At 31.4% G+C, this 72,089-nt stretch overlaps 5 protein-coding genes across 8 annotated transcripts; 3 read left to right on the top strand and 2 right to left on the bottom strand.

The window, feature by feature from the left end:
• The first annotated feature begins 3,245 nt into the window (after positions 1-3,245).
• On the top strand, positions 3,246-6,176 carry LOC131644192 (uncharacterized). Of its 2 annotated transcripts, none has more exons than XM_058914624.1 (5): positions 3,246-3,590; positions 3,736-4,019; positions 4,128-4,217; positions 5,143-5,486; positions 5,576-6,176. In XM_058914624.1, the coding sequence occupies exons 1-5, from the start codon at positions 3,398-3,400 to the stop codon at positions 5,838-5,840; spliced, it is 1,176 nt and encodes a 391-aa protein (XP_058770607.1). In that variant the 5' UTR covers positions 3,246-3,397; the 3' UTR covers positions 5,841-6,176. The 2 variants fall into 2 exon arrangements, with proteins under 2 accessions (XP_058770607.1, XP_058770606.1); XM_058914623.1 differs by having other exon boundaries at positions 3,248-3,590; positions 3,730-4,019.
• Positions 6,177-7,247: 1,071 nt separating this feature from the next.
• Positions 7,248-8,895, bottom strand: LOC131644191 (rubisco accumulation factor 1.1, chloroplastic-like). Its single transcript, XM_058914622.1, has one exon. The coding sequence runs from the start codon at positions 8,766-8,768 to the stop codon at positions 7,425-7,427; it is 1,344 nt and encodes a 447-aa protein (XP_058770605.1). The 5' UTR covers positions 8,769-8,895; the 3' UTR covers positions 7,248-7,424.
• A 6,802-nt stretch (positions 8,896-15,697) lies between these two features.
• LOC131644190 (uncharacterized) lies at positions 15,698-19,774 on the top strand. Its single transcript, XM_058914621.1, has 9 exons — positions 15,698-15,914; positions 16,056-16,218; positions 16,304-16,397; positions 16,600-16,719; positions 16,848-16,896; positions 18,834-18,933; positions 19,014-19,075; positions 19,238-19,299; positions 19,481-19,774. Exons 2-9 carry the CDS (start codon positions 16,067-16,069, stop codon positions 19,583-19,585), a joined length of 744 nt encoding a protein of 247 aa, XP_058770604.1. The 5' UTR covers positions 15,698-15,914; positions 16,056-16,066; the 3' UTR covers positions 19,586-19,774.
• Positions 19,775-24,699: 4,925 nt separating this feature from the next.
• LOC131644189 (uncharacterized) lies at positions 24,700-28,057 on the bottom strand. Of its 2 annotated transcripts, none has more exons than XM_058914619.1 (8): positions 27,708-28,057; positions 27,465-27,608; positions 27,288-27,355; positions 26,858-26,908; positions 26,680-26,739; positions 26,110-26,601; positions 25,821-25,937; positions 24,700-25,136 (listed from the first exon to the last, which is right to left on the bottom strand). In XM_058914619.1, the coding sequence occupies exons 1-8, from the start codon at positions 27,835-27,837 to the stop codon at positions 25,056-25,058; spliced, it is 1,143 nt and encodes a 380-aa protein (XP_058770602.1). In that variant the 5' UTR covers positions 27,838-28,057; the 3' UTR covers positions 24,700-25,055. The 2 variants fall into 2 exon arrangements, with proteins under 2 accessions (XP_058770602.1, XP_058770603.1); XM_058914620.1 differs by having other exon boundaries at positions 24,700-25,123; positions 27,708-28,056.
• A 19,622-nt stretch (positions 28,058-47,679) lies between these two features.
• Positions 47,680-56,470, top strand: LOC131644188 (serine/threonine-protein phosphatase PP1 isozyme 2-like). 2 transcript variants are annotated; one of them, XM_058914618.1, is made up of 5 exons: positions 47,680-47,873; positions 48,017-48,193; positions 54,284-54,843; positions 55,176-55,397; positions 56,199-56,470. In XM_058914618.1, the coding sequence occupies exons 2-5, from the start codon at positions 48,019-48,021 to the stop codon at positions 56,220-56,222; spliced, it is 981 nt and encodes a 326-aa protein (XP_058770601.1). In that variant the 5' UTR covers positions 47,680-47,873; positions 48,017-48,018; the 3' UTR covers positions 56,223-56,470. The 2 variants fall into 2 exon arrangements, with proteins under 2 accessions (XP_058770601.1, XP_058770600.1); XM_058914617.1 differs by having other exon boundaries at positions 47,680-47,877.
• The last annotated feature ends 15,619 nt before the right edge of the window (positions 56,471-72,089 follow it).

Here is a 72,089-nt window from a genome sequence, read left to right as displayed (position 1 = left end):
TCTTTTCTTGCTATTCTATTGCAATTACTTCATATATATGTTACACTTAATTAATAATTTTTCAATGTAGTTATTATATTATAAAGAGTCCATAAAAAATTAGACTAAATTTCATATCAGTTATATTATTATTCTACTGTCATTGTTTTATACGTTATTCTTAATTTTATTATTTTTTTAATTATTCACACCAACTCCAATTTAATACTGCAATTAATAATAACATTTAAATAATAATAATAATTAATAATAATAAGTCATTATTAATAATAATATAATATGTAACTAACAATAATAAATAATAATAATAATAACAATAATAAATCATTATTATTAATAATAATGTAAGATCTAACTAATAAACAATAATAATAATAATAATAATAATATAATTAACTATCACAATTATAAATAATATTAATAATCATAATATATTCAATTAATACTATTATATCTTAATATCCTAATTCTCATTTTTTTTATGACAACAAATTTTTAATTTATAAATAATAATAATAATAATAATATAATATTAAACATTCACTATTCATAATAATAATAATATAATATCTACCTAATAATAATAATAACAATAATAATAACTAACGAACTACCACAATTATAAATAATAATATATACAATTAACACTATTATATCTTATTATCCTAATTCTAATTCTTTTTATAAAAAATATTTAATTTACAAATAATAATAATAATAATAATAATAATAATAATAATAATTATTATTATTATTATTATTATTATAAGAGAAAAGGGGTGATGCACTGACAGTGTAAAATATTTTTACACTGTCAACCAATCACCACCCATGTATCCAATTAAACCATTTTTTTATTTAAAAAAAACTTAATGACATGGCACCTTTATGATTTTCTATTGGATGATAGTGTAAAATTATTTTACACTGTCAGTGCACTACCTTTTAACTCTTATTATAATTATAATTATAATTTTCGTTTTATATTTATACAAACAACTTTACCAATCTTTCAACAACTCACCTAATAGCTTTATTAATATGAAATTTTAATAACCAATTCATATTTTAATCTCTGCTATTAGAAATCTCTAACCTCTAATTTCTTTAATTTATAATTACTATGAGACTCTTCTTTAACTCATCGTTATTCATACTTTTATAACTACAAATTATCTTTTAATAATCAAAGATAAGTTTAATTGATTTTTGGAGCTACCACAATAATGTTGTCATTATTTCATTATTCAATGTGGAAGTGTAGTACTGGTATATAAAAAACGAAAACAATGTAATCGCAAGACAAATAAGGTCACTAATATGTTTAATACTTTCCACTAAAAGTGAGAGCTACATCAAGAAAAAAGTCATCATTTATGCATGAATAATTTTGTTTTGATAATTTAATAGTCTAGGTTCTATAATCCTTTCTCCGCTCCTTAAAATATGTCATCTAATGATATTGTTGTCAACCTTTCAGCTTCTAAATGATTTCTTTCTATCTTTTAATCTAACTATTATTTCTTCTAATTTTAAGAAGTTGGCTTTAAATTAGGATTTTATAGGCAGTTGAATGTCCAAACATCTGTAGGCTAAAACAATTTCACAGTTCTAAGAAATTTAGAGACCATGAGATATATGGCGGTGGTTAGCTTGAAAATGGATATGAGCTTGGAAAAATTTGTTTGTAAATTGTCGTGTAATTACAAATCAACACAGGTAATTTATATATATATTTCTGCAATTTTTATTCTATTATTATTAAATTAAATCGATATTAATACCTAATAATAATTATTAATTATTATAACTACGACTAATCCTAAATATATTATTTGCTCACCACTTTTATACTTTGGTCGTCTATTTCACAAATTCATTTTTTTTTAAATTGGCACAATATCATACGAGTAAGATTTTTTTCCCTTATCTCTTCTTAATCGATCAAATTAATTTATATTATTTCATTTTTAACACCAAAATAACTCAAATGATTAGAGTCCTATCTTTTCTCAATGATATCACAAATAATTGAGATTAAATTAGCAAATCATAAAAATATAATGATCTCACGAATCATTAAGAACATAACTAAGCGAAAGAAATTTATTTACATTATAATTTAAGTTTTTCTTAAAACTATTTCTTACTTTAAATAGTTTAACATTGTATTACTTATCTTTCTATTTCTATTACATGATGTATTGTTATTTTTGTGATATGATGTTTTTTTTCCTCTTAATTCACATATATTTATACCATCTTTTTTTTAATTCATTTTCTCTAATAGATGTATATCATTATCCACACCCAAAATATAAATCTTTATTATTTTTATATTTTATATTTTTAATTGACATGTGTCTTCATAATTGTTGATTTTTATTTTTATTTTTTGTGCATGAGAATGAAATATACATGTTTTAGAGTTATAGTTAAACTTATAGAAGGTTTGTCTAAAAAATATGTGGCTAATCATTTTTTTTTCTTTCTTTTTGTGTAGGAGAACAAAATATACATATTTTATATTTATAGGTCAACTTATAAAAAAATTGTTTAAAAATTTGTGTCTATCCCATTTTTCCATGTATTTTCATATATATAAATATATAAATTAATTATTTTTATTGAATTTCTCATATTTGTCATCTAATACTAAATTTTCAATGACAATAATATCTCAATAGTTTAAAATTTGCATAATTATGTATACATACCATTAATAATATATTTTCTTTTATGTAGATTATTTATTTATTTAAATGATGACCACATCATTTTAAGAAATACTAAAAATATATGAGAATATATTAATATTTAAGTGACAATTTTAATTAGATAATAAATATTTTAGTGAAAATAATATGTCATTAAAAAAACTATTAAAATAAAAAACACTAAATTTGATTTAAAGAATAACATAATAATATATTTATATAATTATTTTAAATTAACATTAATATTAAAATAATAATAATAATAATAATAATAATAAATAATAATAATAATAATAATAATAATAATAATAATAGTCAAATATTATAATTTTCAATTCTAAGGTACCGTGCATTGCACGGGCCAACAATCTAATTCATTTAAATGTATGAAAATTTATCTTAAAATCGATACACTCTAGTACGAACACAAATTGGTTTTATTTTAGATGAGATAATAATATTTTATATAATTTGTGTTACGAACACAAATTATATTTGTTACGCGGGCAGGAGTGAATTTTTATTTGGGAACAAGGATTAGATTATGCTCTATTACGTTACGTCGTTTACTTTCGGGGAGTAAAACGCGAAGAACACCCTGTCGTTTGTATTTGAACTCAGTCGAAGAACAATATTTCCATTCTCCCTTTTCCCAATCAGAAAAGCGGTAAGAAACAAAGATGGCAGACGATTTGTTTGAAGGATTGCCTCCTCCTTCTTCCACCCCACACTTCCAGCAATCTCAACCACCACCACCACCACCAATTCTTTCCGTTTCCACCACCGATTCCTCTACAGTTCCACCCATACCAAAGCCAATTCTCAAAAGTTCCCTCAAACGACCTAACCCTACTCAATCCGATACCACCCAAGGTACATAAACCCCTTGTAATCGATTATTTCACGTTTTTTTTTATAAACCCTAAATTAGATGATTTTACGTTCTATTATATTAATTATGCAGTTATTGTTTATGTATCCGTTTCCAATTGAGTTCATTTTGTAAATTTAGCTGCAGCACCGAAAAAGAGTTTGAAGTTTAAAACCTCTACGGATGCTTCTGAAGCGCAAGTTATCGATGCTATGAAGAAGATATCTTCGCATATCAAGAACCCTGCCAAATTCAGCAAGGCTGCAAAGCTTGCCATTCAGTTGATTCAGGCAGGAAGTGTTAAGTCTGGCGTTAGTGATTATTTTTTCGCCATATTAGAAGCTGCAATGTTGTCGCCGGTACCTTGTACAGATCCTTCCGTGCGGGCAGATTATCATTCTTTGTTCTCAGCAGCGCAAGATGCGAAAGAAGTAAGATTAATGGTTGTTAAAATTATTGGTAGTTTTAGCAATTGTTTTTTCATATTTTCAAGAGTGTAGTAAAGATTTTGCTGACCCTCTTTTGTCTGTTATTTGTAGTACTTCGATAAGAAGCAGAAGAATCAGTTGGCGACGTGGATAATTAGTGCTGTGGTAGCAAATGATTTATATACAGATGATAGCTTTGTGGTATGGTTTCTCGCTTAAATTTTATTTTGAACTTCTCATCTAAACTCGTGAGACCATGTAGTTTCCTTTATATTCAAGGCTATGAGAAGCATATTAGAATGATATGAAATGGGTTTTGAGATGTAATGCTGTTCCATGCATCACAAATGAAAGTATGCTGTCATAGATGTAATGTACTTTGCGTAGAATTCATACTGTTCTTGTAGTGTTGTTATTGCTTTAATGTAGCTATCTTTGAAGGTGTTTTTTCATATCAATTTGTTATGTATATGAAGTTTGACCAAAGAATGATCTATATGTGTCAATGTAATCTTTTAAAGATTTTATTTTTCTGGCATAAGTCAAGATATATCGGAATGGTTATTATTCCAAAGGGACTCTGAGGCAAGTTGTTAAGTGGATGACAAAAATGATAAGCTTCATTATTCTCAATACAGTCATCCATTAAGTTCATCCATTCCATGCTTTTTGTTACAGATGTGTAGTGAGAGATTGATTATCGGTGCTTGACATGTGTTACCCTTCAATCTAATTCATGGACTGACTCCAACAACAAGTTTTGGGGTAGCTGAAGTTTGGCTTTGTTGCAAGGTGTAACATTCTTCTTTTGAGTGGTGATTATTAAGTTTTACAACTAGGTTAATAAAGAAAAGCTTAAATATTAGGTTGATGAATTCTCAGCTTGGCACTCTGCTAGTGAATGCTTGACGTCATTTATTTTGGAGAGGCTATATAATAATGCATCAAATTGATTTCTGTGAAAATGTTATCTGGATTTTTTCAGCTGTGACATGTTTATCTTTTGCTTAGTCACTGGATTTAGATTTGGAATATTGTTTTCAATTTTGACGTGAGTTATGTTGGATTTTGGGTCCATAAGGATAGTATTTGTTTCTCATTCTTTTTTTTCCCAATACTTGTACAGTTCTCTAAAGCAGCTACTCAAATCAAGGAAGCTATATCTAACCTTCCAGTTGCTACAGAGGAGGATGACACAGAAGAAGCAACGTCTCTGAAAGATATTACAGTTACGGTAGATGAAGGTGGTCAAACGCTTGCCACAAATGAGGATAATAATGGTGTGGAGGAAGCTGATCCATTTGGACTTGATGCTCTGATTCCTGAATCCACAAAGAAAAGTGCAAAGAATGATGGAGCAATCGATATAAGAAAGGAAGACGAAGAAGAAACTAAGCGAATCCTTAAGTTACAAAGAAAAGCCCTGATAACTTGTCTAGAGATTGCTGCTCGGCGGTATAAAACACCTTGGTAAATGCTGCTACTATGTTCTGATGTATTTATTTTTTACTTATGTTTGTGATTTTGACATTATTTGTCCTTTAATTTTCTCTAAATAGGTGCCAAACCGTAATTGATATTTTAGTGAAGCATGCCTCTGATAATGTGGCAAGATTTACAGCTCATCAGAGGGATGCCGTAGAGAAATTGTGGGCTTCCATACGGGAGCAACAGACTCGCAGGAAGCAAGGAAAGTCGGTTAATGGAAAACTTGACGTAAATGCTTTTGAATGGCTTCAACAAAAATATTCTACTGAGAAGATTAGCATTAGGCATTCTGTTGGAGGTAGTGGAGACCGGCGTGCCTCACAATGGCTTGGTTAGGTTTTCTTGTGACATTTTCTGTAAGAGAAATTGAGAGGATGAGATGATGGTAAATCAATGAAAACTTCAAAATGGTCAAGACAAGAATAGTAAATGTTTTCTTCACTTTGTTGCTAGTGTTGTAACTTATAATGGGTATTAGACATCTCTCCTGAGTCCTGACCAAGTTTCCCCCAAAACATTGGTAGAAACTTTATAAAATTTGATTTTCTTCCCTCTCTATTCATAAATTTAAGTTATAAGTTTGTCATCAAAGCATGAATTCTTGTCATGCAAAATGTGATTATGCATCTGTACGTGCAAATAAAATGGGTCTGACAATCAATTTGGACAGAACGAACTTGGTTATAAAACTAGATTTAAAGTAATAAATGTTGCACAAGGACTTGTACATTATTCTGACAATCAATTTGGAATTCCAATTTCAAAAGTTATCATCAAAAGATCAAATGGTAAGTTTTCAGTTTATCTAAAGTTGTTTGAGCTAAAGATCAAATTGTTCATTCAACTATCAGCATCAGGATCGAATCAAGGTACTACTTTCTATTCCTTCTCATTTTATAATCGATATTATATATCTCTCTCAACTGATCTGCATATCTTTCCAAAACCCCATAATGTGAATGGCACTGTACATATCAAAGGCTTCGAGGCACTTTTTAAAACCAGTGAGCTCAAAGATAGTTCTAGTCCACTCTTATCAGATCCTCTTACTCTGCATATGGTTGAGGGTTTTAGAAATATCTATCAACATATGTTCCCGTTTCCAAAACCCGTTATGATTTGTTTTGAGGTTTTAGTTACCAATGTGAAGAATGTCTGTTGCCTTTGATGACTAGTTATTTTACACTCATCCTCTTCCCGTATGGGTGGATGGTCTTTCATTATTGTGTCAGAACATAACTTAAGCACAAGCTACACTTATTGTCGCCGTGGTATCTTCTCTTAGGTCAAAAGCTTCAAGTTTTTCCTGATGAATCTTCTCTTAGGTCAAAAGCCTCAAGTTTTTCCTGATGAATCTTCTCTTAGGTCAAAAGCTTCAAGTTTTTCCTGATCAATAATGTCAAACCCAGATGTTTTCTTTGCCATTCTAATTAAGCTGTTATAGTGGTAATGGAACTGCTTGCAAATTGCAGACTTTAATTTATATAGTTATAGCCACGTTCATGAGCAGAACCTATTGATCTTGTACCAAAGAAATGCATAATTCACTGTGCACCATTCTCAAAGCATAATAACAACTCTTATTAGTCCTTGTAAGATGCATATAGCGTAAATTTGGCCAATACATTTTTGAACCAAAGGCAAAACAAAGATGACTAAATTTAATATATAGTTGTTTACTGCAACAATCGGCTATATTATTCACCTTTAACCAAGTAAAGATAATCGTACATGCTATAAAGAAAACAAAAATTATCAAATCCTTCTATTAAGTAGGCACAGCAAATGAAAATTCAAAATTGCAACTAAATGCAAATTACTAAATCCATGATCCGCATGATCAAAAAACACAAGAAAAAAACGGGAAAATGGCTGAAACTCAGTTGACTAAAATTCCTACAACCCTTTTACCTCTTGGTTTCAGTCCCAATCTTCCTCACTCAACTGATCATCATTATCCTCATTAGGTGGCCTAACAACCAAAACAACATTCCCTAAACACTCAGTAACACCCGATTCCTTCAAAATCAAACCCCTCTGAACCTTTAAACCAACATCACTACCTTCATCTTTAACCAAATAAAACCCTTCATCATTCTCCACTACCCTTTTATTCCTATCAGCAACCACCAATATAGGCTCCTCCTTATACCACCTATTAGCCTTCCATGGCAAAACTCTAGCATCCAAAAACGACACAACAACTCCGCCTTTCCCCAAATCAACCACCGGCCCCCAACCCGGTAGCACCACCCATTTCTCCCACCCTTTCTCCGCCACCGCAATACCAAACACACCTTCATTTCTAATCTCAGAAGGCGCCGACAAAATCACTTCAACTCCTTCATCAGCTCTACACACCGGCAAAACAACCACCGAATTCGCCTCCGCCACTTCACCAATCTGCAACCTCACCACCGGAACAGGCACCTTCAGCACAATAGCTTCAATCTCTCCTTCTTCACCTTCCCCTTTCCCATTCAGTTCCTCGAAAACAACCTTCCTAGCTTTCTCACTTTCCACAACACTCAGCGATTGTTCAAGCGCTAAAACTCTCTCATCGGAAGGGTTTCTATGTTCCTTACTCTGTCTATAATACATATAAGCAAGACAATCTCCGGGAAGAGTATAATCAAAACTCTCCCAATTCTTCTCCCCGCGTCTACTCGGAAAATCCTTTATAGAACGGGCGAGATCCTGAGCGCCTTTCCCATCATATCTCTTCTCCACAAGAAACCTTGCGGCGGAGGCGCGTTGCGGGCTGCTGAGGAGACGGATTTCGTATAAAACCTCAGCGCCGCCGTTGTCGAAGTAAGAGAGATACTCTTCCTCGACGTTGGACTGGACGAGAGTGTCGCGGACTTGAGTTGCGACTATGATGCGATTCTGTTCGACGCCGCTAATGCCGGTGGTTTCTTCTATGTTGGGAGGCGAAAAGCCTTCGCGCATGAGGGAGGTTATGAGAGGTGCGTACTCGTGCCATACGCCGAGACGGTTGGCGAGGATGTCGATTCGGCCGGGGATGTCGAGGTTGCTGAATCTTGATGGGAGAGGAGTTGGTGGGGGTCGGAAGGGTTGGTATAGTTGCTGTTGTGGTTGTTGTTGTAGCTGTTGTTGTTGTTTGCGGTAGGATGAGGAGTTGTTGGCGACGGCTGAGATTGGTTTAAGATAGCGGTGGTTGGTGGAGGAGGAGGAGGAGGAGGGTGAGGTGAGGATGTTACCGTTGAGGAATTTGAGATTGATGGAGGGTAAGAGGGAGTGCATCTTGGATTGTGTTGAGTGCCTTATCTGATACTAGCTGTTATCGGTTTGTTAGTCTTTCCTTGTTTCATGTTCATTAGAGAGATGGGATAACTGAAACAACTAAAAATATCCTAAAGTAACACCGTGGATGATATTCAACCTCGTCCACACAAACTTATGATGATTGAATATTCACACATCTACTATATCTACGTCAAAAGTTTAATCTGTACATTTTATTATTCGTGTGGAAAAAAATGTTTTTTTAAAAGAAAAAGTAAATAAAGGATATCATTGGTATATAAATATAACATATGTGTTTTTTACGGTGTCTTCAAGGGACGAATTGTACTTTTCATGGGTATTCTGATTTTACTGAATTGTCACTTGCTTGTTGTTTATTGTGAAAATTAGTAAACAACCGTTAGTCCTTCCAAAACCTACAAATTAAACTTGTTCAATCCGACACAATATTTAATTTTAAGAGAAATGGTTTCCTACAAAGAGTTTGAACAAGCGAAGTTTTCCACAAAAGATGCTTAATGTTATCGACTGAGAGTGACTCGTGACCGACAGAACACTATAATATTTACAAGAGATACACAACGAATGTATCTTTGGTGTATTCTATTATCGTAATAGAACCACTATCAACAATGTAGACAATAATATTAAAGGGCAATTCAAATGTAAACGAAATTAAGACAAAGTGTTCAAAAGGAACGATTGAAAAGTAGGGAAATTGCATTGAAGTAAAAATGGTGATTCACGTACATTAGCACTATTGAAAACTCTTTGCTTCCTCGCGCTGGGAATGTAAAGTTTTTTACAAGTGATTTTAGTACAAGTGAACACACCTGTGAAGGATAGAAAAACACTTAGAAAGGGGGGGTTTGAATAAGTGTAGCTTTAAAAATTTGACAGATAAAAATAAATTGCACAGTTATTTTTATCCTGGTTCGTTGTTAACTAAACTACTCCAGTCCACCCCCGCAGAGATGATTTACCTCAACTGAGGATTTAATCCACTAATCGCACGGATTACAATGGTTCTCCACTTAGTCAGCAACTAAGTCTTCTAGAGTCTTCTGATCACACACTGATCACTCCAGGAACAACTGCTTAGATACCCTCTAAGACTTTCTAGAGTATTCTGATCCACACGATCACTCTAGTTACAACCTGCTTAGATAACCTCTAAGACTTCCTAGAGTATTCTGATCCACACGATCACTCTAGTTCCTTACAACTTAATGTAATCAATTCTAAGAGTATTACAATTGCTTCTTAAAAGCTATAATCACAAACTGTGATATTTCTCTTAACGTTTAAGCTTAATCTCACTAATATATTACAACAGCAATGTAGTGAGCTTTGATGAAGATGAAGATTCTGAGCTTTGAGTAAAACAGAGTTTCAGCAAGTTAATATGAGTTGTTTTTGTTCAGAATCGTTAACCTTGCTTCTCATCAGAACTTCATATTTATAGGCGTTGGAGAAGATGACCGTTGAGTGCATTTAATGCTTTGCGTGTTCCGTACAGCATCGCATTTAATGTTATACGCTTTTGTCAACTACCTCGAGCCTTGTTCACGCTGTGTCTACTGACGTTGCCTTTAATAGCTTTTAACGTTCCTTTTGTCAGTCAGCGTAGCTTGCCACTTGTACTTCCTTCTGATCTGATGTTTGTGAATACAACGTTTGAATATCATCAGAATCAAACAGCTTGGTGCAAAGCATCTTCTGATCTTCTGACCTTGAAGTGCTTCTGTGTGTGATACCATCAGAACTTCAGTGCTTCTGATCTCATGTTCTTCTGATGCTTCCATAGACCCATGTTCTGATTCTGCTTCGACCATCTTCTGATGTCTTGCCAGACCATGTTCTGATGTTGCATGCTGAACCCTTGAGACAAAGCTTCTGAGCGCTGAATTATGCATACTCTTTATGTATTTCCTGAAAAGGAAATTGCATTGGATTAGAGTACCATATTATCTTAAGCAAAATTCATATTATTGTTATCATCAAAACTAAGATAATTGATCAGAACAAATCTTGTTCTAACAACCTGGAGCCCTTTGTTGGGTCTCCTATTTATAATAACATAAAATAACTGTCTACAAGCTAGAGTAACGACAAGATATTCGTCTATAGGCTGAATGACTAGCTACACGATTTAAACAACTGCTCCCCATGTTTTTGGTGCTTGTTTTAGGAGCTACTCTTCTGCTAACCGCTGGCATTTGAATTTCAAATTATCCCGCTCAGATCTTCATTTTGACCCTACCTTCTAGTGCATAACAGAATCACAAACTGTTCTAAGTCTCACCTTTTACTATGGTCGACAGAGGAATTCGACCAATTTTGCAGATCATGTCGACTTTTTCCCTTTTTGTCAACTTATAATTTTTTAAGCTCTTCTCCACCCTCAACCCATATTCTCTCACGGATCAATTTTTATAAGGCCTAATCCTTTCATTTGTAGGACTCTTCTATTAATTACACCATCAACATGTCTTAACAACTTTTCTGCAGTAACACTTGGTAACTCTCTTGTTTCTTTGCATAGTAAAAATCAAATAATTGTTGTGTTATTTACCGTCGAAGCAAAATATGTTGATGTTCGGCAGGGCCGGTCCTGATTTATTAGAGGCCCAGGGCGAATAATGAAAATAGATCCTTAATAAAAAATACAATTGGTCTTTAAAAAGAGCATCATCTATTGAAATTATAAATAACATCAACAACATCAAATATAGTTATTTATCAGTGTATCTAACGTAAAATAGAGGTCATATTCTAATTAATATTATCATAATATCTTCTAACTACTTAGAAAAAAGTCTCTATCTTAGCATTTTTTTAAGTAAATTCTTCAATCAAGTCATCATATTGTATATTTTCCAACAAATCATTCTCAATTGCTATCAATGTTAGTCCATTAAGTCTTTCCTATAACATGGTGATCGTAAGTAAGGCTTCAACAAATAAAATTAATATTTACACATCAAATAAAATTACTAATTAATAGTTAAAAATCGATAATTTGACTATTGAATGGATTGATAAATTTTGTATATTCCATAAATAAAATTATCAATTAATAATTAAAAATTAATAATTTAACTATTAAATGGATTGATAAATAATTTGAACAAAACTAAATTAAAGTAACAATATTAATAGAAAATGCATTAAAAGTAGTTATAAGAAACACTATCGGCTACTAAACTCTAAAGTAATAAGTAAAAAATAAAAATAAAAGTAACAATATTAATAAAAAAATACATTAAATTTCACTCATCAAATCAAGTAAGCCTAACAATAGGCCACTAGCTATACCAGCTATACCAATAAAGAAGATACGGCACCTATTTAATATTAGAGCATCCACATCCATACCACCCAATTTGGTGGTATAAATGGACCCTACTTAATATAAAATATTATTTCACACTTTTCAATTATTTAAACCACTAATTAAAATTTATAAATATCCATACTACCCATCTAAAAACTTAAAATGGGTCCCACTAATCACACAATATACACTAAAAAATTGAAAAGCACCGTAGCATTATTTGGATATGGTAGTTATGTAATACTATACCATTTACATTCAATTATCGATACTATTATGACACAAGTGGTACACGTGGCAAATACCACCCCCAATATTTATGCTCTTAGTTGTCACCGCACCATTATATTTATATTTAATTCATATTCAACTTAATATTTTTAGTGTATTTAACTTCATCTGCTACATATCAAACACCTATTCACCTAGTCCCTCTCCATCTTTCCTCTATTTCCTTTCTCACTAAAACAACAATTGTCATTGTTGTTTTCTTTGAGTCAACTACCTCACGGCCTCACCCTCTTCAAACACATACAACAACAATTTCTGCTTTGTACACAACAACAACGTAAGAAGAAGAAAAAGAGAGAAAAAAACGTGAGCAAACCTTGGGTTTTGTTTTCCTTTCTGTTTGAGAGAGATGAAATAGTGTTTTCCCTTTTGTTTTAGAGAGATGAAAAGGTATTGAAGAATATGTAAATATATTTTGATCTGGGTAATAATTTTTTTTTGAGGCCCTTGTATTTTGGAAGCCCTGGGCAGTGGGCTTGCTTGCCCTGCCTCAGAGCCGGCCCTGATGTTCGGTAGTTGTTATGTATAAATAATCTGAATGAAACAACAATCAAGTAATTATGATATTAATCACAGAACTATCCCGATTAAATGCGACAACACTAACTCTATGAATCACACAAAATTTGACACTTTAACTAAACACTTTGAGATTGAGATTAATTACAACTTTACTGGGAATTGTGTTTAAAAGAGGGATTGTTTGATTGAATTTGTAGAATCATCTAAAAAACACTCACATATTTTTACCAAATAGTTACTTAAAAGAAATATTTTGTTTTCATAACAAATGAATAAGGTATTTTGAACCAATCATACATCGACTAATTGTTCTATATACATCTCCTATCTAGAGATGATAAAATGAGTCCGGTCTGATGGACATGCTCATTTTATTTGCATTTTTTGGGGTGCAGATCATGATTTTAGGCTTGCACTCTCTAATATGTCTGTTTCAACCAACTTTTTGAGTTTTTGCGGGTGCATGCAATAACATAAATTTTTGAAATTTTTAGGCGTAAAGATGCAGTGTCTGCTGGCCTGTCCCGACTCGTCCCATCTTATTTTTTGCAGGTTTTTATGAGACGAGCTTAAACAAGACAAATATGCATATTTTCCATTTATACTCCTATATATTCTCTTATTTATTTTTCATTTTTTTTATTATACCAAGAGAGAGAAGTATACTCTCAAGAGTATCTTTGCTTTTTGTCAGATGGAGATAAAATTCATTTATTCTTCTTCTCTAACCATCTTATTAAGCCACCTTTCAAGAGATGTTTTGTCATCACCATAAAGGGTGCGTGCTTCTATGTTTGATTAGGTTATGAAGATTCACTCAACAAGATCACATATTTTAAATATCATCAAAGAATGGATCTAAATAAAAAAGTCTCATAAATTTTTTGATGATTAACTCAACAAGTATAATATATTCTAAACATTGTAAAAAAAGACATGAATGATTTTTTTGAGTAAGCAAGTTGTATTAAAAGGAGAACTAAAGGTTCTCAACACATGTTTACATCAAGAAAAGGGAGACAAACCCCTACAAAAAATACCGAGAGAGATTATAAACCAATTGGCGCTACGAAAGAAATAACAAAGGATCTTTGTTAGATTCGTAAAAACTACAAATGGGATGTGTAATATCTCCTATAAACGCCCACTTCCAAACCAAAAACTTGATGCTCCAAATTGTATTATCCATATTCCACACTTCATTCCTAAAACAAACTCCATTCCTAAAAAGCCAAAGGGTCCATAAAATGGCTAACCAGACTACTCCTACTTTACCTTCTTTAACTTTCTTTTTTTGACAAAAGGAGAACCAATCCATAAAACTATGAAAACAATCTTCCTCCATACCGCCATACGGTTTTCCAATTCACATAGAAACCACAATCCAAACCGCCTTAACCGAAGAACAAGAGAAGAAATAGTGATTCTGAATTTCCGGATCGACACCACAAAAAACACACTTGGAGTTATCTACCAACAAAGAAATACCTCTATGTAAGAGTAAATCCTTAGTAGGAAGTCTATTAACAAGGTATCTCGAAGAACTCTCGAATATGAAATTTTGTTTCCTACAGCTGATGAAGGAAAAGAGTGCAAGCTAGTGGATTACACGAACTCAAGTTAGTGTAGTGATGCTGAGGATAGAAAATCCACAGTTGGCTATGCGTTTATGTTAGGTGGTACACCGATTGCTTGAAGCTCATGAAAAGAACTAGTAGTAGCACTGTTGTCGTGTGAAGTAGAGTATATAATTGCTTATCTTTGTGCATGTCAAGTAACGTGGATGGTGAATTTGGTAGAAGAAATTTTATGGAAGAATCATGGAGTAATTACCATGATGATCGATAACATGTCAGCTATCAATCTGGCAAAGAATCCGACATCACATGAAAGAAGCAAACACATCGAGATGAGGTTCCATTATCTTTGAGAGCAAGTAGAAAAAGGGAAGGTAAACTTGGAATACTGCAAAATTGAGAATTAGATTACAGACATCATGACGAAAAGTGTGCATGTCGAAGTGTTTAGAAGACTAAGAACAATCATGAATGTAGATAGTTTATACACAATGAATGAGCTGGTGTGTTAAGGATGCAATTCTTTGTGTCAAAATACTATTTCGACAAAGTCTGTTGTTGTCGAAATGTGTTATGTGTCGAAATTATATTGTTGTCGAAATGTCGAAGGAGCTAGCCTCGACATAATTTTGACTTAACATTGTTTTAGTTAGTTTGTTAGAGATTGCTTAGTGTGTAAGTAATCTCAGCCTACAAATAAAAAGGCACCATATCATTTATAATACGTGGAGAAAAGTTGAACAAAGTTTTCAGTTTTGATAGCAAAGAGAAACTCTGCAGAATTATCCTCTTCTTCCCATTTTTTCTCCTAAACCCTAATTTATTTTTTCTTCCCCAATTCATCTTTTCTTTTCTTCTCTCATAATAATTGTGCAGCGGAATCATCTTACAACCAATGTGTGGTTGATTCACTAGAGTGAAGAACAAGAAACAAAATCAATTAAATATACTCATTTGTCATTTATAAAAAATTTAAACTAGACGGATATACCCGTTTGTCATTTGTAGAATATATTTCTCTTCTTATATTTAAATATAAGGTAGTTAGATAATTTTTTTAAAAGAGATTATTTATATAAAAAAGTCACTCATAATTTTAAACCATATAAAATTAAATAAAAAATATAAATTTAACTCAAATAGTTTTTTTAATAAATAAAATGCATAGTATAGAAAAAGATTTTAACTTTTCGGTTTAACTAAAAAATCCAACACACGGCGTGAAAGTGTTGTTAACACAAACTAGTATTGAATTTGAGAAGGTGTTGCCGGCTGTGTAACATCATCACTTCCCAGTTCTCGATCTTGTCCAACAACACTGAGATTTAGGGTTTACCCATCATCATCAACACTCTCTTTTCTACTGATTTTTCTCTCTCACGCATCTCTCAATTCATCACCAGATTCTACATCGCGGTAAAATTCCATGTCCCTTGTTTCCAATTTCAAATTCAATTACCAAATCTATATAACACACGATTCTGAGTCATATGCATAATACTCTGTTCATGAATTGATTCATAAGCTGCTTATTGATTCGTAATTTCTTGTAATTAGGTTTTGGAATAATGGCGGAAGATCTGGTGCTGGATACTGCAATCAGAGATTGGGTGTTGATCCCTTTATCTGTTGTTATGGTTCTAATTGGTGTGCTTCGCCATATTGTTTCTAAGCTTATGCGGTCTACTCAAACTCCTGATGCCAAAATTGTCAGAGAAGGGTATTTTTATTTTGAAAGTTGATTTTTTTTTTTTTTACTCTTTTTAATTTGATATTATATGAGTGCTGTGGTGATTTTAATACAGGCAAGTCATGCTTAGAGCTCGGAATTTACGGATGGCCGCAAATTTTATCCCTTCCAAGGCTTTTCGTGCCCGGAAGCTTTATTATTGTAATGAGGTTTGTTTTTTCTTTATTGTATGTTATAGTTCGATACTCATTTGGGAGAGAATTGAACTAAAATGTAATATGGATGTTGTTCTGGGTGACGCGTTATATTTCAAGGCAATTAATTCAGCTATATGATTTGTGAGGTTTCTCGGCTTCTATGCTTGGTTGTACTCAACAGTGAACTAATTGTTTTGTCAATTTTTCGTTAAAGGAAAATGGTCTGTTGTTCGTTCCAAAGGGCCAAGCTCAGAATCCACAAGCACAGATGTTCTCTGATCCGAACATGGCCATGGATATGATGAAGAAAAACCTTTCAATGATCATACCACAGGTGTTGAGAATAGAGTTTGACGCAACTGTTAAATTATATATTTTTAATCATATTCCTTGCTTGTTATTATGCCGATTGCCAATTATGAAATGCCACACTAACTCATATTGTTTCCTCTTGTTGGGCAGACTCTTACTTTTGCTTGGGTGAACTTTTTCTTTTCTGGATTTGTAGCAGGTAATGTTCCATACTTCCTTTTTCCCCCTCCTTGTATCATACTGATAGACTAGATTGGTAGTTTTCTTCTCTACATGAATTCCTATTCTTCATGATCTGTTTATGTCTGTCATTTTACAGTGTCAAGATGCCAGTTCTTTTGTTTGTATATAATTAAATATTAAATATACAGTAGCCGACCGGCATAAGTACATAATGTATTGATTTATTGACTATGGAAGCCATATACTTGCTACGAAGATTGGTGGAAAAAATAAACAAATAAAAAATACCTTGAGACAGTTTTTATTGGTATTGAAAAGAACGAGAGAGTACCTAGAGGGGTTTTGTGGTATATTTCAAAAAAAGAATCTTGGATTACATTTTAATCATTAAAGATATGTTACCAAGGGCTCAAAACTAGCTTGAGAATACAAGGTGGAATATATAATTTTTTCCAATAACTGTTAGTGTGTACCAAGGGTCAACTTTGAACCTCAGTCTTTTTCTCTTGGTTCAAGGCATACTTGCTTAACATATCCAAAAGATGTATCTCAACATATGCCTTTTGAAGATAATATATAGCTTTCATTGGGAAGGTTTTTGCAATAAAGTTGTCATAGAAGGTTTTTGCAATAAAGTTGTTAAAAGACAACACACTCTTACTAAACTAACCTTATTAGTTATTAGCTATTGTGTGTTTCCCACAATCATAGATGTAAAATGAAATATATACATTGGGGGTAGTGCATATAGTAATGAATAAGAGGGCATAATTGAAAAAAAAATTAATAATACAATGAAAAGTGAAAATGACTATTCATTTTGAAACAAATTTTCTTTGCTAAAGTGACACTCATTTTGAAGTAGAGGGAGTGAGTATATAGAAGTAAAATAAAGCAGATGAAATGCAAGTTTAGCAAGAGACACACAATTCTAACTCATAGGAAACATTAGAGAATATACAATACTACTAGTCTCACATTTTAAGTATGAATACTAATTTACTATTGTAGATTACTGCTATAGGTGCTCCACGATAGACCACATTTGGTTGCCGTTGGATGTTGAAGCTCCACTAGATTTAACAATAGACCTCCCACACTAATTTTTTTCCTCTTTCTCCCGTTTTCCTTCTTCCCTTTCTCCGCCTCCACCCTATTCCCTGCGGCTGCCGCTAGACTTCTTCTAGCAATCTGCCGCTGTCGACCCGGAAGACTCATTCAATGAAGACAATGCATAGCCAAAGATGCACCACTTCCCCTATTTCCCCCTCCCTTTTTCTCAATCTCCTTTGCGCCCCCCATTTTTACGATCATGAAATTGCAGATCATACATCTGATGTATAATTTGTACTGGACTTCCAAGTTCCAACAAACTTGACACTGTATTGTTGCCTGATCAACTCTGTTCCTCCATGGCCACAGAAGGATTGGCCATGATAGCGACCAGAGTTAAGCTGGAACAAAGTTTGTGTTGACTATTGTTGAAGGACTTGGTCCAGTGAGCTTGAGATGACGTAGCAGATTGAGTACCATGATTGAAGCTTATTCATGCTATGATACCATGAAGAAATCTGAAAGATGAGATAATTTGAGAGAAAGAGATCAAGGGCATTTCTCAAGTTTGATAATCAGATATCTTTAATGAGAAAGCTTTACATCGGTCTAATGTACAAGTACAAAGTGAGCCTGCAGTGCAAATTACAAATTGAGTTACAGCTACTGTCAGTTATTCAACTAAAACTTAATTAACTGAACACACGAAAGATTTATCTGATTTACACCCAACCTACTACAAGCAAACAGTACAGTTTACCTTCATAGAGATTATAACTCAATATCACTACCTTGTTGGAAAAGGCTTTAGTTGTTTTATGATATAGTCATCTGCTAGGAACAGTCTTGTATTCACTGCTTCTGTTATTTACCTAAAAAATATTTACAACTTTTTTGCAGCCAAAATACCCTTTCCATTAACTCAGAGATTTAGGTCAATGTTACAGAATGGAATAGACCTAAGCACAGTGGATGTTAGCTACGTCAGCAGTCGCTCTTGGTAATCTTCTTTTTCATACATACACACACACACACACATCTTACTCTTACTTGGGTTTAATTGTCATGATCGCACTGCAGGTACTTCCTCAATCTGTTTGGCTTAAGAGGATTGTTTAGTCTCATCTTGGGGGAAGAAAATGGTTTGTATTTAATGACTTAACATAGAGCATTTTCAATTACTCGTCAATTTCATAATATGAATTTTTACTACTCTTCGATTTTTGTCAATACTTCCATTATGACTGGGATTTGTATACAGACAGACTAGTTAGAAATTCTGATATTTACTTTTTTTTATGCAGCTGTAGATGATACACAAAGAATGATGCAAATGGGTGGTGGATTCGGATTTGATCCTTCAAAGGTACAAATATGAGTGGTTTACTGTAAACGTTTTATAAATTTGAAGGTCAATGTTTGAAATTATGACAGATGCCTTATCTATTCCAACACAGTAAAGGTCTAACTGTGACAAAGGAGTCCTAGTGTAGTTTCTAACAAACCTATTCTCAAATCTTACTTTCTTCCTTAAATCTTGTTTTCAGGGTCTGAGTGTTGAAAAAGACAATCTTGACATAACTCAGCATGAATGGACCTTACCAAATTTCGAGCATCGAGCTGAATCTGTGTTGAAGAAAATCATCAGCTGAACAATGCCTATATGACATAGGAAGTTTAATTGCTTACCTTAGCAGAAACACTTGTATTCTATTGTTGTGGCTGGACCTTTGCCATCCACGGAAAAAGATATTAAAGATCTTGTTGAGATAATGATTGTGATGTTGAAACAAAAAATTATATATTTTCTTTCAGAAAAAATTGTTAAGATTTTGTTCAAATTAGAACTTAAGTTAGTCATTTAAGAATGCTCCGCCACCATAAGAAAGAAGGACAGGGTATCCCCTCCATCAAGTTTCCTTACTCGCCCTTATCAATTGAATCTGCTTGCAGAATTAGAATTTAGGTGAGCATGAGGTACATTTGATAATTTGTCTGTTAATAGCTGATTTCTAAGTTAGCATTCATGTTTTCAAAACATATATATTCTGTGTCTTCATTTTAGTGGGAGTTAAACATCTATTTGGATGGTCTGTGAGTTTGGTAAAGTCACGTTGATATTGTGATTTTGCTGAAATTTTGAAGTTTAGTTTTTGTCAAATCACGTTGAACTGCACTGAACCTATGTGTTGTTAATTCTTAAAGCTAACGGAGTCAGGTAAAACTAGGAGTGATTGTAGTGTGAACTGCACTAAAATCAAACCACATTGTTTAATGGTTTGGTTAAGTTTTCAATAACCATTTTTAAAAAAATACAGTAACGATTAAAAAAAATTCAATTACTCATGCCAACAGAAAGATCAAAGATGGTTTTTATCTCTTTCAAATTCAAACTCAAAAATTTACACATATATACATTTCAAATAAGAAAAATACTAACAATTGTCTCAAGGGCACAAGTTAATAAACAATTTGTAAAAATATTCTCTTGGATTGTGTGTAATTAATTTCTTGAAACTTTAAATATGACTTTATTCTACTCAAAATTTTTAATTATGATATCTTTAACATGTGCTCTTAGGACACAAGTTAGCAAGACTCTTCAAATAATAAATACAAATCAAAATGTTAACGAAATTTTTTCATCAATAACCAAAATTTTCAGCAAAATTACCTCAATAATCAAGTTTCTAAATTAATTACGCAACTAGTCAGGTTTCAAAAAAAAAAGTCCCGGCTATACCTGGTGGCACATATACTTAAAGTTGCATGCATGCGCCATGCCAGGTGGCACATATAGTATAGTGGCGTCCCATGGGAGGTGGTGCATGCACTCATTTGCTACCGTGCATGCGTCATGGGAGGTGGCTTATGTGTTGTTTTGGATTTTTTTATTTTATAAATACATTATCCATTTGCACCATTTTACCACACATTTTCTCAATTCATTCTTAAATATGTCTTCAATCATTCTTCCAGTGTTTCCAATTTTCAAAAGGGATACTCGAGTTATTTTTTCAGCGACAAAGCCTTCGATGAAAATTCAGTTTTTGAACACAGAGACGTTTGAGCATTTTCAAAGGAACTTGATCTGTTGGTTAGATGGAGACATTCTTGAAGATGAACAGGTTATAAGAATTGATAAGTTGGTGAATGTGTCCAACCAAAACGGAGAAATCGTTCCTGAAAATCTGTTAAAACTAACAAAGATCTCATTTTGAGGATGCATGGTTCAATTGATATTTTCTTGATGATTGTAATCTCGTATATCTGTTGATGTGTGTAGTCATTTTATTTGATTATCGTGTTGTTGTTTTGTCGTTTAAAGTGTGAATGTCTTTGTTTTAATGCACCCGAATGTTGCATTAAATATGAAATTAAAGTAAAATTTAAAATGGAATTTCATTTACTGATACAAATAAATTACATAGAGTGCAAACAATGATTATGTCGTGGAGCTTGTTCCATGATTGGGACAATGTGTTTTTGTGTGTCCGACTTGACGGCATATACTGCACTTTCTTTCCATTTTGTCAGTCATATTCATTTCAGTTGTAATACGCATGCTTTTGGAGAGACCCTTTTTCTTCCTTGGCACATGGTCGTTGTGCAAAACTGCATCTCCTTCATACGCATACCAATATTCCTCATTTGATACCACTGGAAAGATCGTTGTATACACCGAGCAAGTTTTCGACCCTGTAAACAGGTGAGAGGAGTGATAATGCATCGTGATGAACATGTAAACATTCCGCAATGACATGGGAGCAAGGCATACAAAAGGCTTGAAACTTTCCATAATGGCACCAACCATTTGATAGTAGGATCCGATATTTTTGTTTTGGCACCCCTCATTGTGGTCAATTGTCTCTTTGACATTAAAAGTGTTGTTGTGACGATCGAATATTGTAACCATATGGGTGTTAGCTTTTCTAGTTTCTACCTTCATAAATTTCATGCAGCCTTCACTGAACATTTGTCCTGATCTCAACACTGAACTCCACTTTTCACCTTTTTTCGCGAACAACACACCCATCCTAAAATAAGTTGATCTCGCCAAAGTGGTGATAGGTAGGTTTCTAATTCCTTTGAAGGCACCGTTAATTAATTCCACAAGATTTGTTGTCATGTGACCCCATCTTGATCTATTGTCAAATAACTTCGTCCATTTTTCGACTATAATATTATCAATCCACCTTCCCGCATATGGATTTGACAACTTGATCTCCCTGAGGTAATGTTGGAATGATGGTTGAGTTAGCGCATATCCCGCGTTCACAAGTAGCTTTTGAAGAGTCTTTTCTTTGATCTCCCGCATGAAATTTTATGCAATATGCCTGATACAGTAGACATGCGGTAGAAGGGGAATCATGTCAACCGTTATTAGGGTTATTGTATGCACTCACAATAGACTTATGTCTGTCAAAAAATCAAATAGAGACCAGATTACAGAGCAACGTGTGTTCGGAGATTCTTGAGAAATAAACTTCAACCATCAGCAGTCTCTCCTTCGACCAGAGCGAAGGCAATTGGAAAAATGTTATTGTTGCCATCTTGTGCCACTGCCATAAGTAGCGTTCCTTTATATTTTCCGTATAACCATGTTCCATCAATTTGAGTAATAGGTTTGCACAATGCAAATCCTTTGATGCAAGGTTGAAACGCCCAAAACAATCGATAAAATATCTCATTTCCATAGACACAAGTTTCGTCCGGGGAATACGCCGACAATCGATAAAATATCTCATTTCCACAGAGTTTTCACAATGAAACTTTTTTATAACTCGCACACAGTCTTCTTTTGTGCGAAATCTGTCATCCACTTTTAATAGTCCATCGAACTGCATGTATGGGTTGCAAAAAATATCCGATGATGGCGCATCTTCGTTCAAAGTTCACATTTGTCATGTGCGTTGGTGGACAGTACACATGTGTTGGAGGTAATGGCATTTGATCGTAATCTTTAAAATCATCGTTCACCATGTGATCAACTTCTATCTCTGACTCTTCTTCTTCTTCGTCAATGACACTGACTTCAGCTTGTTCGTCAGCATCAACATGATCAATTATTTCTCACTCATTTATCTGAGACTGATGTGGTTTTTGTTGCAAAATGTACAAATCAATATAGTCATACCCAAAATACTCATGAGAACAAAACATATTTTCAAGATCTTTGTCATCTTGCACCTCTACCTGACAATATTTGTGGAACTTGATTTTTTAACTTCCCCTATATTCTCTTTTTGAAATACAAGAAGTTGGTTTTTCTATTAATTGTAAATAGGATATTATCGGTGTTTCAAATTTGAAAACCATATACGTCACAATGGTACGTCTCATCATTGATGTGAGCGTTGATAATGTATTGTGGTGCATATGCCATTTACATTTAGTGTGTATTTGTTGTGAGTGTTATGTTGGTTTGAGACTTGGTTTGAATCAAACTAGGTTGAGGACATGGGCAACCGACTTTTTTTTAGCGGTTCAGATATGGACTTTTTGGAAAAATTCATGGGCTCTGATCACATCGAAATTCCAAGGCCATCCATCTACCCAAGAACCCTAACAAGGTCGTTATCTTGTACGGAATGGGGAAGGGCGAGCATGTGAAATTTTATTTGCTGTATGTAATGACATTTTATATTAAATAATATTAGTTTTTAAATAATAAAATTTTAAAAAAGTTTAGCATAACACTCATGAGTCACATTGTATGGCGCATGCACTATAGCAGATGAGTGCATGCGCCACCTCTTATGACACGTACATGCAAATTTAAGTGTATGCGCCACCCCCTATGGCGCATCCTCTCCGGGACAAATTTTTATTTTTTTAAGCCTGGCTAGTTACATAATTAATTTGGCAACATGGTTATTGAGGTAATTTTGCTGAAAAACCTGGTTATTGATGAAAATTTTGCAAATGTTAAAACATTGACCCCATATTTAATATTCTAAACTATTTAAACTAAATAATAAAACAAATGGGACTGATTTGGGGTATGTACTAGTGTCTTAATTATCTGACCCGTTTTATATTTTGTAATTGGAAAAAATTGAACATAAACTCAATCAAAGTGGAGTTTCTCCGTCAAATTTGGGACGGGTTTGAGTGGGTTTCACGGATACACCAAAACAGTATATGAAGATGCATCTCCGAATTATTTTTTAAAAAATTGGGGTGAAACTCAGAAAAGAGAAGATTGGCATGATTTTAAGTGTGTTCGGAGATGCATCTTCAAACACATGAAAGACGATTTCAATTTTTCAAGGGTGTGGTGTGCTCATATAAGGGTGGAAAAAGCATTTTCCAATTTTTGTGTCCTGTATTTTATCTGATCTTAGATTCATTTTGTCCCTTAAATTAAAAAGAATCATGAAAAAACTCTAAACTATCATGAAAAAACTCAAAAATTAATCGCTAAATTCGTCGTTAATTAGACGAAAAAGATTAACATGATACATTTTGAAGAGTTAAAACACTAAAATAAACCACGAAATTAACATACAGAACTAAACAAAATATATTAAACCTAAATTATAACTTAAAGACAAAATCAATTCAAACTTGAGAACACAGATATTTGGAAAACAAATTCAATTTTAGAGACAAAATCAATTGAACTTGAGAACACCGTTAATTTGGAAAACACCGATAGTGCAGAATGCAGAGCTAATAACACCATTGTTATAGGTCACACTGCTGGGAGTTGCAACCAGAAAAGGAATGACACATTTGTATACCATATATTCTGGAAAGAATCTTCAGCTAAAGAGGCAATTTAGCTAAAATTATCCTAAATATTCGAACAATCTTACAATGTGAATAAGGATAAGGGAGAAGCCAACATGTTTTACATATAGATGCCATCAAAATTCACTTCTAAGTTCTAACATTTTGGCATCATGCCATACGAGTTTATTGTTTACATGCATGAATGCCATCATTCAAACGCCGCAAATTTCTTCTAATACATACAACAACCTGAGCTCTACCCTCAGACACCAAGAAACAGTATAGATCAGTATAATTTACGGACTCAAGCATCCAAATGAATTCAAATGAGCATTCACTTCCAAGCTTTATTTCAGCATAAAAAGTAACAATTCATTCACTAGGTTACAAATTCACAATCGGACTCTCAGAAGTCAGACTCTTTCCACGATCATTGCTTATGCTTTTCATCGCTGCGGCAAAAATCTAATAAGGATGAGAATAAGCATGATTAATTATCCACTAATGTTATTATCAAAGTAGTATATGGTCAAAATTACTCCTCTATCTCAAAACTAAGCAAAGAAAGTGACTGATAATCTGATATTCAGAACAATGTTGTGATACCAATGTAGAACTTAAGAGAGCTAAACAAGACAGATTATGCAATGAAATTATGCAAATAACGAAAGCCTCGCTCATGTGTAGTATGTCCTAGCTATGAACGAACCACCATTTGTGAATTTGGTATGTTCCCTCGGTTACTACAAAAACATTGCGTTCAAACAAAGAAGGTAACGGATGCTTGCACAAACAAGACAGATCATGTTCAAAAACAAATATCCCCAATGTTGAGTGAATTCTAGATCTAATTGGTTGTAGTGAATCAAATATCTCAATATTGATTAGATTAATATACCACCAATATAGTTCATAATCATAAACCTATAATGTTAACAGTAATCATGATTTATTTATTGTCCCTTGGAGAAACGGGGTGATACATTTGGTGTAAGTTTTACACCAAATAAAACATTATTTCTTGTCTTATTTTTACATTATCCCCAGTCCCACTGCGTTTTTCTAGCCTTATAACTACAAAATGAGACTAAAATTTGAAACATGGAATGACAGAAGATATGCAATGACATCCATTACTGAAAGAGATACCTTGGATGGTGGACGGGGATGCTGCCTCAAATCTGCTTCTGCACCTGAAGATTGATCCTGCAAACTACTTCCCTCATACTTGTCACTACTGAACTTCGGTTTATATACCAGAGCACCCTGATGAAATTCCACATGAAGAAGATGTAATTTAGACAAAAAAAGGATACAAACAATTGTATTGTACAACAACAGCTATTAATAACTGGGAGTGGACTAATAGGAGAGGGTTTGTATTATTTTGCAGGAGGTAAGGAACAAAAGCAATTATGTAGGGTAAGCGACTGCTGACCTTAGTAGAGGGCTGAAATTGTTGTCTCCTGTCACCACGAGGTAACTGATGGTACGAGCTACCTCCCTCATTCACTTTACTACTGACTTTCACTTCCTGATCTAATGAGACGGAACCATCATTAAATTTCTCGTTTAACTCAGTGGCCTGTATATTGTCCTTTTCCGTAGACCTTTGATTTGGTTGTAAATAATCAGATCTAGCAGCTTGAGTCTCATCGTGATTAGCATTCATTTTGACGGGATGATTGTTTCGATCAATGCTTTGGGAATTGTAGTCCTTCTTTGCAAACTGAACAGCTGCGGCACGTGCCCCAGCTATGGCCAGACTTAAACTTGACGACTTGTCCACTTCAGCTGCTTTTAAATTACGAGTAAGCGCAGAGACACGACCCGGTTTCAGAGAAAATGGATCAGCTGGATCTGGAAGCGGAAATTTCACTGGCATAGGGCTATCAATCGGGACCAACCCTCTAACTGCACCTTCATAAATCTTTTCACACAGAAAAAAAATCAGCCTTAATTCCAAGCAAAACCAGAAAGAAAGATGTAGATTTGAAACCATAGTTACCTTTCTTTCCAAGTTATAAACGCCTTGGTAACCTCGCATCTCAAATGGAATCAACAATTTCTGGAATAAGAGAAGGAAAAAAAACTTTAATTCAGCATACACAGATACAGATACAAACAGAGTACTAGTTAGTTAATCCTATAATGACAGAAATGCACAGCAGTAGAAGGACACAAACCTGTGGCCGTTCACACAACCAACAATAATCAGTTTGCGCTTCCAGCCTTACCTGAAAAGAGGAAACTTGGGTTAACATAGTGCAACAAAAAAAACAGATACCTAGAAATCAATATTTATAATTCCTAATTGCGTGGTTGGTCTATCAGATATCACAACAACAACCAAGTCTTATCCTACTAAGTGGGGTCGGCTACATGGGTTAACTGTCGCCATAATGTTCTATCCAAGAACATGTTATCAGACATCACAATTGTCCAATTTTAGTTTTCACTAAGTTTCAATGTCACAAACTGCATCCCAAGTATTTATATCTCATTCTCATTACAATAAGTTCCTTTTAACACTAAAACTACACATAATTATGAGAGATCAAAAGTGCAATTAAGTTATTTAAATACAAAGCTTGGTAAATGATATTGACACCGTACCGATTCAGGAACCATCTCCCAGCCCGATAGCTCATCGCGATTTAAGCAGCCAACAACTTCAACACAACCTAAATCAAGCATTCAAGTTAGTTAATCGAAGTGAAATAAAACTCATACAAAAGTCAAGTGTGCTAGCTAGTGTGGCAGTAGTGGTATGAAGTATGCAATGTATAATACCCAAAAGCCTAGAAACAGGGTAATGTTGCGGAAAATCAATATCAGTAATCCCATGGAGTGCATAAATTTCCTTATAGAAATATTCCATTGCTTTGATTGTAGACTCCTCCGGAACTTTACCAGCCGCATGAATCCAAAGACGACCTTAACAAATCAAACAATTTCAAAACTTAGCATGAAAACTGAAAACTAGAAACAGATCAACATGCATACACAATAACTCAAAGAAGAAGAAAACCAAACCTGTGATTGGTGCAGGCCATGTTCTTCCTTCAATTCGCTTGATTCCATAAACGAGAAGAGAAGCCCAAGGCTGGTGCATAGTTATACAGGGATTTCGATAATTCCCTGAATTCGAACTATATCTTCTCATCGTTAATCTGAATTTCTGATTCTGATTATTTGCCGCAACAAAATCACTTTTTTTTCTTCTTCTTGTTGTTGTGCTTGTGCGAGAGTGAACACGAATTGAGTGTGATTTCTCGCAACCACTCTAAACTGTTTTAATCGATTTATATAGGTTTCAATAAAGTTTACCTAATTAAGGATAAGGAACAACGAACTCGTCCGGGTCAGTAATTTGTTGCATGTTATTTTGACTGAATTTGGCAATTATTTTGATAATCGATTTTATTTAAATCGATTTTAAATTATTTAGTTATAGTTTTTAGTAAATCTACAGAATCTAAGAACTTAAATTCACGTGTTCAATGTCTTGTACTCATACATATTGGGCATGTTTGATTTAGTTTTAAATGTCTTGTACTCATGCATTTTGGGCATGTTTGATTTAGTTTTACAAAATTAGTTTTTATTTGTATTTTTGAAATTGATTTTTATAAAACAAATTAATAAATTTAATTTATTTTTTATAAATTAAAAAATTAATTTTAAAGTCTTATTAAACAACTCAGTTAGTAATTATATAGATATGAGATGCAAAGACGCTACTTCGAATCTATGATGTTTTACTTGTTAAAATTATAATTTTTAAAAAAAATTTAATATAAAAAAGTTATAATAAATGGTGACCATCTAAAATAACATTTGAAAAAAAATATTTGTATTTATTTTTTATTTATAATTTATTTCTTATTTCTTATAAAAAAATTTTAAACAAAAATATATAATACTTTTTACAAGAATAAAAATAAACTAGTCTTTTATTTAAAATCTTGTTTCATATGAACATATACTAAAATAAATAGTATCATACCTCTTCAAATTGACTAAATTTAAATATTAATAAATCTACGAGATTAAATTTTATTTTAATATTTAACATATTTGTAAAAACATTTTATACATCATATCATATTTCAATTGTAACTTATAATAATAAATTTAAATATGTAAAAAATAGTGCAATCATATGTATATGTTATTAAAAAAATACACGAAATATAGTATAATACCAATAGTGAGACAAATTTATTAGATTTAAAAGGTTTTTCTTTTAGTTTTTATTCAAACATATTTAACTTATTAGATTTTAAAATGCTTAAATTTTTCCATTTGAAACGCGAAATCTGATTTGAATAGAGCTTGGTATAGGTGTAGTCATAGGCTCATATCAATCATTGTGACATATTTTTACTCCTATTTAAACATAAAATAATTAAATGTCGTTCAAAATAATAAAATGATTTTAGAGTTATTCCAAAGTAATGTTAGTTGAGTATAAACACAGTCAATCGTTAGTCAAATGTGATAATATTTTTTGTATGCCATAATGTTATATTTATGCATTTCATAACTAGTATTTAAACTTCGTCACGTTCGTATTTAATGTTCTTCAGAGTAGTTAAGAACTCATAGTTTAGGGATATGGTTCCTCATTCAATGTAATTACTTGTCAAACTCATAATCACTATAGAGAGCTATCAACCAAATTTTAGAGCTCGATAACAAATTTGGCACACTCGATAGGACCCAGAGTCAATCCTCTTATAAGTATCCAATCAAAAGGTCGTGACTATGCTTAATGTACCTACATGTGGTCTGGAAATAATATAAGCATCGTGGATCAATAGTCACTAATATTGTACAACATATGGTTCATAACAAGGTTCAATAAATGAGATAACTAGAGATTAGTTGAGTCAATTCATGTGACAATGTTGTCATGTCAACAACTTAATGACCATAACTATGACCATAACTAGTATAGTCAATTATAATATTTTCTTAATCGACTATACAATGAAACTCGCCTCTTAATCAATTATGACACTTGTATAATCGATTATGGGGTGAACTTACTTAATAATCGATTATGGAAGCCTTATAATCGATTATGTTTCAGATCCAGCAAAAAAATCATACTTCTTTAAGTCATAAGTGACTATGGTCATAGTATAATTGATTATGATTCATATCCAGACCTAAAAATGTTTATTTCTTTCACTAAATGTTTCAATATAAAAGGAGTACTTGTGAGTGTTTGAAAATACCCAATAATTATAAATATTACATTCTCTTTTACACTTTCTCTGCTTTAAATTTTCTCATATGCTTAAAATATCATTTTAGTGTTGAAAGAGCAAACACTTAGAATCTTGTGTAACCATTGTTGATGGAGAATATGAGGATTGCATTGATATAAGAAGGTGAAATTGAATAAATTGTTCCCCTAAAACCATTTTGAAAACATTTTATTTTACGAAATCAAAGTTTTATGAATTCGTGTGTAGATAGCAAGCAGAATTAAAATATAGTCGATGATTTTGAAAAAGATATGTTTCAATGTCTATCACAATTAGATGAGACAGTAAAAATTTAACACAACTGGAATAGATGAAGTTGCTTTGACAAAAATTGCAACAATGATCATAACTCAATTTTCACACTTGGATCAAATTGGATTTAGATCAATTAGTTATTCTATTTAAAAATAAAAGCCTTTACAATCATAATTGAAAGATATAATACTCAATGGACTATATTTATCACAAACATAAACTTATACAATAAATCACTATATAAGTAAGATAAAAATCTAAATCACAATATATTTTACAAGTGACAAACAAATTAAAATATGCAAAACTATGTAGAAATATAAAAAAACTATGGAGAAGATAAATGTACACCAAGTTTCTAGTGTTTCGGTTCATTCATCTTTGTTATAGCTTAATCCACTCTTCAATGCTTTCACCATTGAAAATTGTAGAGTCTTCCACTATTTACATAACTGATACGCAAAAGTATTTTTGGTACTACGAATAATCAACAACGCTAAACACTACAAGTCAATTACTTTGTCAACACAAGTCTAAATTGATTTTCTCTTTTGTTGTAGCAGAACACTGAAACTGTAAACTTTCAAGATCCTCACTTGATCTTGATCCAACAATCTTTATAGATACAATAATCATGCTCCAAGATTTCGTTCTACAATGACCTTGAGCCATCCTTTCCGGTTCTTTGTCTGAACATTTGTTCTCATGGTAATAAAAATCGGATCAGATTGCCCGATTGAATTGGTTGAACCATGAACCAAACCTGTGATCATCAAAACCTAGCAGCATTTGAACTTGTAAAAGACTAAAAAATTGGGTAAATGTGTCAAAACCAATTGTTTGAACTAGACTTCCTATATTATTATTTAAATAAAAATAAAATTATATAAAAAGTTATTTTATTTTTAGACAAAATGGTCCTTGCAAAGGCATACCTCTTTTAAGCCCAAAACATGGCTAAATTGAGTTATAAATATGCATAACTAAGATTTTCATTTTATAGAGTGATTTATACTTGACAATTTTTTTATAACCCCATGGGATGAAGACCTCTGCTAAAAAACCCTAAAATGTCCTTTTATTTCAGAGATGCATTTCTGAAATCACCAATTTTCACATTTTCAATTATTTCGGAGATGCATTTTCGAAAACACCAATTTTTGAGTATTTTCGAATATGCATCTCCGAAAGCACTTATTTTACGACGTATAGTTTATAAAATATATATACTTTTAAAAACATTAGTATATCATTAGTTTATTACAAAAAAATATTAACGTTAGTTTATAAAAAAATATTAACGTTAGTTTATTACAAAAAATATTAACGTTAGTTTATTACAAAAAATATCACTATAATAAAACATATAAATATTAATTACAGTAATAATTATTAACATATAAAAACATATAATATTAAAAATATAATATTATAAACTTATAAAACATATAATATTAAAAAACTTACAGTAATAATTATTAACATATAAATATATAAAACATATAAATATATAATATTATAAACTTACAGTAATAATTATTAACATTAAAAACATATAATATTATAAACTTACAGTAATAATTATTAACATATAAATATTAATTATTTACTTACAGTAATAATTATTTACAATATATAATATTAAAAATATTAACGTTAAAAAGTATATATATTTCATTAAAAGACATAATAGACTAATTAGTCTAGTGGAAATGTGCAATAAGCTTAACCAAAGGGGACGAGGGTTCGAATCTTGTCTTAGACAAAATTTTGGAAAAACTACAATTTGTAATTTTTACACACTCCACATGGATGCCACCTTGCATTGCCCAGTCAGCCAAACAAAGAAATCCCCCACGTCCAGTCAGCCAAACAAGGGATAGGGGGTTCTGAAAACAGAATCTGTATCTTATAAGGGGTGGTTTACAAAAAAAAAACTTCAGGGGGGCAAAACCGAATCTCGCCCTAATGGCAAGGGGGTGAATTGCTATTAACCCTAAATTAAACTAAGTTGAGTTTGCGTTATCAAACTTACCAACATGTATAGAAGTTATGTAGAGTTTTTCATTACATGACCACTCACTGATTCGAGGACACTTAATTAGTTTGTTTCTTTATACAATTACTTAATAAAGCACTTATGTTATATAGGACCCATTTGTTTTGGCTTTTTTTTAAAATGATTTTTATAGTGTTACTAAATTTTGTGAAATTTTTTTTTACAAAGAATTTTTTTTAAAAAGCTTCAAATGAAAATTTTGTTTGAATAGTTATTCTTAAAATGTGATTTTAGGTATTTCATCTATTTATGGGGAAAAAATTTGGATATCAAAATTTCAAAAAATCACTTAATTTTAAAGCTATTTCAAATAGATTTTCATAAAAATCATTTTTGAAATACAACTTTTTTAAAAAATTATGATTTTGACTAAGTTTTGGTCTTCAATTATTTATGTTTATGTTATAGGATGTCAAATTAAGTGTTTCATTTTAGAAAAAACGAATATAAAAAAATTTGTAATATTTTGAAAAACGGTTTTAGAAAATCTATTTTCAAAAATACAAAGAAAAAATCCATTTTTTAAAGCTGAAACAAACTGGCCCATAGTAGTAGGTCATAAGCGCTTAAGCTCTAAATTATAATAAATCAGTTGTATTCTTAACATCATCGGTCGAAATCCAAGGACTGTGATAGTGCAAATGAAAATGAAAAGTAAACAAGAAATAAACTGCTTTATGTTTTATGTATTAGATTACATGTTATTATTTCTATTGGACCCTTTAGGTACTTAATGTTATATTGGGCCTTGTACTTTAGCCCATGTGATATAGCTAGGTTATATGTGTTAGGTGTAATGAAATTTTGGACATGCTGTCTAGTTTCTGACTTAGTATGCATAAGAAATGTCCAAGTATACCTAGAAAAATCATCTACAATGGTTAGGAAGTATTTAAATCCGTCTAAAGATGGAACAACAATGGGACCCCAAATATCCATGTGAATTAAGTCAAAACATTTATTGGATTTAGTATTGCTTGTTGGGAAAGGCAGTTTACATTGTTTGGAGAGGTGGCATGTATGAAAGGGTGTATGTTTATGAAATGTAATATCAGGGAAAGATTTAGACATGTGTAATAATACTTCATTAGAGGGATGTCCCAATCTATGAGGCCACAGTGAAACAGGAATATTATTATCAGAAATAGTAGAAATGACATTGTTACAAGAGGTATGAGTTTTAGCAGCAGACATAGGTGTGCTATATAAAATGTACAATTTGTTAAGAGGGATGACTTGACCAATCTTCTGCTTGGTAGACACATCCTGTATGTAACAGGAGTTGTGTAAGAAAGTTACACTATAAGCAGAATTTTGGCAAAGTTTGGAAATGGATATTAGGCTGAACTTAAACTGAGGTATGTAATACACATGCTGTTGACTAAGAGAATGATTAATATGCACAGTTCCAGAAAAGTGAGCAGTCGTGTGAGTATTATTAGGTAAGTTAATATGCACAGGATTAATACAATGGATTTTAGAAAAACAAGTGAAATGGGGACAGACATGATGAGATGCACCTGAATCTAAAGTCCATGTAGAAGGGTTAGAAAGAGCATTACCTGTATGATTCATACCTGTTATGGCAGCTTTATCATCTTTAGGAGTGTCTTTCTTGGATTGTTGTAGAAGCTGCAACAAGTGCTGATATTCCTCCTTGGATATAGTGGGTAGTGTCTTTCCAGTAGCCTGTGTTTTCTGCTCAGAGGTGTTCTTAGGGTTCTTATTGCGGTAGCCTGGGGGAAAACCATGTTTGAGGTAACAGGTTTCAATGGTATGGTTAGTTTTGCTGCAATTGGTGCATACCATTGAATTTTTGCCTGAGCCACGACCTCTGCCTTTGGAATTGTTGTTGTTTGCATAAAGAATTGTGGAATTGGATGTGGAGTTGACCTGTTGTTGTGCGATTAAGGAATAAACACGACTGATAGGAGGAAGTGGATCAAGGAGAAGGATTTGGGTGCGATTAACGTTGATTTAAAATGTGAGGTGTTTTTATGGAGATGCATTTTCGAAAAAACTCTTTCCAAAATTTGGGATATTGGTTAATTCGAATATGCATATCCGAAATATCTCAATCTTCTAAATTTTACGTATCAAATTTTATTAACACACAAATTAAAACACAAACTAAATAAAATAAAGATGATAAACCGTACATTCAACCAAAAATCAAAAATACATCGTAAAATAAAAGAATATTAATATTTCAAATATGTCATTGGTAAATTAATCGATCAATTAAATGTTATTATATATATTAACACACAAATTAAAACACAAACTAAATAAAATAAAGATGTTAAACCGTACATTCAACCAAAAATACATCGTAAAATAAAAGAATATTAATATTCCAAATATGTCATTGGTAAATTAATCGATTAATTAAATATTACTATATATATATATATATATATATATATATATATATATATATATATATATATATATATATATATATATATTGTATTATAAAATAATTAATATTCCTTTTACTTTATTATATTAAATAGATATTTTGATTAAAATAATATATATTTAATTATATATTTTAATTAATACAATTAATTATACTATTAATACAATTGATTCACTTTGATTTTAAATTTTTAATCAATATTGAGTTTTTTTCCGGACATTCATATCTGAAAAATCCCAAGACCAAAAATTGGGTTATTTCGGAAGTGCATCTCCGAATTCAAAATTTTTTTCTTTAGAAATATAGGAACATTTATGAAATTTCGCCACAAATTCTTAAGAAGGAAGAGAGATAGATAAATAAATTGTGTTTTAGACTTAGATATAATAGATATATTACTAGTCTATCAATATGGGTCTAATAAAAATATATAATACTTTTTACAAGAATAAAAATAAACTAGTCTTTTATTTAAAATCTTGTTTCATAGGAATATATACTTAAATAAATAGTATTATACATCTTCAAATCGACTAAATTTAAATATTAATAAATCTACGAGATTAAATTTTATTTTAATATTTAACATATTTGTAAAAATATTTTATACATCATACCATATTTCAATTGTAATGTATAATAATAAATTTAAATGTGTAAAAAATAGTGCAATCATATGTATATGTTATTAAAAATATACACGAAACATAGTATAATACTAATAGTGAGACAAGCTTATTAGATTTAAAAGGTTTTTCTTTTAGTTTTTATTCAAACATATTTAACTAATTAGATTTTAAAAAACTTAAATTTTTCCATTTGAAGCACGAAATCTGATTTGAATAGAGCTTGACATAGGTGTAGTCATAGGCTCATATCAATCATTGTGACATATTTTTACTCCTATTTAAACATTAAATAATTAAAATGTCGTTCAAAATAATAAAATGATTTTAGAGTTATTCCAAAGTAATGTTAGTTGAGTATAAACACAGTCAATCGTTAGTCAAATGTGATAATATTTTTTGTATGCCATAATGTTATATTTATGCATTTCATAACTAGTATTTAAACTTCGTCACGTTCGTATTTAATGTTCTTCAGAGTAGTTAAGAACTCATAGTTTAGGGATATGGTTCCTCATTCAATGTAATTACTTGTCAAACTCATAATCACTATTGAGAGCTATCAACCAAATTTTAGAGCTCGATAACAAATTTGGCACACTCGATAGGACCCAGAGTCAATCCTCTTATAAGTATCCAATCAAAAGGTCGTGACTATGCTTAATGTACCTACATGTGGTCTGGAAATAATATAAGCATCGTGGATCAATAGTCACTAATATTGTACAACATATGGTTCATAACAAGGTTCAATAAGTGAGATCACTAGAGATTAGTTGAGTCAATTCATGTGACAATGTTGTCATGTCAACAACTTAATGAGTTCAACAAGGCAAAATTCAGGCATGATTTATTACTCAAAGTCATCTGACTTATACAACTGTAGGTTTTTCCCATATCAAACATATTCATATACATCACGTACCTTTTACTCATTGTTATTCTCAACCTAGTATTTTTGCCACGACAAACCCAATAGAAGGTGTAATGGAGAATGGTACACATAATTATGATAATCTTCAACTTTAACGTATATGTATGACAATGTCCACACTTGAGGTAGTGTGACAAATTGGTATGTAGCAAGTATCGTCTTATGGCAGTGTTACTCAAGCAAAACTATTTATCACGTTAGAGGAAACGCCTTCGGCCCAACAGTGGAAATTCAAAGACTAGTTAGGGACTATTCGGTTCATATTTCATGAGAATGTTTCTCGCTTGTATCAGTTAATTTGACATACACCTTCCATAAATAGATGAATCTGTATCACCCCTGGTGGGTTTGATGGTAACTCGATCAATAATCGATTATATTGATGAGCTCTCATGGATCACAAATTCATTTTACCAATGTAACACACTGGTGTGTAGAACTATTGCAAGAAACAATGTAGAAATTTGTCAATATCGTCAAATGGAAATCCCATACATCATATCCTTTTCCAATAAGGTTTCCAAACCTCCCATATAATTTGTGGCGCCAACCAACTATAGTTGAGGCTAGATCTCCTATACAATAACTATTTAGATCCCAATCTCATATATGATACAATCAATAATCATTTTGGATTCCAACTTAAGCCCGTGGATAAGCTTATCCATAGGAACTTATATTCAAAGTGGTGGGACATTATTGGTGCATTTGCCTTAAGGCTAAAAGACTCCTAGTATTACTAGATTTTTCAAGGAAGATTGCAAGTCGATAATGTAGTCTATTGAGAGATTGCTTGAGCAGTGCGATGAGGGGAACTAAAATGAGTTTCACAAACTATAATTATTCCCTTTATTATTGATAAGAATAACAATTTTTGTTGTATTTTTTCTCCCATCAAACTCGATACAGACTTGTGTAGACATTAAGGGATGTTTCCATGACAAGTTTTATTTGCCTCATTCTAAGGTAATGACAATCGATGTTATGACCCTAAAACAAAAAGTAGATGAAACAACAATCAACTTCATTAAGAGGTTCAAAAAGAAGGTTGGAGAATCTTCAGTCAAGTTTTCTCGATGTTGAATATGCATCAATGGCTATCAAAAGTACACAAATAAAGTTAAAAGAGAGTTGGTTGGATAGGCCTATCACAATTTGAATGCGCTAAGAAATTCATTTAGCAGATATAGAAGAAGTGTGTTACCCAAGGATGAGACTCGCACCTAGTTCGCGTTATTGATATGGAGAAATGTGACAATGTCTGATGCCATTATGGTTCTACGTGCTTAACATTTATAACAAGGTTTTGATGATGAAAAAGATATTGAAGCAAATATCATAAACATCAACAAACGAAAAAGAAATTATTAATCAAATAAACAAGCAAGAAGTTTTTGGTGATTGGTGCAAAAGAATCAAATGCTAAAGAACATCATCATGAATAAGTTTCATTTTCTAAAAGCTCGCTTATGTTTAGTGTTATACTCTTTTATTTTTTTACAGGACCCTTTATATAATATTAGGTGTGAATGATCTTAGAGTACTAACATCAAACACACACACACACACTCAAACTTTTTTTCAAAATTCATTTGTTTTCAAAACTTCTTTTAAAATTACTTTAGTTTGGGAAAAATTCTTTAAGACAAAGTATAGTCAATTATAATATTTTCTTAATCGACTATACAATGAAACTCGCCTTTTAATCAATTATGACACTTGTATAATCGATTATGGGGTGAACTTACTTAATAATCGATTATGGAAGCCTTATAATGATTATGTTTCAGATCCAGCAAAAAAATCATACTTCTTTAAGTCATAAGTGATTATGGTCATAGTATAATTGATTATGATTCAGACCCAGACCTAAAAATATTTATTTCTTTCACTAAATGTTTCAATATAAAAGGAGTACTTGTGAGTGTTTGAAAATACCCAATAATTATAAATATTACATTCTCTTTTACACTTTCTCTGCTTTAAATTTTCTCATATGCTTAAAATATCATTTTAGTGTTGAAAGAGCAAACACTTAGAATCTTGTGTAACCATTGTTGATGGAGAATATGAGGATTGCATTGATATAAGAAGGTGAAATTGAATAAATTGTTCCCCTAAAACCATTTTGAAAACATTTTATTTTACGAAATCAAAGTTTTATGAATTCGTGTGGAGATAGCAAGCAGAATTAAAATATAGTCGATGATTTTGAAAAGGATATGTTTCAATGTCTATCACAATTAGATGAGACAGTAAAAATTTAACACAACTGGAATAGATGAAGTTGCTTTGACAAAAATTGCAACAATGATCATAACTCAATTTTCACACTTGGATCAAATTGGATTTAGATCAATTAGTTATTCTATTTAAAAATAAAAGCCTTTACAATCATAATTGAAAGATATAATACTCAATGGACTATATTTATCACAAACATAAACTTATACAATAAATCACTATATAAGTAAGATAAAAATCTAAATCACAATATATTTTACAAGTGACAAACAAATTAAAATATGCAAAACTATGTAGAAATATAAAAAAAACTATGGAGAAGATAAACGTACACCAAGTTTCTAGTGTTTTAGTTCAATCATCTTTGTTATAGCTTAATCCACTCTTCAATGCTTTCACCATTGAAAATTGTAGAGTCTTCCACTATTTACATAACTGATACGCAAAAGTATTTTTGGTACTACGAATAATCAACAACGCTAAACACTACAAGTCAATTACTTTGTCAACACAAGTCTAAATTGATTTTCTCTTTTGTTGTAGCCGAACACTGAAACTGTAAACTTTCAAGATCCTCACTTGATCTTGATCCAACAATCTTTATAGATACAATAATCATGCTCCAAGATTTCGTTCTACAATGACCTTGAGCCATCCTTTCCGGTTCTTTGTCTGAACATTTGTTCTCATGGTAATAAAAATCGGATCAGATTGCCCGATTGAATTGGTTGAACCATGAACCAAACCTGTGATCATCAAAACCTAGCAGCATTTGAACTTGTAAAAGACTAAAAAATTGGGTAAATGTGTCAAAACCAATTGTTTGAACTAGACTTCCTATATTATTATTTAAATAAAAATAAAATTATATAAAAAGTTATTTTATTTTTAGACAAAATGGTCCTTGCAAAGGCATACCTCTTTTAAGCCCAAAACATGGCTAAATTGAGTTATAAATATGCATAACTAAGATTTTCATTTTATAGAGTGATTTATACTTGACAATTTTTTTATAACCCCATGGGATGAAGACCTCTGCTAAAAAACCCTAAAATGTCCTTTTATTTCAGAGATGCATTTCTGAAATCATCAATTTTCACATTTTCAATTATTTCGGAGATGCATTTTCGAAAACACCCATTTTTGGGTATTTTCGAATATGCATCTCCGAAATCACTTATTTTAACGTTGATTTAAAATGTGAGGTGTTTTTATGGAGATGCATTTTCGAAAAAACTCTTTCCAAAATTTGGGATATTGGTTAATTCGAATATGCATATCCGAAATATCTCAATCTTCTAAATTTTACGTATCAAATTTTATTCACACAAATTAAAACACAAACTAAATAAAATAAAGATGATAAACCGTACATTCAACCAAAAACCAAAAATACATCGTAAAATAAAAGAATATTAATATTTCAAATATGTCATTGATAAATTAATCGATCAATTAAATGTTACTATATATATTAACACAAAAATTAAAACACAAACTAAATAAAATAAAGACGTTAAACCGTACATTTAACCAAAAATACATCGTAAAATAAAAGAATATTAATATTCCAAATATGTCATTGGTAAATTAATCGATCAATTAAATATTACTATATATATATATATATATATATATATATATATATATTATATTATAAAATAATTAATATTCCTTTTATTTTATTATATTAAATAGATATTTTGACTAAAATAGTATATATTTAATTATATATTTTAATTAATACAATTAATTATACTATTAATACAATTGATTCACTTTGATTTTAAATTTTTAATCAATATTGAGTTTTTTTCGGACATGCATATCTGAAAAATCCCGAGACCAAAAATTGGGTTATTTCGGAAGTGCATCTCCGAATTCAAAATTTTTTTCTTCAGAAAAATGTGTATTCAAAAATGCACTTCTGAAATATAGGGACATTTATGAAATTTCGCCACAGATTCTTAAGAAGGAAGAGAGATAGATAAATAAATTGTGTTTAAACTTAGATATAATAGATATAGTACTAGTCTATCAATATGGGTCTAATAAAAGTGGGTCAAAATGAAAATTGTTCTATCTCGTTGTAATAACAAAGTTTTACTTCTAAAAAAAATTCAAACAATCTCACTGTGTATGGAATATTTCTAATGACTACTTAATGTCAAAAATTCAAACTAATTAATAATAATAGTTAATATAGTAATTTTAATAAAAAAAATAGACAAATCCACTTTTTATGATTTTTTATGGTGTAAAATCAAGATTATTAAATTTATTTTATTTACTATCACTCATTATATTCTATTAAAATTAAAACTAAAACATTTAAAGACTATCAGTCCGATTTCGGTTTAACCTCGATTAGACCTTTAAACCTTGAAACCATATATATTTCGATTTAATGACCGGTTCAATTTTGATTATCTTGTTTGTTCGACACACTAATGATTGAACAATTTCTAATTTTATTATGCATCAACCTTTACTCATTTCTACCGAAATCCTTAATGGATTATAGAGAAAATCTTTTTTTTTAGATGTCAATCGCCATAGGTACAAAATGAAATATTTATACAACAAAACTTTACAAAAAAATATTAGTTTCCCTAATGTACCTTGGATCTACCTTTCAAACTCAATCTTTAGAGTTGAGCACCACAATAATAGTTTCTTGCTTCGACATTGAAGATGATGAAAGTTACCTAAAGAATCTCATACAACACAACGTATATCTCACAATATCAACATTCTAGGAAGTTTTCCACAAGATTGAAACAAGGAGGAAGTGTGTTTCCATTGTCTAGAAAATTGACAAAAAGAGGTTTATATAGGTGTTAGAGGTTAAGCAGAAAAATGTGAGGAAAAGAACAAAGTGATTCAAGTCAAATCTCGAGGTTATGATTTGAACTAACAAAAAGAATAACTTGAATCAAGATAGTAAAAGGAGGGAATTCTCATTTTGATTTGAATCATAATTTATACTTATAATTTGAATCAGACAAAAGTATGATTTGAATCATGGTTGTTTTGAAAAAAATAGTCCATTGTCATGATTCGAGTCAAAAAGCCTTGTGATTTGTCTCAAGGAGTGTTGTCATTTGAATCACACATATCCTTGGTTCGAATTAGCTTTATAGGCGCAAAATTAAAAATTCAAATTGAAGTTTGATTCAAATTATATATATATATATATATATATATATATATATATATATATATATATATATATATATATATATATATATATATATATATATATATTGATTGGAATCATGCTTTCTAACTTGTGATTCGAGACAAAGTAAAAGATGTTGACTTTGACTAACTTGCTCAAGCTTAATAAACATATTGTCAAGGGTTCAAAACTAACTTATTAAATGTGAAGGTAGCTCAAGGTACAATTATAATCAAATAAACAACTAATACAAAATTATACACAAATTGAAATAATAACAAGTCAAATTATAGATAATTCAAATTAAATTAACATCAAAATAAAGATGATACCAACTCAGCAATTTCAACCATTGTTTTATCATTTCGATAAAAAATTGTAAAACAAGATAGGTTATTCTATTGAAGTCTGGATATTATAAAGGTTTAAAATTGAACATGAGATAAAAGTTTAGTATAATAATTTTGAGGGTTTAGCATGCGTTTAAAGCTCTGTGGCAGTGGAAATCTCACTGAGTGATCCTTGGGGAATGGAGTAGGCCTCATTGTTTTGGGTCGAACCAGTATAACTCTATTGCGTTCTTTCTTTCCCTTATATTTCACTTGATGCTGTTTACTTTTTGGATTCAACTTTATTCTTGTTATTTCTTAAAATCAATCCTAAAATCCTTCAAATTTATTTAAAGTTATTTAAATTTGTTTTATCACAATATACCCTTATTGTATTTGAAGTCACTTGGATAACAAGTTGCATAAGATCCTAACTTATGTTTAAAGACTTCAAACAATTCCTTAAACAAACTCCCATTTTTAAAGGAAGAAATGATAGTTTATCTAGATATCACCGACAAAGAAATTCAAGAAGTTACACCTCAAAGAACGATAAAACCCTTAACTGAAGTACTTGAAGGGAAATGAGTAATGAATGAGAAGTACAAAACCAGACACCTTGTGTATTCATCGTCACCAGAATGCAAGAGAAAACTTAAGCTTTGCTTTCATGGGCATCAGGCAATGGTAAAAACCAAATACATTATTGAAAGGTCTTAAAGAACCCATTTTTAGCAAGAGGATGATATTTTATGTGGTTGAACAGCCTGAGTATGATATCCAATATATACATAAATGAAGTATTAAATCACAAATACTTAGAGATTTTGTGGTAGAATTTAGTTCCATATCTTGGGAAAGCTTACTTATTTTGCAGGAGTCGAGCAAGATAGACCTTCTTATTAACAAGGGAAGACTACGACCTACCTAACTCTCAAAATTTTTTCCCGTATATGTGAAAAAAGAAAACTATCATCACTTAAACTAAAGATGTATAAGTAGTATTTTGGTCCTTTAAATTATTTTGAATTATTTTGTTCCCTTCTATTTTTTTGTTATATTTTTAGTCTATAAATTTTAAACATTGAACACTTTAATCATATACATTTTTTTCATGCTATTTTGACCCCTTAAGTTACATTTCACTTTATAAAAAACACATTGATGTAAAAAAAAATCAAAATGTTTAATATTCATAACATTAGGGACACATGTAGTCACTTTTATAAATTAAATAATTAAAATGAAATAATTTTTTTGGACCAAAGTGTATAGAGCTTGTAAGTTATATCGAGAAACAAGTGTGGATTGTATCGATGAACAAGTTAAGTCTCACATTTCTTAGAAAAGTGGAGGTTGAGCACTTTATAAATGAGATGACTCATATACCTATCACCTTAAGATTTTGGGTGAATATATGGTGTCTCTCTCACTTGCTTGGGTGAATCTTTATTCTTTAGGTGAGTGTTCGATCCAATGAGAATGTTCCCCCCACACGATGACCCATCAGTGGTATTAGAGTCGGTGGTTCGAGTAAAGGACCAACTCCTTGTATTGAAAGTCTTCCTAACACGATGGTGGTTAGACGACGTGTCATGTTATACTGCCTATGACGAGTAACTGTGTCTATCAATAGTGGTACAAGCGTGTCGATGAAAGAGCTTCTATTTGAGGAAAAGTATAATGGGTTGACTCACCCTTCAGGAGGAGATTGTTGAGAAACAAGTGTGAGTTTTATTGAGAAACAAGTGTGAGTTCTAAGTCTCACATTGCTCAGAAAAATGGAGGTTGGGCACTTTATAAGTGAGATGACCCGTATACATATCACCTTAAGATTTTAGGTGAATATATAATATCTGTCTCATTTGCTTGGGTGAGTCTTTGAACTTTAGGTGAGTGTTCTACCCAATATGAATGTTTCCTTCTCATTATGATCCATCAAGTTAATAGACTGAAATGAAACTAAACAAATTATGATCATTCTACGCAATTTCGTGAAACTCCACCGTTGACATCAAGTTTCGTAGAAGACACTTGTCATTGTAATTGACAATCAAAGCCAACTAAGATGTTGGAGTGAAATAACACTAAAATGGTGTACATAAGGGTCACATATGTTACCCTCATCTATGGTTTATGATATTGAGAAAATGATGAATTCTTCCTCATGGGGTACATCGTGATCTCACACATAGGGACAACATTAATTATCATTGGACAGACTTTCTATGGCTAATATCATATAGAGTATGAGCTTTTTAAATATCAATACTTTCAATCTTGATCTTCTTTGTAAACAAAGACGACATATACTCACAGAACTGAACACTGTTATCTCCCATATTTAAAGTGAACTACTTTCCGCTCACTAGTTTGTGCACTTTTAAGTTGAGGGCGCAATCCTAATTTTGCGCAGCGTAGTATTTGGAGTGCAAAATTTATCTTAAAAGAAGGAAACTTATGGTGCATAAGAGATGATTTAGATATAAATGTTTTTTAATGAGAAGTGGTCCACTAACAAATCTATTATTCTCCGAACACCTCATCAACTTAGTGCTCAAAATCATTTTTCTTTTGTGGTTCTTTATTAACCCATAACAAAAGGTGGAACTCTCATATGATAAACACAATTTTTGATCTTGTTAGTTTAAAAAAATTATAATACATCACTTTTTGACTCGGTTACCTAAGATATGCATGTTTGGAAACTCTATACTAATGAGAAATATTTGATTAGAAGTATCTGCAAATTATGTACCCATGATCTTATTGGCATTACTTTCATCATGTGATATGAACCTTGGACCCTTATATGGAAAATTCAAGCACCACCAAAGATTAAAATCACAATATGACGGATGTGTTGAGATTGCATCCTTACTCGACACCGACTTTAAAACAAAGGTATTGCTTTTCCAAATATCTGTATTTTATGTGATAATGGCATCAATGATTTTTTTGCATGTCTTTCCAAATTGTTACAACAGTCAAAATATTTGGCAGTAAACCTCATTTATTATATTATCCGTGAAATAGATAGCATTGGAGTCGATGCTCATGCGACTTTTTTCAATATTTTTTGAATTTTATCTATTGGGAATTGTTTTATTTGCCATTCTTATTTGGGGTATTTGGGTGGAAAGCAAGATCAAGCTTTAGAACAATGTTATCGAACAACAAGAAAGTTCTCAATAGAGCGGATACGTTATTCCAGCCATGACAAATTAATAAGAAATTCAAAACAAGACATCCTCTTTCTAATCAAGCTACTTATAGTAACAAATGGAGTAAGTTATCAATTAGCAAATTTAAATGTAATGTGGATGTTTCTTTTTCGTATACAAACAACAAAGTGAAAATTTGTGTTTGTGTCAGAAATGAACATGATGCTTTTATGTTAGCTAAAACTGAGTGGTTCTCTCCTATATGCGATGTTCGAGTGAACAAAGCTTTTGGTTTACTTTCGACTCTCAACCGAGCACACAACCATCATATGAAACATGTGGAATTTGAATCAAATGCAGACATATTTGTTGATATTTTTTCATTCCTCTAAAAGAGATTACATGATATTTGAGGATATTTTGTTCACGCATTTTAATAACCGTAGTGTGTAGTTTATTAAGAGACATACAAATAAGGTTGTCTATAATCTAGCTAAGATGACAATACCATATTGTATTCAACATATCCTGATGAGTAAATTATAATAATTTTTTTTGTGATCTATAATTTTCTCATTAAAAGAACCCAACTTTCATTGGAACAAAATTACAATAAAAATAAAAAACATATCTTACTAGAATTAGTATAACTTTAGATAGGTTAAAATATTAATCAGAATGATATATAAAGTTAGAATTACATTTATTTTTATTGAATAAAATTAGAATCCTTTAAAAACTATATCACTTTTTTATGATCAAATATTTATATTTATTTATTACTCTTCTTTTACTTGTTATTATGATTTTTAAATTTATACTAAAAATCTTTAAAATCTTATAAATTTATAAAAAAAAAAAGTTAGAAATCTTAAAATTTGTGCTACAAATCTATTAAAATCCATATTTAAAATTTTAGTTCGTAGACTCTGCTTGGTAAAACTAGCTGATAGCTTATAGCTGATAGCTGGTGACAGATAGCTGATAAGCTACCATGAGCAGTGTTTTCAAAACCGGACCGAACATTAAACCGGTGAAGGTACTGGGTCATTGGTTTATTGGTCGAACCATTGAGTCACTGGTCTAACCACATGACTATATCAGATAACTCGGTTGAACAGACCGGTTGTTATAACAAAATTATATAGGTATAAAACATGTCGAACATGATGATTCAGTCTCTACAAAATATAACCGGCACTTAAATTTTTTAAAAATATCATATCCTAAATAAATTCACAAGTTCATAATTTAAATTCAAATTTTAAACATAAGTATCACACATAATAAAATAGTACAAAATTACAAAGTATATATTTGCAAACAAAATTTAATCGTAAAATAATCTAATTGAATAAATTATAATAAAGTAACTTCATTGTCTGCAACAAAATTAACGCATCCGAAAATCTTTATTTTTATTTTTTATTAAAATAATTAAAATGATGTTGTTTTAAGTTTTTAAAATTAAAATAAAATAAAAATGCATTTAAATCACCGGTTCTAGAAAACTGTCGTTTTTTCCGATTTTACCGGTTTACAACGGTTCACACCGGTTCAATGACATATCCGATCCAACAATCGAACCAGACCGGTTATCTAGCCGGTTCCCAGTTCAACCGGTCCGACCATCCGGTCTGGTCCGTTTTTTAAAATATTGACCATGAGTGTTTGGTAAATTAGTTGTTTCATTAGCTAATAGATACTAAATGACATAAATGATCATTTTAATTAATAAGGATAATAATATTTTATTAACATAATAAGGATATAAATGAAAAAAAAAGTCACAAGCTAAAAGCTACGAGCTCAAAAGCTACTTCAAATAACTTTTGATAAAAAAGCTACAAACTAAAAGTTAAAATAGCATTATCAAACAAAACTTTTTTATTAATGTTAGCTAAAAAACTAAAAGTTAAAAGATAAAAGCTCTTTTTTGAGTCTTACCAAAAAGACCTGTAAAAAATCTTTCCAAAAAAAATCTCAATGGTCAATACTTCCTTACATAATTTTTAAAATATTCAATATATTTTTTTTTGGTCAAAACTACATCTTATTAAAATTTGAATTCAACTCACTCCTTACTCTCTTTAAGAATTACTCCTATCATAACAAGGGAAATAACCTATCACCTTGAGTTGAAATAGCCTTAACATTATTTTTTTAATGGCAAATTCTTTGGTACTCATGAATTTAAATTGGGTATCCGTATCTTTACTATAAAATGTTATAAAATTTTAATTAATTTTAAATTAAATTAAAATAAATAAATGATGTGGCATAAAATTATATCATTTGATTGGTTGAAGGTATCAATATCCAACTAAATTCAAGGATACGGGGGTGTTCACATTTTTTTAATAATTAGAAATAAGAGATAATTTCAAAAAGAAAAAGAAAAGGCATAAGAAATTTAAAAAATTTACAAAAAGTAAAAGTAAAAAGATTGTTAGGTTATTTTCTAATGATTTGAAAAATAAATAAAATTGAAGTGAAAAATTGAAACGTGTGTTCATTCTGTAACCTAATTAATACGAATCCCCTTTCTTCCCACTGATATATGAAATTGCTTGCCACTTTTCCTCTTTCTTCTCTCTTGAATGAATGAAACCCAAACTTCTCACTCCGTAAACCTCCAACGACACCGTTTCGCTACCAAAACGACGCTGTTCTCCTCGTTTTCATCGTCATAGTCGTCGTTTTCATTCGGCAAGTAATTCCTCAACTTGTTCTACTCTTGTTCATCTCACGATTTCGTTTTCTATTATTTATTTTTTTATATCAATTATCGTCATCTTAATCTTCATCGTGATTTTCACATCCAATAACAAACGTTGACTTTTGGTTTTCAGAAATGGAGCAAGCGGTTTTGGATGACATAATCAATCGGCTCCTTGAAGTTCGTAGCCGTCCCGGGAAGCAGGTTCAGTTGTCGGAGGCGGAGATCCGTCAGCTGTGTGCTGCTGCTAGAGAGATTTTTTTGCAGCAACCTAATTTATTGGAACTTGAAGCTCCTATTAAGATTTGTGGTAAATTTTCTTTGTTTTGAACTGGGTATTGTTGTTTTGTTGCTTTGTTCGTGGGTTTTGATGATCTGTTTTATAATATGCTTACGTTTTGTTTGGGTTTTCTTGTTGTTTCATTATTATTGTGGTGGTGTTTCGGTATTCTGTGCGTGGTTACAAATTTACTGCCTAATTGTACGTGCTTTTTTGGGGTATTTGTATTGTCTATGCTTGCTTATGAGTGAGTGTGTTACAAAGACTGTAAGTGACGAAGTTTGTGGGAGATAATTTGAATTAAGTTTGTCTATTGCTTTCTCCTTCTCTCGGTATTAGGAGAATGAAAGTTGTTAATAGTAGTTACTTAGAGGTAAGTTGTTTAGTTGTTGTTGACTGTAAGTTAGCATCCGATTGTTTTCATATTTTTCAATGACTTTTGATTGTGTGATTAAGATCTTTCTCTCTCTCTCTCACACACACACACACACACACACACACAATTTCTTCAAACCATACTTCTATGGTATTTAAGGTCCATCAACGGAGCTCACAACTTCCACGCTTTTCTTCAAACCATATTTTTATGGTAAGCCCCATCGATGGAGCTTCACTCTGCCTCCATAAATGAGTCTCTTTGCAACAACATATGTGTTTACCAACGACCAGGACACAAGTTCCCGACGAAACCCAATTTCCACCGTTGCAAAGCCCAACTTTTCCTTCATACCTCATTGGCTCTATGGTTGAGGCACCACTCAAGTGGGTGACATCTACATTGAACAAAGTCGGACAAGCCAAATGAATAAATTTTGACATCAGAACCACTGCTGCCACTACTGCTGTGACATCCTTCTCCCTCAACAATTTCACTACAGCAGTACCTTTGCCTCTGCCTCCCTTGTTCAGCGATAGTACCCCTTACTAATTCCCATCACCAGAGCTTCTCCTATCCAAGACTACAAAGATGAGGGAAAAGGTTGAAAAGGGTTTTGTGTGGAAGAACAGTCATCTGCTGTTTGACTTGTTCATCACTCATCCTCTCCTGCATCCTTCTCTCATTTTAAACACTCCTCAGCACTCAACATTGCAAAGCCAAGTCATGGAGATTGTCAACGCCAACATAGATTTTGGCTTTGCAATGATTAAACCCGTGTTGGTGTTGCTGCCTTAGTGTCTTCATCCCAAATCTCAAGCCTATGTTGGTGTTCCTCTCGACTTTTTCCAATGGTAAAGTCTGATCTTTGTGCCTCAAATCGGTGGTAAGAGATGCTCCGTTGTCAATTCGGTTTTGTTGCTTGCTAAGAGTACTCTCTTAGCAATTTTGGATTATCATCAAGTTCAAGTATTGTGCTAACACTGTTTCGTGGGAGGGAGTACAATGGAGCTCCAGATTTCAATGGAGCTGGAGTCAGTAGTATAAAAAGGAACATAAATAAGTAAAATAGTTTAGGAGAAATTTTGTATCATATAATCCAAACTCAGGTTGAAGGATTCCTTTATCTCGAGTTTGTGGGTGCCATAGGGGTAGGTGGGTATTATTAGGACAATAAAAGTTATTATCGGTAGTACTTCAAGTCTGCCTTGACCAGATACAGTTGTGGCAGTAGTTCTCATCTCCATTGAATGTTGAAACCTTGCAAGCCTTTTGCCTCTTTCATGCCTCTTTTACCTATTGTCAAAGTTATCAAATACTTCAACCCTTTTCTTTTTATGCTTTTCACTTGAATTGAATCAAGGCTTATTTTCTTGTTATTAGACCATGTTTTGTGCATGCCTTCCCAGAGTTATTTTCCGCCACAGAGGAATAAGGGTTGGCTGATGATGCTGGAGAGCTTATTCTATAGAAAAAACCAAACCTTAACTTTGTTATTCTTAAGGTTTTTCCGTCTCAATGATGCTGGAGAGGCTGATGATGCTGGCGGCGCAATGGCGGATATACATGGTGGTTTTTGAACTCGCCACAATGCCGGATATCAGCCGATATTGCGGGTTTTTCCACCATACTTCGTTATAGCGGCGCCACAAAGTGGCCTGTATGGCGGGATTTTAGCTCTCCGCCAAGAACTGTCATCCACCATCGACAGCACTACTTAATCAACTTCTTCTATATCTATTTGTTTTGTTTTATATGAGATAATTGGAAAAAAGGCAGTATCGATTGTTTTTAAGATTCAAAGTCCTCACCTATTTGATTGTTTATTTTAAGCTGAAATGTAATGCAGGAGAAGAACAATGTTATCACTTTGAAAGAAATAATACCATTTGGTGTAAACTAGGCAGTTAATCACGGCCAATAGCGGTGCGGCTGCTGGCCGCCACGGTGAAGCCCAGAGCACCACATCATTACATGCGCTATCACGAAAAACAAATTGCACCATCATATTGTGTGTGACGTCCGTATGCCCTTAAAATTAGACATTTGAGGGGGTATTCTTGATATTTTGCGTGCTTATTCCTACTAAAGCCTCTTCTCTTATTTCCTTCTCTATGAAGCCTTACGATTACTTCCTGCATCCTTCTTTTTTGTTGCTACTCCTTTCTAGTTCTTTCTGCCATCCTTGAAAGTCACTCTGAATTCCGCTGACCCAATGAGCTGTTTCTTTTCATCCTCTTTCTTATATTCTGTTTTGCTCATTATTACCTCCTCAGTCCTGCTTAGTTGTCCGCTTTCTCCTCTGTTACTCTATTTTCTTGCACTGTTTTGAACTTCTGGTTTTCCCAAGTTACTGAATATCAATTTGGTTTTATGACTGAGAGGTCAATCATGGAAGCGATCTATGACGTGTGATGGAGCAATATCGGATGAACCAACAAAACTTACACTTAATATTCATTGACTTAGAGAAGATGTATAATAGAGTGCTTAGAGAGATTTTGTGGAAAACTCTAGAGAAGAAATGGGTTATGATTGTCTATATTCAAGCTATCCAAGATATGTATGAGAGACAGACGATTTTCCCATTACAATGCACCAAGGTTCAACCTTAAGCCACTACCTTCTTACTTTAATATTGGGTGTACTCATAGAACACATTTAAGAGCTAACATCAATATGTATGCTTTTAGCAAATGATATCAAATGATATAGTCCTACTGGATAGTCGAAGGAGGGTTTAAATGAGAAGTTCAGGAGGATTTAAATGAGAGGTTGGAGAATTAGAGACGAGTTTTAGTAAAGCATGACTTATACCTAAGCAAAAGTAAGACGGAGTATATGGAATCTAAGTTCAACAAAAGGAGATGCGTTTCTAACCTAGAGATGAAAGTTGAAGACCATATCATCCCATAAGTCACGCGGTTTAAATATCTTGGATCCTTAATACAAAACGATGGAGAAATAGAAGGGGATACTAACTGTCAATTTCAATCTGGGTGGTTGAAATGGAGGAGGGTCTTAGGGGTTTTATGTGACCCAAAAGAACCGCTCAAGCTGAAGGTAAAATTTTATCGGACAACGGTAAGACCTGCAATTATCAAATAGTTGCCATCCCGCTACACACTCTCACTTTTGCGGTTTAGTGTGTAGACTATTATTGTAACTAGGAGTATAATTGTTCAAGCTAACTTAAGCAGAGTTTACTAGAGAAGTTGTGTGTAATTGCTACATAGAGACAATTTTCCTGTTATGGTTGTTCATGACTATTGTTGAAGGTTTTGCAAGAATTGCTTTTTGAAGTGTCCCCGAAATGCCTCATATTTGTTAAACTGTAATGAGTCAATATAATTGTCACAATGCCAACTTTACTGTATCAAGATCAATGATGTTGTATCTGAGATTATAGCACTTCCTGACATCCTTAAGCACATAATTTTGACAAGTGATTTTATTTCTTCTATATAATAGATCCGATCTGAGGTTGTCTGCCAAATTCTTCTTTATTATCATTTCATACTTAAGCCAGGGTTGGTATTGAACAACTGGGAAAAATGATGGTAGTGTTTCTGTTGAATTCTGTTAGGACAATAGGACCCCAAATGAGAATGCTGGCCTAACAGAAATGATGAAGGGAATAATTAAATCTCTACTACCCTAGAGCATAGCCCATCAGAATGTAAACTTCTCTACCTAACAAAAATGATTCTCTCTTGATGCCCCTTTTTCAGTCTTCCCTTCCTCTTATAACAGAATGGTCAAACAACACTTGCTCGCTCCTCAACTCTTGCCACCTTACATTTTTTTCCCTTCCATTTCCTATATTCTTTTAACATCATACTCCACAAATGTTACATTCTTTCCCTTCTATTTCCTATATTCTTCTAACATCATACTCCACAAATGGGCTTGGACAACTGGTTTATTATTGCATATTTGGGTCTATATTCTTATTTGGGGTCCTAACAGATTCCAAGGTTGAAACTTCAAACTTGAAATACAACCCTATGGATCTATGCTTGACCAGGGGTGGAAACTTGGGCATTGCCTGCTCCGCAAAATCCCGAAAAAAATGGGGCGGGACGAACATAGTTGAGGGTGCAGGCTTAAAAACCTTGTCCTGCTCTGCGAAAAAATGAGGGCGGGCGGGCATTGCACCCCATAAAGGCTAAAAATTGCAAAAATTCTTGTTAATGGCCTCCCTCACAAAAAATGGGACGAGGCGGGGCGGGCATATTAGAGTGTACTTAAAACCTTGGCCCGCCTTAAAAAAATGCTGGCAAAACGGGCATGTCCGGCAGGCTTGGTTCATTTTGCCACCCCTATGGTCGACTAGGATTTTAGCTCAAGTACTGTATTTTTTTTTTGTGGACAAAATGAAGCAAATAAAAAAACTGTTTGGAATTGTTTAAAGTCTCACATTGGATGAAATAACCCAAATTCAAAGGTGGTATCAAAGCCTATTCAAGATCAATTAGATCACCTGCTATTGGGTCGCCACTATCAGACCACTTGGGTCACGCTCTAGATTCCAGTTCCAGGCATGAGAGACGTGTGTTAAGACTTAAGAGTCTCACATTGAGATAATCCAAGTTCTAAGAAATTTTCAATGCCATCTGCCAACGTATGTTACATGCAAATTACCAATGACCAATGACCAATGACCAAATAAGTGTACAATCAAACTTAAAAATCAAGTTTCAAAGTTGAGAAACTTTCCTTCAAGATGGTAAAGACATCCAGTATGCATGAAAACCAATTATGGGGTGTTGGCGTTGCTTTCCTTTTCTTTTTTTAACTCTTTTTTAATATGCTATTTGTTTCAATAATTTTTCTTCTTGAAATATGACTTTTGGTTGCCCAAAGTTGGTTGATGACTTGGTGATTGAGGATTTTATATTCATGAACTCGTAACAGTTCTGTTAGTATATTCATGAACTCAACAGTTCTGTTAGAAGCAATTATTTGAAATGATAAAACTTTAACGAGTGAAGCTATATTTTGGCTCTAAAATTGTAGGGTGTTGTCATGTTGTTCTCTAAAATTAAGTAGGTAACATCCCTTGTTCTGGACTAAAATGAACTAATCTACAATTTTGGAGACATTTTTGCCAATTTCTTAATTTCTAGACCAGCATGCTAGCGTCTTACAAATCCGGAGACCAACTTGGTGCTTCATTCAAATTCTAACTATAATATCCTTCATGTACGATCCACTATGTAGTATTTGATGAATGAAAACTATACACCGATTGCCTATTTTTTAAATTCTAGCTATAATATCCGGATGCTACTAACCTGAGTCGACCTAGGTAAACCTGTTTAAGGAGATAAAACTCTTCTATTGCCTATTTTTTTTCTTCTTTTGACAAGATTCAAATCTGAAACTTACTTGGGGAATTAAGCTCCACGCCACTTGGACCAGACCAACGGGGGTTGGTGAAGAGTTTATACTAGTGAGTTCAAATGGTAATTTTGCTAGAAGCAGTTATTTATAAACGGAAAAGTAAAGATAAGTGGAAAATAGGACCTAGCAAGTAGCAGTATAAAAGGTTGCTTGAATCTCATATACCCGTGTACATGACATTGTTTTGGCACATGAAATACAAAGATCTAAGTTGATATGAACATAATCCATCTATTGTAGTCCCTTGTATTATCATCACCACATCATATTTTGTTTTCTGAATAGAAAGTATCTTATTTATGGAATCATTTCTGAATATCCTTTTGTTGATCTTTCAGGCGACATACATGGTCAATATTCTGATCTTCTAAGGCTTTTTGAGTATGGTGGATTACCTCCTCAGTCCAATTACTTGTTTTTGGGTGATTATGTGGATCGAGGGAAGCAAAGTTTAGAAACGATATGTCTTCTCTTATCATATAAAATAAAATATCCTGAGAATTTTTTTCTTTTGAGGGGAAACCATGAATGTGCTTCTATTAACCGTATATATGGATTTTATGACGAGTGTAAAAGAAGGTTCAATGTAAGGGTATGGAAGGTGTTTACGGATTGCTTCAATTGCCTACCTGTGGCAGCTCTCATTGATGAAAAGATTTTGTGCATGCATGGCGGACTTTCTCCCGACTTACATAATTTGGATCAAATTAGAAATTTACAGCGGCCGACTGATGTGCCTGATACAGGTTTGCTTTGCGATCTCCTGTGGTCAGACCCTAGCAAAGAAGTTCAAGGTTGGGGAATGAATGATAGGGGAGTGTCATATACATTTGGTGCTGATAAGGTGTCGGAGTTTCTTCAGAAACATGACTTGGATCTTGTTTGTCGTGCTCATCAGGTTAAACTTTTGCCTTTGCTTCTCAATATGTTGCTGGGTATTCAGAGTTGAGTTTATATCCCCATTTCTATTTCTATGATATGAAAACAAAATTTATTTCAAGCAAACCTAATCTTTCTCTCAGGTTTATTAATAGCTACTTAATTTATGCGAACTTAGAATTATTCTTTGATACATTTATGCATTGAGGATTAAAATCTCCCTTCAAAAGTTCAAATGATTTATTAGTTATGTATGACACATCATTATGTACATTCCTATATTGGTATTAAAGAATAGTACATCTCAATCATCTGTGCTATTAAATTTAAATTCGGTTATCTTCTTACCAGGTGGTGGAGGATGGATATGAGTTCTTTGCTAACCGGCAGCTTGTAACAATATTTTCGGCACCTAATTACTGTGGGGAGTTTGACAATGCCGGTGCTATGATGAGTGTTGATGAGACACTAATGTGCTCTTTCCAAATATTAAAGCCAGCTGATAAGAAAGCAAGGCTCAATTTCGGAAGTACAACAACTGCTAAACCAGGAAACTCTCCGGCAGGTGTAAAGGTAGGAAGATAGTTGAATATTTGCAGATGCAATACATGCACAAAATTAGGAGTAAAACATATTTTATGATTGTGAGGCAGTTATATGTATTTATCTGTGAAGTTTAACCATCACGGTGAGTTGGCAATTCCATGCATCTTGACATTTTCTCTCTCTTCTATCTGGGACTCTATTTGTCTGTATTATGGAGCATATATTAAATTAGATAAATGTTTGATCATTCTTTTAGAATCTGGTTTATTTTAAAAAGTAGTTATAAAAATAAGTGCTTATCATGACAACACAGAATTTGGAGATAAGGTGACTTTGTTTAATCAAACCTTTGCTGTTCTGTGATTTATTTCATGATAACTATTTTTCCTGTGAACAGTTGTAGTTTTGTATGATTTCCATATTAACCTTATCTGGTATAATTTGAAATTATTGGAATGATCTGAGATTTTATGTGATAGTCGTGCAAGAAAACATTTGGGGCAATGAATTTAGCAATGGAAAAAGCTACATACATGGAGATTTTCTACTGAGAACTCTCAAGCAGTCAAAGCCATTGGGTGAATCAAAATTGTTTCAAATGCTCCCCAACTTGTATACAGATACTGTTGCATTCATTTTTTTTCTTTTTCAGTATGAAGGTTTTTTGCTAAACAGCAGAGCTCTTCATTACCAGTCACTTAATCTAGATTATTGTTATATACCACACTAGTTTACATCCCTATTGCCCATGATTTATATTTTTACTTGTTGGTGTTGATGCATTTGCAAATGTATTTCTAAGTTTCCGTCCTTTCTGCTTCCTTGCAGTCCTTCCTTGGTGCAAAAGTATGAAGCTGATTTTGGCGAAAAGGTTGCTGTCACAACTGGTCTGCGAAGAAAAGTTGAGCTCCGTATGTTATTTTGGAACTGTAAAAACAAAGGGAAATGCTGTCATGAACTATGTAGACCATTGTTTTTCACTGTTACAAATTTGTATTTTGAGATTTAACAGCCCATAATTTTTTCCATGTTTTCTTTGTACACTAATTTCTGGTAATGTTATGTTATTATGAGTTTTAAGCTTCTCAAGCATTCAGACATTCATCTGTTGCTGAAATTAAATGAAATGCTCATATACGATTGGTATATGGGTGGAAGTTGAGAATAAAGGATGAGATTAATTGGTATGCATTGAAAATGCAATTTTTTCATGCATGAGATTAATTGATATAATTTTGTTCTTTTAATTATTAATAATGGTGAGATTTAATTCGTTGAATATGTAAAAAATTTACACCAAATGTGCATATAATTTATATTGAAAAAGGATATGATCGAGTATCCATATTATTTTCTTTACTGGGTATCTGCTGTTAATGTATCTCAACGTGTTTAAATATTTCAAAGAATTTTTTTAAAATTTATTATTTGGCCTTGAGACCCGTTATTTCAAGTGGACTAACTCTACCTATGGGTGACAAAATGGATCTAGCTGGTGGCAAAATGGATTAGTTTGTTAGTATCTGCTGTTAATGTATCTCAACGTGTTTAAATATTTCAAAGAATTTTTTTAAAATTTATTATTTGGCCTTGAGACCCGTTATTTCAAGTGGACTAACTCTACCTATGGGTGACAAAATGGATCTAGCTGGTGGCAAAATGGATTAGTTTGTTAGTATCTGCTGTTAATGTATCTCAACGTGTTTAAATATTTCAAAGAATTTTTTTAAAATTTATTATTTGGCCTTGAGACCCGTTATTTCAAGTGGACTAACTCTACCTATGGGTGACAAAATGGATCTAGCTGGTGGCAAAATGGATTAGTTTGTTAGTATCTGCTGTTAATGTATCTCAACGTGTTTAAATATTTCAAAGAATTTTTTTAAAATTTATTATTTGGCCTTGAGACCCGTTATTTCAAGTGGACTAACTCTACCTATGGGTGACAAAATGGATCTAGCTGGTGGCAAAATGGATTAGTTTGTTAGTATCTGCTGTTAATGTATCTCAACGTGTTTAAATATTTCAAAGAATTTTTTTAAAATTTATTATTTGGCCTTGAGACCCGTTATTTCAAGTGGACTAACTCTACCTATGGGTGACAAAATGGATCTAGCTGGTGGCAAAATGGATTAGTTTGTTGGACATGTCTGTTTTACCCGCACTTTTCTGCAGGGCGGACCATTTTAAGCTCGCATTCTATAACATGTTTGCTCTGGTCTGTTTTATTTGCTGCAAGAGTATTTACATATAATTTAATATTTTTAGGCTTCAAAGATGTAAATTTCGTGGATATTTTTGGCCTGCATTTATTTTTCTGCGGGGTTGACCAAGATTTTAGGTCTGCACTCTTATCTATGTCCGTCCAATCTTACTATATTTTTTGTAGGCTTTTGCAAGACGGAGATGGGAATGCTCATCTGCTACCCTTAATTCAACCATCCACTAGTAGCTAGCAAGTGGGTCTACATAGACTAACACAAAAGTATTTGACGGCAAGAACATTTATATAAAATTTAATATTTTTAGGTTTAAAAGATGCAAATTCCGCGGATATTTTTCGCCCACATTTTTGTTTCCGGGGTTGGCTAAGATTTTAGATCTCTACTCTTATCTATGTCCGTTTTGTCCCGTCCCGTTTTTTTGTAGGCTTTTGCAAGACGGAGTTAAACGGTGGGGGAATACTCGTTTGCCACCCCTAATTCTACCACTAGTAGCTAGCAAGTGGGTCCACGTAAACTAACACAGAAACACTTCCACATAAAAGTACTTCTAAGAAATTTGATTCAAGACAGTGGATCTGCATAAACTGACACAATGCTTCCACACAAAATACTTACTAAGAAATTTGATTCAAGACAGTAGATCGCACTGAAATGAGACATGCCATCCACACATTTTTCTGGTGTGTTGCTTGTTTGGTTCATGTTCTTGGTGTCGTAGGACCATTGAGTTGACTAGTGAGTACAAAAATAATAGTAAAAAGAAACTGGTTGATGTTGTGGAGAATTTGTTTGGTCTTAGGAATGATAATTGTTCAAGGAAGTAAAGTTGGCTAATGCCTTAGTGATTAAGTTATTTTGAAGTTATCTTATAATATAAATACTTGTGTAATTGTTTAAAAAAAAACTTGTAAAATAAATTCCAGTGAAAAAACTTATAAAATAACTACTATTTGTTGTCATGGCATTTTTGTAAGTATTTCAGTAATAGCTTATTTAGATCTATTGTATCTATTATCTGGGTTTGAATCCAAGTCCTCCACCTGCTTCCACTATCATAAGTATTAAACTAGTTGAGTTATCAAACTTACCAACAAGTATAGAAGTTATGTGGAGTTTTTCATTATATAATCACTGATTCGATGACACTTAATTAGTTTGTTTATTTATACATTACTTAATAAAGCACTCATGTCATATAGCTCATAAGCGCTTAAGCTCTAAATTATAATAAATCAGTTGTGTTCTTAACATCATCAGTCGGAATCTAAGGATTGTGATAGATATTCAATGCGAATGAAAATGAAAAAAAAAAGAGAAAGAAATAAACCGTTTTCTGTAAAATAAAAAACTATTTTCACTGAAAAAAACAAAGATAATTATTTTCTGTAAAAATAAAGATAACTGTTTTATGTATAAAAAAAAGATATAAATTTTTTTATAATGCTAACTATATAAGATAAGTTAAAAATATTCTTAGACTTCAACTTTGATAATGGAGTTGTACTTCTGAAAAATACAATAAAAAATTAACGAGATTGAAGTACTTATAGATGGCCTCCTTGCGTCGAATCAAAGGAGGCAGCTATTTTTCCTCTCTTCCCCGTTAAAGGTATGGAGATAAAGAACAATCGGTTCTTCCCAAATCATTGGGGAGTCATTTTTTGCTTGACTGAAATCTTCCAAACCGTTTATTCTTTGGACACCTCATAGGCGACATGTGGATTAAGGATGAGGCATGAGTCTTAATTTAGACTAGACGACTAAATGATAACTCACTTTATGTGAGATATTTAATCTTTTTTACGTGACTTTTAGGGTAATTCATATCTCGAGTAATGTCATTTATTTATGTTTTATGTTACTTTAGTTAATTTAGGATAAGCACACTAGATGCTCTCTTTTGTCAATTTTATATGTTTTGTGCTTGTGCAGAATTAACTTTTGTGACGAATTTTGTCACACCAAGAAGTGTCACGCCAAAAAGTTATGACCCATACCCAGTAGACCTTGAGTTAGAAGATGCTGGAATGAATTATCAAATTCAATATTAATGTTGACGTGACAGATATTTGAGAAGAAAATAGGGTTGAGTTGGAGAAAATGAATGGATAAGGATGAAAATGCTACAAGGAAAAATTCAGAAAAGCTATCAAAGTTTGTTGCTGTTGCCACACTGCTATCTTTTTTTGGTATAAACTGGGGTATTCTTTGCACGCAACTGCAGATACTAATCACTCGAGCCGTGTAGGACTATATAGGTGACCAAGCTTTCCCTCAAGAGATTTAACACTATTGCATGCTGAGTACAGGGATCGAACACAATACCTCTGGTTAAGTTGGAAGAGATCCTCGCCATCTCATCCAAGTACTTTTGGGTTGCACCGCTATCCTTTTTTAGAAGACAAAATCAATTATTTTAAAAACTACGTTCATTAATTTAGGAGATATAACATTGATATTCATAAGTCTTTGGACTCTATATGAAAGATCGGTTGCTTTGATGGTAGAAAATCAAAATGATATAAAAATATATTGATTGTCAGAACACATTTTCTCAAGTTTAACAACTTAACTTAAAGTAGCTTTGAAAGTTATCTGTCTCACATTAAAACCTTTAGTCACCAGTCAGTCTCGCTAGTGGAGAAATCTAAATCAACTTCAAGTCAACACAAACATGTTTCTTTCCTAGTCACTCGTACACTAGAACATCTCTAATCTCTTGGTCTAAGTGTCGATCTTCATTTATGTGGGTCAATAAAAAATTCACATACTCTTCTTTCTTTATAGGTACTCCAGCTTGCCGAAATATAAAAAAAATAAAATAAATAATTATTTCATTTCAATATAATTAAAAAAATTAAAACAAACTTACACATTAATAATAATATTAATAAATTATTTATAAAAAAAATTAAAATCTAAAACAAAAGAACACTCTATGTAAGTGTATGCCTGTATAAATGCTTATGTTTCAAAATTGAGTTTTCCCTCAAAATTACAATAAATCTTTCTAATAATTTAAGGCAAAGAAAATGAATCCATCTCTAATAATTTTGTCTAAGACCCATATTTTCTAGACATGGCCTACAAAACAATTGTCTTACTAGTAAGAGAATAATTACATGTCAAATCCTCTCTCGTTGTCGACCAACTTAATAAAAGAGAATAATGTAAGGATGATATGATGTTTTAGATGTTACATAATTTTGACTCTAACAATAATAATTTAATGTGATAAAAAAAAAAAATAATTTAATACTTTCAAACAAATATTCTCAACTGCTATACTAAACTAAAACGTATAACATAAATTTTATATTTTTTATTAACTAGATAAATATTATATTTCTAAATTCTAACATGTAAAATACTAGTTATAGTACATTCTTCATCAAGTATATCAAAGGTTAAAGTATATGCATATACTCTTATTTTAATATTTTTTTGAAAGTGATATATTTAATAAAGAAAATGAAATTATTGGATTGCATCGTCACTACTTCATTTTAAATTGGAAAACATCATGGTTCAGCCCATGGTTTTGGTTATAATTATAATTTTAATTGATTTGTTGGTGTGTGTTTGATGCATGACACTTGAATGAAAAATGCGGAAAATGAGCTGTGTCATTTGTTTTTTTTTTGGTGACTAATAAGAATGAGACTTGTGATGTAGTTTCTTTCATTCTCAGTATTTTTGAAGTCTCAAAGGTCAAGAAGAGAGATGATATTAATAATAAATTATTATAAAAAAATAATTTAACTGTATTTATTATTTTTTATATTTGAAATAATTCGTTTTAAAAAATTAGTTTTAAAAAGGACAGTTGTCGCTCTAGATATATATGTTTAAATTTTGTAGGACACTTCTCACATTTATAAAATTGAACTTTGAACGTGGCCCAATAGAGAAATGTTTGATGGAATTTGGATGGAATTTAATAAACTTTTATTATATTAAATTTAAATGATTGTTACAAATTCGGTTCATATAATAAGAGATGTTTTTGAACCATAAATTTTATTTCAATGTTATATATTATGTGAAATTCTTAGGTTTTCTTTGAGATTTGTAGTAGAAGGGAAGAGGAAATTTTTAAAAAAAGGAAAGATGGAGAAAAAATAATTGAGCATTAGGTGGAGAGAATTTTGCAGGGTTTATTTTATTTACAATATCTTTTTTTTATAGTTTAAGGTTAAATAATTGTATTGGAGGAGAAATTTAAAATATTTTGGAGTGTTTAAGTTAATTCTTCAGTTATAATTTTCTTTATAATATTATGAGAATTGAAAAAACACGAATGATAAATATTCATTTATAGTTTTATATAAAAACATCAATTCAAAAATATTTCTTTCTTTATTTTCTTTTAATATTAGACTTTGTTTAGTTTCATTTATTTCTTTTTTAAACAAAATTTAGGTACAATTCTTTAGGTGTGGTTCTTACTATTTTTCAATAAAAATGTGACAAATATAATTAAATATCATTTAATGAGTAAAAATAGAAGAAATTTGTATATGTATAAGAGGAAATTATACACTTATCGTGTTTTCATTGAAAAACAATAAAAACCACACCTAAAAAATTATACCTAAGTTTTGTCCTTCTTTCCTTTTAACGTTAGACATTGTTTAAAAGATTACAAAATATAGGGGCAAAACCACAAACACATAAAAAGAAAGGTAAATTTAACCTATTTTGTACAAACTCATTACTAATTCTTAGCGGAATGACATAAAAATAATTTAGAATATATTTGGTTCAAATAAGAGGAAGTGAGCTAAAAGATTTAAATGGAAAGAAGGGAAGAGGATGAGAGATGAGATGAAAGTTTTTATTTATTTTTAATTTTAAATATATTTGATTCAAAAGAGGGAGGGAAAGAGAAGAATTTTAATTAAAAACATGTTTTGTTCATGGGTGAGAAAATATTTTATTAATAATTTATATTTATTATTATTATTATAATTATATATAAGTGATATTATATTCAAAAGTGAATAATGCAAATATATATTTTTTGATAATAAAATTTTTAATATTGAATGATCATTTGATTCAGATTATAACTTTCTAACACAAATTAAAGTATGTGTTGATAATAACTTTTAAATTGCGATGAATCATCTAACAAAAAATATATAAAACAACTTATTAATAAATGTAAATGATTTAATTTTTTTTAACAAAATGACTAAAAAAATTGAATGGTTTAAAATTTAATATAAAAAAAATATAACAGAATATTTAACAAAATTAGAAAGAAAAAACCGAACATAAGTAAACATAAAAAAAAACATTGCAATGACTATAAATTATATTAAGTACAAAAATCTAGAAATAATACAAAGGTGGAGAACAATTATAATAAGTTGATGGAAGTAATAGAAAAAAAATAATACAAAAGGGAAACAGTAACATGAAAGAAAATGAACAATTTCAAAATACCGAAATTACACTAAGGATATTTTAGTAAATATAATAAATTTTAAAATATAAAAAATTATATTCCCTTCCTTCCAAATCCCCATTCATAGTACTATAAATCATATTAAGTACAAAAATCTAGAAATAATACAAAGGTGGAGAACAATTATAATAAGTTGATAGAAGTAATAGAAAAAAATAATACAAAAGGAAAACAGTAACAGGAAAGAAAATGAACAATTTCAAAATACCGAAATTACACTAAGGATACTTTAGTAAATATAATAAATTTTAAAATATAAAAAATTATATTCCCTTCCTTCCAAATCCTCATTCATAGTACTATAAATCATATTAAGTACAAAAATCTAGAAATAATACAAAGGTGGAGAACAATTATAATAAGTTGATGGAAGTAATAGAAAAAAAATAATACAAAAGGGAAACAGTAACAGGAAAGAAAATGAACAATTTCAAAATACCGAAATTACACTAAGGATATTTTAGTAAATATAATAATTTTTAAAATATAAAAAATTATATTCCCTTTCTTCCAAATCCCCATTCATAAGGATGCAAAATGTGTATTTTTGAAGGGTTTTACTCGTCCCCCTTCTAAAATTTGAACAAAACACATTTCGTTATAAATTTTATCTCCTCTCTATCTACTCTGTACTAAACACATCCTGAATTTAAAAAGAGTTCTAAATTAATGATAACAATCAAATAATTTAGATGAGAGAATTTTAGAGGTTTATTTTCATTTATAATACAAAAATCTTAATTTAGAGATTTTAAGAATTATTATGAAATGAAGGTTTTAAAGAGTTTGGATGGTTTGTTAAAAACAAAAGATTTTGGATTGTTTAAATATTTTTTTAAAAATATAATCTATTTTATTAAAATATTTTAAAATTAAAATTTTAAAAATATATTAATGATAAACGTTAATTTTTAATTCAATATAAAATATAACATCAAAAAATACTATTAGTTTCTCTATTATTTTATGAGAATAGTAATACTCATGCACTAACGATGTAAAATTATTTTACACTTGCATTCAATCAAATCTTGACATATAGATATTTGAGGCTATATTTTAGAACTAAATCTATAAAAGTGATACTATGATGCGATTTCATTGGATGCATGTGTAAAAACAATTAACACCATCACTCCATAACAATTAATCTCTTATTCTATAGATTCATTCATTATTTTATACAAAACATAACTTAAAAAAATATTAATAAAAATTAAAATAATAGTTAAAAATATATTAAATTTAAATAATATATTTTGTATATTATATTTATACAACACCCACATTTACATAAACATGAATTCTCCTTTTCCTCACCTCGGGAGGGGGAACCTCCACGGGGCCAAACCTTTCCTCGTAACCAAGTCTGTGGAACAAAGAGTGTATTTCCTCCTTCATCTCCACTTTACCTAGAGAAATATAACCCAACTTGATGCGGCAGGATTGGGCAACCCAATTGAATTGAAGGGAAAACAAGTACTTTGGGAATGAACCTTAACAGAAATTAGGAGAAATGGCAGGGAGGTAGCAAAAGGAAAAATGGGTCACGAGTGTGAGTGGCTTTACCAACAAGAAGTAACTCAAAAAATTGCCCCAGTCCGTGGTGATGGGGTCAAACCAAGAATTTCCTGGATGAAGGCTAACGAGCCCTTGGTCCTTGAAGTTATTCTGGAAAGAGCGCATAAAATGAAATAGACTGAAACCCAAGGGAAGGCTTCCAAGACTTATATTCGACGCACAACTGAAATGCCCTCATGGAAACCCAAGATGCCAGATGTAGATGGGAGGGGGAAATTTTAAGTGCTTCAGGACGGCTTCTTTAAAGTAAAAAAAAGGCAACCATCATCCTTTTCTAGTGAACAAACACTCGTAGAGCAGCATCACACAATCGTCAAAGGAACTACATATCCTCTTTTCTGGACACACTGGAAGAGCCAACCATTACAAGGGATCGCCGACCACGATTTTAGAAGCATCTATGGCATCCTTAGTGCTCAGAAAAGATGAAGTGTCCACTATTTTGTGTCCACCCAGCCATGCTCCACTACATCTGGCCCGTCTTGAAGGTCCAAGTAAGCATCCACGTCAGCGTCGCTGGGTTCACAAGTATTGGTTCCCATACAAAGTTGAATATTATCCTCAGCACATTCTCTCATCTTCCAGTTGACTTGTATTTCCTCCTCGGTTAAGATGAGAGAAAACATAGGAACCTTGACGCAAGTAACCTCTCCGTCGATATTTAATAAAAGGGATTCTAATGAGTCAAATGAAGAAGCTCATTCTTCTAGGGAGTTCTCGGATACCCTTTCCGAATCAAAATTATTAGATAAGAATATGATTTTTAGTTCTAGATGACCACGGTTAATGCGAGGGAGATGAATCTCATGGGATATTCCCATTCTCGAAACAAAAAAAGTATCTTAGAATCACACTCACTAGGTTAAAAATATTACCACTCACCCTATTTAGAAAATGGGAAATGACAAAAGAAAAGCTTAGTTGAGAAAGGTACCTGGCAATGAGATATTGATGAAGTGGAGAAGATGGAGAAATGCAAAGACTTTGAGTAAGGCACTGGAGACCGCTTCTATTAATATTCTATGGGAAAAGGAAATAAGGATGTTTTCTGGGAAAGTAACCATAAGTTTGAATGCCAAAGGTTACGAAAAACTTCAACACACTTAATCCTCTTATTTACTGGCAGCTACAACTAAAGAATTCAGACCAACTAGAGAAAAAACTCACAAGATTAACGACTAGATTTTTCCATGTGGATGCACGCAAACTCGAGTGCACTATAAACTGCATTATTTCCTAACTAGTCACGTCACCACATGTGTCAGAAGAAGGCTATGAAACGTTTCATTGATGGGACTGCATTTAATGTGCTTGTTCCCCATTACTTTTTTGTCTGATTCCAGGCATTTTAGTTCTATTTCACATCGAATAACATCCTCAAGGTCAGCCAACATCAGTTAAGGCTTTCCTCGACCCCTTCATTGTCCGATAAGACTTAATTCATCTCAAATCCATTCCACCCCACTCAAGGTATAAAAATCAATCCACACGCAAATAGCAAAATACATTCTCCGATATCCACTTTTTACAACACTCATCTTAAATCTTGAACTAACTTAGATGTTGGAGTGCTAACCATCCAGGTCCACTCTGCGTCGCCATGGCGGAGACTGACACCACCGTTTCAAGGTCCTCCATTCTCCAACTACATCAATTTCTAATTCCTAAACGAAAGAATATTTTAATTTTAGCTTTTTTTATAAAATAATTAAAAAAAACTTTTTTGAAAACCCATGTAAAGTCGGACTCGAATATGATATGTTTAATTCATATCAAAATTCTATTTTTTAGCTCAATTTTATAAAGCTGGATGTCTATTAAAATCAATCCACTTAAAATTTAATAGGTCTTTTAACGGCTCTACTTTAAAATGTTAAATTTCTTAAAGATTTGTTGTCTATTATAGTTTACTTCGGTTCAAAAAATAATCTCTATACTCCATAATTCGAGTTATACATGACTATTTATAATCAGGACTCCATTAAACAAGAAATTTATAGGAAACATCAATCAGTTTTCTAGTTTTATAAGATTTTATACACGTAATACATTTACTGACTAAAAACTCTAAATTTAAAAATTGAAATTGCAAATAAATTTTAAAAAAATCTGACGTGTCGTTCACTCTGTTTGTTGTAGAAGTTTACTTGGTGGTCACGAGAACACTGATAGTCAGATACTAACTTCCGCAACAACCGCCCATATAATTCATTATTAACTTCCTCAAATATTAATGACTTAACTAATATGAATACGATGGCTCCCTTACAATTAATAAATACACTTCTATTTTATCCACTATGTTTGGATTGAAATATCCATAATTAAACACCATTTTTATCTACAACTAGATATAATTAAATTATTAAGGTCACATGGGTAGGACCCTTAGGACATGTGGAGTATTTAGTGGTTTACATTTGGTACTACCTTACTATGCTCTAACAACTACTAGTATCCTATTAAATAAATAATCACTGCATGTTGGAATCTTTCTCAGCAGCCCAAATTAAAATCATTATTATAAAAAAAAAAAAAACAGTTGAATCTTTTTGAGCCAACCCTATATACTATATAGTACATGCGTTACCACTTTTTTATTGTGAGATATTTTATTTTAAAAACAAAAACAATTAATGCAATGAAAAAATACTAAGGTGATGCTGTTCCATGAATCATGCTTATTTATTTAATGAAAATTAGAAAATTGAGTTGCTTAGGTTTACTATCATGCCGTATATTTTATTTTGTTCGTGGGTTACACTCAAAATCCATATAATAAAAGCCAAGTTTACTGCAAGAAAATGTCACTGTCAAAAAAATAAAGCAAGAATAATGTCACATCTTCTCATATGACTTATAATTCAAGAATATCATGAAAATTAATCAATTTAATATTTAAAAATAAAATAAGAAATTAGTGTGTACTTATTGAAACTCGTTACAATGATATTTTTTAAATAATATTTTAGAAATAATATAAAAAAATTAAGAATCATGCAGGTTCTAAAGTTTAATAAAATACTTTGTGATAACAAGGAATCTTGAATGATAAATTATTCAACATATATTCTAATGCATGTGCTTCTAAGCTTATTTTAACAAACAAAATTATATTCTCAACCATTTCCTACCGGTTGAATGATGACAGATGGCAACTATAAAGGAAAATTTTATGGGCAATAAATTTTTCTTAGAATTTTTTATGTGAAAATATAAGAAATAAAGTCAAAATATCTTAATTGAGATTTGACCCTACAAAGTTTAGTTAACAGTTAATTAGTTACAAGTTACAACTATAATGAAATCCTAACAAGTTGCTCGTGGGAGACAGTGCGGTCTCCCTTGTCTTTCCATACATTGTAGTTGTGGGTCCTGTCATAGTAGTACTTTTTATCTTATTATAAATTTATTTTACAATTTTACATGTTACAAAAACTAATACTATATAAGTTTAATTTAATAAGTTTTCTTCTTTTTCTTTTTGAAATTAGGGCAGGATTCTTTGGATGTTATTAAAAAGAGAAGAGAATACAAAGGAGAGGAAAGACAGAGACAAAAATCTATAGAGATTAGCATAATTGAAAATAAAAAAGAGTTAGTTTATTAGTGTAATCTTTAATAATCATGAATAGAGTATTATCCCACTTATTAGTGGCAAACATACATGTCATTTTTGATTGGATCTGTTCAGTCAAATCTCTTAAAAAAGAGTGGTGCGAGCAAAGTTAAGTGAGCGAAATGAAAAATTTATTTTTATTTGTTAAAAAAGACAAGTTAAACGAGTAAATTTGTTCTATTTTGTACACTTAAAATTTAAAAATGTCAAACGATTATGTCTACTCCGTTTAGGTCAACATTCACCAAAAATAAGATAAACAACAAATATAAACGGGACATGACTTTGGTTTGACTCGCCAAAAATGCATGCTAAAAAGAGATATGCATAAGTTTAACTTGTTTTGCCACCTCTAATTCCACTAACTATTGGAGTGAATTCTTAACTCTAGAGAGACCAGTTAATCAACACAATAAATATTTTTTATAAGAGAATTTCTTTACCCACCTCCTAACCTTCTTAGCCACCTCTGGCGAATTTACCAAAATACCCCTTATTTCGGAAATACATTTTCGAAAACGTACTTTTATTGAAAAAAAAAGTGTTTTCGGAAATGCACTTCCGAAAACACGAAAAAAAGGTGTTTTCGGAGATGCATTTCCGAAAACACCCCTTTTTTGAGTTTTCGGAGATGCATTTCCGAAAACACCCCTTTTTGGGAGAGGGGGTGTTTTCGGAGATGCATATCCGAAATATTCCAAGACCAAATTGGTCTTGGAATGTTTCGGATATACACTTCCGAAAGAATTCAATAATTATTAAAAAATTAAAATCAAGGTGAATCAATACAATTAATAAAATGAAGGTGAATCAATAAAATCAAGGTGAATCAAAATTTCCTAAACAATTTGAAAGTTAAAAATTATTTTACTAACTTATATAAATCAAAAACATCTTAATTTCATAAGTAAATTTTGAATTATATAAAATTAAATATAAAATTTATTCATTAAATAAAATTAAGACAAAATCTTTTTTTAATTTTTTTAATTTAAATAAAAAATTATAACTCAATTTTAATTATGAATCAGAATAGAAATATATAAATATATAATCATAATTATTAATTTTGTAAGTGAAATATATAAATATATAATATGTAAATATATAATAATTATTATATAAATATATAAATATATAATAATTATTATAAATTAAAATACTCATTTTTTTAATTTTTATAATTGTTATATAAATATATAATAATTTTTATAAATATATTATAATAATTATAATTATTATATAAATATATAAATTAAAACACTCATTTTTTTATTTTTTTTATAAATATATAACAATTATTATAAATATATAAATAAAAAATTATAACTTATTTTGTAAGTGAAATTATTTTAATTAAAATTATTTTAAATTTTAAAATATGAATCAAGATAGAAATATATAATAACTATTATTCATAACTCATAAATTATATCAAAATATATAATTATTGTTATTCATTACTCATAAATTATATCAAATTTATGATATGTGAATTGATTAATATCCTAAAATTAATTTTTTAGATTTTTTTAGATTTTTTTTGTTGTTTCGGAGATGCATCTCCGAATTAGTCAAAATTCCAATTTTTGGGATTTTTTCGGAAATGTACTTTCGAAGTCTGGAAAAATTTAGAAAAAGAAAATTTCGGAAATGCATTTCTGAAGCGGAGTAAAATGGAGTTTTCGCTGGAGGTGACCCCATAGGGAGGTGGGTAAAGAAAAATTCTTTTTATAATGTTGAGATTTATATAAAAAAAAATACATTCAAAAATTGAGTATGGTGATTGGTTGAAAGAAATTGATGAACAAGAAAGAAGAATATAAAACTAACAAACACATAAAAATAGTTTTGGTGTGAGCAAGGTGCTCGACACTTTCCAAATCTTTATTCACTTTGTTCAGTTTTCACCCATAAAACCACAAAAAAAAATTTTGGGAAGGAATTCGAAATAAACAAAGCGACCAACTTACGTCTTAAGAAATATATCTTTGTCATAAATTTGTCAAATCTCTTATTCCTTTGTCTATAAAATTGCTTTAGGCCATTGAAGGGCATATTAAATTTGCACACATAATTTTCTTTTCCTCTGACTTCATAACCTTTAGGTTATTCCATCAAAATTTATTCATCTAAATCACTCTAACGTCCCGTACTTTGATCCAAAATATTACTTAAAAAATGTATTTACTTTTAAATAATACTATAATTTATTTATAATATAACATTATAATTACAAATTTGAAAAGATATGTAACTTAAATAAAACAAATGAGTTTGGTAAAAACTCAATTTTCTCCCTGCGATCACATAAAACATATTACATCATTTTCACTTCACATCTTTAGATTGATTAGTAACTAAAGTGTTGGTTGTATAGAGTCAACTTACATAATCCACAATCATACAGAACAAAACTAAGAAATAAATTTAAAATTAAAAAAATACGAGTATACCATTCTTCGCTAAAAATGTAAAAATCAAACATTACCAAAATTTCTCAAAATTAGAGGATGAAATATTAAAATCAAGAAAAAACATATATACACTCCAAACTCAAAATAAAAATTTATTACCCATTAAACAAAGAGGAATCATATTTCATACTAGTATGTATAAATATATTCACAACACCTATCACAAAAATATATGTCAAAGCATCAAAAAAAAAAAAAAGGTAAATAGGCATACTCTTAGCCACTATATGATCCAAATATAATCAATCCTCTACTAAGACACCTCACAGAATTTGTCTCATATCAACGAGGAAAATAACCTGTCACTAAGGCTCCACACAAAATTCATTTCATATCAATGGAGAAAATAATTTGTCACTAAGGCACCATACAAAATCCACCCCATATCAATGAGAAAAATAACCTGTCACCAAGGCACCACACAAAAATGCATATGTCATGTCATGATAATGCAAATTCAAGCACATCACTCAGGCGAATCCTGCCACTTAGACAATCATATAGTCCAAATAACAACACATCATCATGCACATGACTAAATGTGTTTGTTGTAGTAGTTGAGTTCTTCCCAACCATCACAAAACGCAGACAACAAAGGAATACATCGTAGAAGTAAGAGACAAAGAGCATAATCGATGAGGAACCGATGGTCACTTACAAGGATCTGACCAACAACAACTTTAGATATTTTTTCTTCTATTTTTCTAACCAAGTATTTAATTTCTTTGTAATATTTTTTATTTAATACATGTTTTTTATTTTTTAAAATCAATTTTATAAATATTTTAATTTATTAAATTAATAAAAAAATTATTATTAATTTATATTTTAATTATTTAAAATAATTAATTTTAATAAGTATTTGTCAACTATTAAAATATTTTATTAGTTATTTTATTAAAAATAATTTAGTAAAGAAACACTACAAGAAAAACTTTGTTTTGTTAGAGGGTTAATGACAAGGGTTAAACTCATCACTAAATTAATATATTGCTTGTGGTTAAATCTATCGCAACACAAAAAAATTAAAAAAAAATTATTGCAGGGGTTGCTCCTCGTAGATAAAGATTTGTTTGTTGGTGTCAGTCATTTGTGAGAGGCAGCCCCTAATGATATTCCAATTTTTCCACCTTTTCACTTTTTCACTACAAAACAAACTAAACTTCTCCCTCTTCTTCTTTCATTTTTCCCTATAATCCCTCCCTCACATTTTCACTTTTCTTCTACTTATTCACTTTTCTTCTTTATTAATATATATAAAACAAACCAAACACACTACTACAAATAACACATCTAACGCCTGTTGTAAAATGCATTTAATCTCGGATACACAGACGATGTAAT

Source organism: Vicia villosa, linkage group LG1, assembly GCF_029867415.1.
Source record: "Vicia villosa cultivar HV-30 ecotype Madison, WI linkage group LG1, Vvil1.0, whole genome shotgun sequence".
Taxonomy (NCBI): Eukaryota; Viridiplantae; Streptophyta; class Magnoliopsida; order Fabales; family Fabaceae; genus Vicia; species Vicia villosa.
This window is presented reverse-complemented; position numbering and strand designations above follow the sequence as displayed.

Coding starts and splice junctions, on each gene's coding strand:
- LOC131644188 (XM_058914618.1), top strand. CDS start 48,019: ATGGAGCAAGCGGTTTTGGATGACATAATCAATCGGCTCCTTGAAGTT. Junction 54,844..55,175: donor TTGTTTGTCGTGCTCATCAG/GTTAAACTTTTG, acceptor TCTTCTTACCAG/GTGGTGGAGGATGGATATGA. Junction 55,398..56,198: donor ACTCTCCGGCAGGTGTAAAG/GTAGGAAGATAG, acceptor GCTTCCTTGCAG/TCCTTCCTTGGTGCAAAAGT.
- LOC131644190 (XM_058914621.1), top strand. CDS start 16,067: ATGGCGGAAGATCTGGTGCTGGATACTGCAATCAGAGATTGGGTGTTG. Junction 16,219..16,303: donor GCCAAAATTGTCAGAGAAGG/GTATTTTTATTT, acceptor ATTTTAATACAG/GCAAGTCATGCTTAGAGCTC. Junction 19,076..19,237: donor CATCTTGGGGGAAGAAAATG/GTTTGTATTTAA, acceptor TTTTTTATGCAG/CTGTAGATGATACACAAAGA.
- LOC131644192 (XM_058914623.1), top strand. CDS start 3,398: ATGGCAGACGATTTGTTTGAAGGATTGCCTCCTCCTTCTTCCACCCCA. Junction 4,218..5,142: donor ATACAGATGATAGCTTTGTG/GTATGGTTTCTC, acceptor ATACTTGTACAG/TTCTCTAAAGCAGCTACTCA. Junction 5,487..5,575: donor CGGCGGTATAAAACACCTTG/GTAAATGCTGCT, acceptor TTCTCTAAATAG/GTGCCAAACCGTAATTGATA.
- LOC131644189 (XM_058914619.1), bottom strand. CDS start 27,837: ATGAGAAGATATAGTTCGAATTCAGGGAATTATCGAAATCCCTGTATA. Junction 26,909..27,287: donor GGGAGATGGTTCCTGAATCG/GTACGGTGTCAA, acceptor TCCTCTTTTCAG/GTAAGGCTGGAAGCGCAAAC. Junction 26,740..26,857: donor GGTTGTGTGAACGGCCACAG/GTTTGTGTCCTT, acceptor CTCTTATTCCAG/AAATTGTTGATTCCATTTGA.
- LOC131644191 (XM_058914622.1), bottom strand. CDS start 8,768: ATGCACTCCCTCTTACCCTCCATCAATCTCAAATTCCTCAACGGTAAC.